Here is a 72,089-nt window from a genome sequence, read left to right on the forward strand (position 1 = left end):
ACACCAGGATGCAAAGACGATGACATCAGAGGTAGACAGCTTGCCCAAGATGCTGGACCTGATTCGTATGATTATTTATAAAGTTTTCTTGACTTCTTAGCCCTCTGCATATAAATCAAATGCTTTTCTACCATAGGCCTAATCCTATGTTAGTTTTAGAAATTAAATGAAATGTCGGGTTTGTAGACATGTAAAAGCTCATTCTGCTTATACAAAAACTCTGTTATACTTATGTCATCCTAATGTTCTAAAACCATTGCAACCGTCTGCTTCTAAATTGGAAAATTAAAAACAATAGCTGGAAATCAGAGTCAGGGCTATGGGAAAACCAAGATGGCTGCTTGGCTTTTCCCAGCTCCAAGACAAACCTCAGTTTTTATTTGATGGGTTAAAGCCTCCCTGGCTACAGGGCCTCCATAATGAAAAATCATGGAATATTAAGTTTTGTAAATTGTTAAATTAAGTTTCTAGCTTTGATAATGTCTAGTGTTTACTAAGACTCACTGCTGAGACACTTCCTTGCTACGTGATACTGCTAAAATATTTAATTAAGTTATTAAAATGACACTCTAGGTTAGTTTCTAAGGCTTATCTCAGTAACCAATCTTCAGATAAAGGTCGGATGCTCCATAATGTACAACCACGAGATTAACACCAGACTATAATCATTTAATGAATGAAGTCAGGTGACTTGGGGTATACCAGGCTTTATCTAATGAAAGTTCTTAACTTATAATTCTTATTTTACTAATAACTGCTAGCTATGGCTATATTATTTTCTATATCACTTGTTTCACTGAGCCTGTGATATAATGCCGAACTGACAGTTCCAAATGAGATCAATAATTGTAATAATGTGACTCTGGGTATGGGAAAAAGCAACAAGGGGAAATATTTTCCTCCAGGAGGCTAGTAAGACAGTGGTCCAGAGACTTTTGCTACTTGCAAGGCCTGATCCAATTTTAGCACACTAAGTGGCCCATCACTTCGCTAGACCTGGAAATGAGCCTTCCCAGCATCTTGGGACACAATGGCCATGAAATGGTGTCACATGGTCAGATATGTGGCTATGAAGGGATCCTGCTGACTGGAAGTTGGTCCTTGCTAGCTGCCTCTACAAAGATTCAAAGATTACATCATGGCCATTGCAAGCTTATGACCTTCAATAACCCCTGAAAGAAGTTCAGGGTGAAAATCAGGAATTAGGCACTCTGTGCTCTGAAAAACAACAACAACAACAACAAACTAGCAGAACAGACCTTCAGAGAGTTAGACCTTCTCAGAAAAAGGTTTTATGAGTTCCAATTCTTGCATCTTCTCATACCTAGAAAAACAAATGATTAATGGTGAAATCTGCTTTGGCTATTATTATTTTTTTTTAACAATTAAAAGTCAAAATAGAGTAGCTATGGTTCAGACATCCTGGGAAATAACTATTTCCCAGACATCCTGAAAAATGATGTATGGGTGTGATTTCAGATTAGACTCTGTGACTTAATGTAGAACTTAATGCTCCTGTAATGCATTTTTGGTTCTGTACTTTGCTCGCTGTTTGTAAAACCAAAGTTAATCCATTTTAAGATAAGGTTGTTTTTAGTGAAGTTTCCTAAAATTGTTTTTGAAAAAAAAAATAAAAATTTTAAAAATCATATTACTATCTCAATAGACACAGACAAAGCCTTCGACAAAATCCAACATCCATTTATGACAAAAACCCTCCAGGAAGTGGGAATAGAAGGGACGTACATACATAATAAAAGCTATATATGACAAACCCACAGCAAACCTTATCCTCAATGGTGAAACACTGAAAGCATTTCTCCTAAAGTCAGGAACAAGACAAAGATGCCCACTCTCACCACTACTATTCAACTTAGTTCTGGAAGTTTTGGCCACAGCAATCACAGCAGAAAACGACATCAAAGGAATACAAATTGGAAAAGAAGAAGTAAAACTTTCACTGTTTGCTGATGACATGATCCTCTACACAGAATACCCTAAAGACTCTACCAGAAAACTACTAGAGATAATCAATGAATACAGAAAATTTGCAGGTTATAAAATCAACACACAGAAATCTCTTGCATTCCTATACACTAATAATGAGAAAATAGAAAGAGAAATTAAAGAAATTATTCCATTCACTGTTGCAGTGAAAAGAATTAAATACGTAGGAGTGTATCTACCTAAATAAACAAAAGATTTGTACGTAGAAAACTGTAAAACACTTGTGAAAGTAATCAAAGATGATACTGTGAATATACAGTGTTCATGGATTGGAAGATTAAATATTGTGAAAATGAGTATACTACCCAAAGTAATTTATACATTCAATGTAATCCCTATCAAGCTACCAGCGATATTTTTCACAGAACTAGAACAAATAATCTCACAATTTGTATGGAAATACAAAAAAAAACTCAAATAGACAAAGCATCTTGAGGAAGAAGAATGGAACTGGGGGAATTAACCTGCTGGACTTCAGGCTCTGCTGCAAAGCCACAGTCATCAAGACAGGATGGTACTGGCATAAAGACAGAAATATAGATCAATGGAACAAAATAGAAAGCCCAGAGATAAATCCACGTACCTATGGATACCTTAACTTTGACAAAGAAGGCAAGAATATAAATGGAGAAAAGACAGTCTCTTTAATAAATGGTGCTGGGAAAACTTGTCAGCACTTGTAAAAGAATGAAACTAGAATACTCCCTAACACCATACACCGAAATAAACTCAAAATGGATTAGAGATCTAAATGTAAGACCAGAACTATAAATCTCCTAGAGGAGAACACAGGCAAAACACTCTCCGACATAAATCACAGCAGGATCTTCCAAGACCCATCTCCCAGAATATTGGAAATAAAAGCAAAAATAAGCAAATGGGACCTAATTAAAATCAAAAGATTCTGCACAGCAAAGGAAACCATAAGTAAGGTGAAAAAACAGCCTTCAGAATGGGAGAAAATAATAGCAAATGAAACAACTGACAAAGAATTAATCTCCAAAATATACAAGCAGCTCCTGCAGCTCAATTCCCAAAAAATAAACGACCCAATAAAAAAATGGGCCCACAAACTAAGCAGACATTTCTCCAAAGAAGACATGCAGATGGCTAACAGACACATGAAAAAATGCTCAACATCCCTCGTAATCGGAGAAATGCAAATCAAAACCACAATGAGATACCATTTCACACCAGTCAGAACAGCTGCAATCCAAAAGTCTACATGCAATAAATGCTGCAGAGGGTGTGGAGAAAAGGGAATCCTCTTACACTGTTGGTGGGAATGCAAACTAGTACAGACACTATGGAGAACAGTGTGGAGATTCCATTAAAAACTGGAAATAGAACTGCCATATGATCCAGCAATCGCACTCCTGGGCGTACACACCGATGAAATTGAAAAAAACACACGTACTCCAATGTTCATTGCAGCACTGTTTATAATAGCGAGGACATGGAAGCCACCTAGATGTCCATCTGCAGATGAACGGATAAGAAAGCTTTGGTATATGTACACAATGGAGTATTTTTCAGCCATCAAAAAGAATGCATTTGAATCAGTTCTAATAAGGTGGATGAAACTGGAACCTATTATGCAGAGTGAAGTAAGCCAGAAAGAAAAACATCAATACAGTATACTAACGCATATATATGGAATTTAGAAAGGTGGTAACCTTAACCCTGTATACGAGATAGCAAGAGAGACATAGGTATATAGAACCCTCTATGGGACTCTGTGGGAGAGGGTGAAGGTGGGATGATTTGGGAGAATGGCATTGAAGCATGTATGTTGTCATATGTGAAATGAATCACCAGTCCAGGTTCGACGCATGATACAGGATGCTCAGGGCTGGTGCACGGGGATGACCTGGAGGGAACATATGGGGAGGAGGGAGATGAGAGGGTGGTTCAAGAAGGGAAACACATGTACACCCAGGGCGGATTCATTGTTCATGTATGGCAAAACCAACCAATGTATTAATGTAAAATAATTAGCCTCAGTTAAAAAAATAAAAAAAAGTTGCAATATCCCCAAAAATAGAAAATATATAATTAATATAATCATTAGAATGACTGATGCTGAAGCTGCGACTCCAATATTTGGCCACCTGATGTGAAGAACTGACTCATTTGGAAAAACTTGTTGCTGGGAAAGTTTGAAAGCAAGAGAAGTGCGCAACAGAGTATGTATGGTTGGATGGCATTACCAACTTAATGGACAGGAGTTTGAGAAAACACCGGGAGTTGGTTTTGGACAGGGAAGCCTAGGATGCTGCAATCCATGGGGCGGAAGAATCAGATACGACTGTATGACTAAGCTGAGTATACTTAATGCCATTTGTTTCATACCATTTTTTTATTTAAAGTCTGTTTTGTCTACTATTAGTACAGTAACTATGACACTCTATCACTTATTGTTTACATAAAATGTTCCTTACAATGTAATGTTGACAATCTATTCAATTGTAAGATTTGTCTCTTTGACAGTCTATCTTTGTCATATTAAGAAAAAAAAAATCCATTTTCTCATCTTCTAGTTTACCACCTTAAAGTGTGTGTTTTGTTGTTGTTGTTGTTGTTATGTAGTTTACTAAATAACATTTAGAGTGACTTTAAGAAGTATTTTGAGATATTTTGATTGATGTTGTTCAGTCATTCAGTCATGTCCAACTCTTTTGTCACTCCCTGGACTTCAGCACACCAGGCCTCCCTCTCTTTCACTGTTTCCCATAGTTTGCTCTAACACATGTCCATTGAACTGGTGATGCCATCCAACCGTCTCACACTATGTCACCCCCTTCTCCTCCTGTCCTCAATCTTTCCCAGTGTCATGGTATTTTCCAAAGTCGGCTCTTATCAGATTGGCAAAATCCTCGAGTTTCAGCTTCAGCATTAGTGCCTCAAAAGTATATTCAGGTTTGATTTCCTTGAGGATTGATTGATTTGATCTCCTTGCAGTCCAAGGGACCCCTAAGAGTTTTCTCCAGCACATCAGTTTGAAGGCATCAGTTCTTCAGCTCTCAGCCTTCTTTAGATTAAAATACTCACATCTATGCAGAGGTTTGTGACTGAGGAGATTTTAGTTAATAAGCTCATGTCAATTCTTTTTAACACAAGATCTAGGTTTGTCATAGCTTTTCCTCCAAGAAGCAAGTGTCTGTTAATTTCATGCCTGCAGTCACCATTCACAGTGATTTTGGAGCCCAAGAAAATTAAGTCTGCCCCTGATTCCGTGGTTCCACCTTCTTTCTGCCAAGTAGTGATGGAACCAGGTACCCTGTGTTGGTCTTTTGAATGTTGAGTTCTCAGCAAGGTTTCTACTCTCCTCACTCATCTTCATCAAGACACTTTTTAGTTCCTTTTCACTTTCTCTTTTTACAGTGTTCCCATCTGCATATCTAAGAGAGTTGAAGTGTATCTCAGAAACCTTGATTCCAGTTTATTATTCATCCATCCTGACATTTTGAATAGTATAATCTGCGTATGTCTCACATAGGCAGAGTGATTATGTGCAGTCTTCCTCCTCACCTTTCCCAGGTTTAAAATGGTCAATTGTTCCATGCCTTGTTCCACCTCTTGCATCTTGTGCTGCATACACATTTCTCAGGTGATAGTAAGAAGGTTTGTGACTCCAGTCTCTTTCAAACTGTTCACAGTTTGCTTTGATACACACAGTCAATGTCTTTAGTGGAGTCAGTGAAAGAGAAGTAAACAATTTTCTGAAATATCTTGTTTCCTCTAGGATCCAATGAATGTTTCCTAATTGTTCTCTGGTTCGTCGATTGTTTCAAAGTCTAGCTTTCACATCTGGAAGATCTTGGTTTATGTTCTTTTGAAGAATTTTGAGATTTACACAGCTAGCATGTGAAAGGAGCAACAGTGCCTGCTTGTTTGAACATTCTTTGGCATTACCATCCTTTATTGTTGGAATGAAAACTGACCTTTTCCACCCTCATGGCCACTGATGAGTTTTCCAAATCTGATGACATATGAACTCAGTGTCCCAGTTTAACGGCATCATTAAGAATTTGGCAGTTTCATGTTAATGAATGCTCAAAGTTTTGCTTAAACCATTTGGCTTCTCCTTCATATCTGAATGAGATCCTTGTTGGTGTTAGGTTTGGCTCATTCATCATTTTGAGAATGTGCTACAATCCTCTACTGGCCTGAAGAGTTTCTGTTGAAAGAGCAGCTGCTATCTTTATGGGGATCCACTTGTATGATATTTATATCTTTCCTCTTGCTGCTTTTAATATTTGATTTTTGTATTGAAATTTGCAGTGTTTTCATATTTTTCTTTTCTATTACACACCCCAATGTGTTTTGTTTATTTCCTCCTTTCTGCTGCTGCTGCTGCTAAGTCACTTCAGTCGTTTCCAACTCTGTGCGACCCCATAGACGGCAGCCTACCAGGCTCCTCCGTCCCTGGGATTCTCCAGGCAAGAACACTGGAGTGGGTTGCCATTTCCTTCTCCAATGCATAAAAGTGAAAGTGAATTCGTTCAGTCGTGTCCGACTCTTCGCGACCCCATGGACTTTGGCCTACCAGGCTCCTCTGTCCATGGGATTTTCCTGGCAAGAGTACTGGAGTGGGGTGCGATTGCCTTCTCCTTTCTTCCTCCACCTAATTAGTTGTTTCTCTGTCTCAGTTATTCTACTGTTGGTTCATTCCAGATTAACAGGTGTTGTTAATCTCAGTAATTGCATTGATTATTATCAATTGATTCTTCTTTACTTCTTCTAGATCCATGGTAAACATGCTTATTTCTTCTCTGTAGGGCCTCCAGGTATTTACTAGCAACTCTATTTAGCTTTCAAGATGTTAGACATCTTTACTCTCATTTTTCTGAATTATTTTTCAGGAAGACTTCCTATTCCCTCTTCTTTTGTTTGTTTTGGTGTGTTTTTATCATGTACCTTCAGCAGTTGCATAATTCTCTCCCTTTTCATTTTGTTTAGAGTGCTGCAGTTCGAGTCCCCTTTCTGCAGGCTGGAGGGTTATGGATCCAATTTACTGTGGAAGCTGATTTTGTGGGTTGGATTGGACCAGTAAGTTTCCACGGTTTAATGTTGGGGGATCTTGTGCCTGTGGTCTGTCAGGAAGCGCTGGGTCACTTCTCTATGAAGTGCAATGAATTGTCCTGCAAGGTGCTTTGTGGGGTCTGTGGCTTTGGTATGCCTTCAGGTAACACTTTTATATTTTTTATTTTTGTGTTTCTGCTTTGCTGGAGAATAGGTGCGGGCTGACTTGCACTGAAATTGCTGGCTTCAACTCGGGGCTTGATTTCCATGTAGGCATGGAAACTTTTAAAAGTGCGTCTCTTTTAGTGTTCCTTGGTGTCAGGAGTTCAGCAATGATCTAAAGATTGGGAATTCACCTCATGGCCTATGGGTTTTGGTCCCTGAGTTACAGAAGCATCAAGAATTCTTCATCCTCAGACAGAAGATAAATTCCAAGGTTTATGGTGAAATAATTTTCCATAGCCAAAAACAATCAAAAGGATTCACAGAGTTTTTTGGAGCAGAACAAAGTGAGGTGGGAGATAGAGGTTTCTAGGAGAAGAAAAGGGAGAGTAAAAAGGCCAGCATGCAATCAACTCAGGAAATAAATCCAAAAGTGAAAATAGATTCTAAAGACATAATTCCTAAAGGTATAAACATTGATTAATAAAAAGGTTTAAACGTCAAAGATTAAGAACCTAGAATAGAATTCAAACTACTGTCACTTCAGTTCAGTCGCTCAGTAGTATCCGACTCTCTGTGACCCCATGGATCACAGCACGCCAGGCCTCCCTGTCCAACACCAATTCCTGGAGTTCACACAAACTCATGTCTATCGAGTCGGTGATGCAATCCAGCCATCTCATTCTCTGTCGTCCCCTTTTCATCTTGCTCCCAATCCCTCCCAGCATCAGAGTCTTCTCCAGTGAGTCATATCTTTGCATGAGGTGTCCAAAGTATTGGACTTTCAGCTTTAGCATCAGTCCTTCCAATGAACACCCAGGACTGATCTCCTTTAGAATGGACTGGTTAGATCTCCTTGCAGTCCAAAGGACTCTCAAGAGTCTTCTCCAGCCCCACAGTTCAAAAGCATCAATTCTTTGGCGATTAGCTTTCATCACAGTATAACTCTCATATCCATACATGACCACTGGAAAAACCATAGCCTTGACTAGACAGACGTTGTTTGGCAAAGTAATGTCTCTGCTTTTTAATATGCTGTCTATATCTATTTAAAGTACTATAAATACTGGAAAATTGATAGAAACCAAAATAATTCTCAAACGTGTAATGTAGTATATAGAAATGAATGTAAGGGAATGATAAAGAACCAAAAAAAGTTTCCTTAACAAACATGAATAAAATAAGTTGTTCATAGACTATCCTGCTGTGATTTATGTCAGAAAGTATTTTGCCTTTGATTTCCTCTAGGAGTTTTGGAGTTTCTCATCTTATATTTAGATCCCTAATCCATTCTGAGTTTATTTTTTAGTGTGATGTTAGAAAGTGTTCAAATTTCACTCTTTTACAAGTGGTTGACAAGTTTTCCCAGCACCATTTAGTAAAGAGATTGTCGTTTCTTGATTGTATATTCTTGCCGCCTTTGTCAAAGAGTCCATAGTTGTCTGAATTTATATCTTGGCTTTCTGCTTTATTCTATTGATCTATATTTTTGTCTTTGTCCAGTAGCATACTGTCTTGATGACTGTAGCTTTGTGGTATAGTCTGAAGTCAGACAGGTAGATTCCTCCAGGTCCATTCTTCTTTCTCAAGCTTGCTTTGGTTAGTCAAGGTTTACTGCTTATTTTTTTCCCCATACAAATTGTGAAGTTATTTTTCAAATTATTTAAAAAGAAAATACCGTTGGTAACTTGATAGGGATTGCGTGAATCCATAGATTGCTTTAGGTATTATACTCATTTTTACTATACTGATGCTTTGAATCCATGAAAATGGTATATTTCTCCATCTACTTGTGTTATCTTTGATTTTTCTCAGTGTTTTATAGTTCTCTATGTAGAGATCTTTGTTTCTTTAGGTAGGTATATTCCTGAGTATATTAATCTATTCTCTGCAATGGTGAATGGAATTGGTTCCTTAATCTCTTTCTGTTTTCTCATTGTTCGTGTATAGGAATGCAAGGGATTTCTGTATGCTATTATTATATCCTGCCACGATACAATATTCATCGATTAGCTCTAGTAATTTTCTGCTGTTGTCTTTATTTATTTATTTTATATAGAGGATCATGTTCTTTACAAACAGGGAGAGGCTTATTTGCTCTTTCTCAATCATTCTTTTTATATATTTTTTCTTCTCTGATTGCTGTGGCTAAAACTTAAACAATTATGTTGAATAGTATTGGTGAGAGTGGACACACGTCTTATTCCTGACTTTGAGAAATGCTTTCAATTATTCACCATTGAGGATACTGTTTGCTGTGATTTTATCATATATGGTTTTTATTATATTCAGGTATGTGCGTTCTATGCATGCTTTCTGGAGGATTTCATCATAAATTGATGTTGAATTTGGTCAAAGGCTTCCTCTGCATTTATTGAGAAAATCGTATGCTTTTTTTTTTGTTTTGTTTTGTTTTTATGTCTCAATGTGTTAACCTGGTGTAACCAGTGGTTGATAAGCAAATATTGAAAAATCCTTGCATCACTGTTTTAAAGCCCCCTTAGTCATGATGTGTAATCTTTTAATATGCTTTTGGATTCTGTTTGCTAGAAATTTGTTGAAGATTTTTGCATCTGTGTTCATCACTGAGATTGGCCTGTAGATTTCTTTCTTTGTGGCATCCTTGTCTGGTTTTGGTATTCGGGTGTATCATTACCTCTTGGCTGATGTTGGGGTCTTCTCTCAATTTCCACTCACCATGTGGCCTTTCATCACCACTGCACAGGCAAAGGTTGTAATGGCTTAAGGCTGGTTCAGGTCAATACTGAAGGGTTGTGGGAAGAAATGGTAAAGGATACCAAAAGGGCAGGATACAGTGCCTAGAGACATTTTCACTACTGGAACACCTGTGCCTCTGTGTGTGTGTGTGTGTGTGTGTGTATCCAGCCCACTGAATATGCTGACAAGAAGACAGCAGTAGATGAGATTTGGGGCAACCCAAAGAGGAGACACAAGGCATCCACAAAGAGCAGGAGACTGGTTAATATATTTTACAGTGCCCCTGTTCAGGACTTGAAATTGGAAAGAATGGCTGATGATAACTCAGGACAGTGGTTCCACAAATCTGGAATGACCTTAAGAGACATAAACACACTCAGAATGTTGGCTGTGTTGTTGTGTGTGTTTGTACTGGGAGGAAGGTGTTGAGGTTTTGAGGAGTCACCCACTGGTGTGGGGCTTTTAAGCCACAATCCTTGGACCCCCTAAAGGGCCTACTGTGAGCTGAAACACACGGTCTTTCACAAGCGGAAGCTCCACTGGGACAAAAAAGATCCTGGCCCCGAATTGTATTCCTTGTGTGGAGCTTGTGGAATTCATGACAAAAATCACTGCAAATGGTGGCTACAGCCAGGAAGTTCAAAGATGCTGGCTTCTTGTCGGAAAAGTTATGAACAACTTAGACACGTGTTAAAAACAGGGACATTACTCTGCCAGCAAATGTCCATCTAGTAAAAGTTATGGTTTCCCCGGTAGTCATGTAGGGATGTGAATGTTGTTCTTGAAAGAAAGCTGAGCGTGGAAGTTTGGATGCTTCTGAACTGTCCTGTTGGAGAAGATTCTTGAGAGTCCCTGGGAAAGCACAGATCCAAGTGGCCCATTCTAAAGGAAATCAGTTCTGAATATACATTGGAAGAACTCAGGCTGAAGCGTAAACTAAATAATTTGGCCATCTGATGCAAAAAATTGACTAACTAGAAAGGTCCCTGAGGCTAGGAAAGATTGAAGGCGGGAGGAGAAGGGAATGACAGAAGATGAGATGGTTGCACAGCGTCACAGACTCAATGGACATGAGTTTGCATGAACTATGGAAATTGGTGACGGACATGGAGGTCTGGCCTGCTGTATCCCATGGGTTCTCAAATAGTCAGACAGGACTGACTGACTGAACTGAACAGAACTGATAAATAATTTAATATTGAATGGAGGACAAATGAATGTCCATATTTTCAAAGGTGACAAACAGGGGATTCCATATATCGTGTAGGAAAGTGTGCACAGAGAAATTCCTTTATGTAATATAAAGCACTCAAAATCCCATTCCCTGTACACTAATTTCCATATTGGCTGCAGAAAAATCTGTACCAAGCTTTTCAAATGACACATATAGGGTACTCGATCTCATGACATATAAAATGTGGAAATTACAGCACTCATATTTTCAAATGTAGAATATAAAGCATTCCCTATGTCAGAAATTAAACCTGGGCTCATATTTTAATAAGGAAAATACAGAGAATTCCACAGAGCACTCAAGAGAAGAAAGTCTACACCTAGCTATGCCTATGTTACACATCGCATTTGTCCTGTCATAGGGAGAAAAATCAGTATTCAGATTTCTTTTATGGGATGTAAGGATTCTGTATTTCCTAAAAGAATATCTGAGGTAAGATTTCCATATTAGAAATATGGGAAATTCACATATCACGGTGAATATCTGTAATCAAATTTTCATATCTGAAATATGTACACTTCATATATCAGTTCAGTTCAGTTCAGTTCAGTCGCTCAGTCGTGTCCGACTCTCCACGACCCCATGAATCACAGCACGCCAGGCCTCCCTGTCCATCACCAACTCCCGGAGTACACTCAAACTCATGTCCACAGAGTCGGTGATGCCATCCAGCTATCTCATTCTCCGTTGTCCCCTTCTCCTCCCGCCCCCAACCTTTCCCAGCATCAGAGTCTTTTCCAGTGAGTCAACTCGTCGCATGAGGTGGCCAAAGTATTGCAGTTTCAGCTTTAGCATCAGTCCCTCCAATGAACATCCAGGATTGATCTCCTTTAGAATGGAATGGTTGGATCTCTTTGCAGTATAAGGGACTCTCAAGAGTCTTCTCCAACACCACAGTTCAAAAGCATCGATTCTTCGGCGATCAGTTTTCTTCACAGTCCAACTCTCACATCCATACATGACCACGGGAAAAACCATTGCCTTGACTAGACGGACCTTGGTCGGCAAAGTAATGTCTCTGCTTTTCATATATGCTCTTACATAATTTATAGCCTTGTTTCCATATGAGAAATGAAGAAAACCTCAATTTTCCATATCACAAATTCCTCATCAGGTGAATTAAAAAGAATATATATGCAATAGAGAGAATTCCATATTGCATGTAGGAAACTCTGCTTGCAGATTTAAGTATGTGAGATACGCAGCCTTCCATATTTCCTTTAGAAACTTCAACACCTAGATGGAGAAATATGGCCCATAAAACATACAGTATTTCATGCAAGAAAACAAGTGCCTTGATTTTTATATGTGAAATTTAGATAATGGCAAAATTCAGGGGAGATGATCTGCACGTGGCTTCATGAATGAATTACGGAGGTTTCACATTTCATGATGGGAAAATCTGCACACAGATTTTCATCAGCGAAATAAAGATAATGATATTATATGTGATAAAATCTGGGCTCAGCATTAGATCTTGGAAGGACTGAGAGTTTCATATTTAATGTAGGAAAATGGGTGACCTGATTTTCAACAGAATTTCAAAACTTCATGCAGTAAAACCTGCACACAGAGGCAGATGAATGGGAAAAGAATTTATGGTGCCTATAACAGAGTCTTAAGTTAGGAAGGATTGGGGGTGGGAGGTGACGGGCATGACAGAGAAAGAGATGGCTGGGTGGCATCACCGACTAGGTGGACATGAGTTTGCATGAACTCCGGGAGTTGGTGATGGACAGGGAGGCCTGGTGTACTGTGATTCATGGGGTCTTAAAGAGTCAGACAAAACTGAGTGCCTGAACTGACCTGAACTGAAATGAACTGATCCACAACAAAGCAGTATTACTCAGCTCTATAAGGGAATGCATTTTACTCCTTTGAACGAGGTGGATGAACATGGAAACTCTTATATAAATTCAGAAAGAAAAAAATCAATACTGAATATCAATCCATGTATTTGAAATTTATTTTTTTTTCAAGGTTTTCCTTTTCTTTTTTCCAAAAACAATTTTAGGAAACTTTACTTAAAAACAATCTTATCTTAAAATGGAGTAACTTTGGTTTTACAAGCAGCAAGCAAAGTACAGAACCAAAAATGCACTACAGGAGCATTAAGTTCTACATTAGGTCACAGAGTCTAATCTGAAATCACACCCATAATATCATTTTTCAGGATATCTTGGAATTAGTTATTTCCCAGGATGTCTGAACCATAGCTACTCTATTTTGATTTTTAATTGTTAAAAAAATAATTTAATAGCCGAAGCATATTTCACCATTAATGACGTCAGTGTTTTTCTAGGTATGAGAAGATGCAAGAATTGGAACTCATAAAACCTTTTTCTGAAAAGATCTAACTATCTGAAGGCCTGTTCTGCCAGTTATTTATTTATTTAGTTATTTATTTTTCAGAGCACAGAGTGCCTCATTCCTGATTTTCAGACTGAACTTCTTTCAGGGGGTGTTGAAGGTCAGCAGCTTTCAATGGTCATGATGTAATCTTTGTAGAGGCAGCTGGCAAGGACCAACTTCCAGGCAGCAGAGTCACTTCATAGCCACATATCTGACCATGTGACACCATTTTATGGCCATTGTGTCCCGCAGTGTTGGGAAGGCTTATTTCCAGGTCTAGGGAAGTGATGGGCCACTGAGTGTGCAAAAATTGGACCAGGCCTTGCAAGTAGCAAAAGCCTCTGGACCACTGTTTTACTAGCCTCCTGGTCCAGGAAAATATTTCCTCTTGATGCTTTTTCCCATACCCAGAGTCACATTATTACAATTATTGATTTCATATGGAACAGTCAGTTCAGAATTATGATCCAGTAATCGCGCTCCTGGGCATACACACCGAGGAAACCAGAATTGAAAGAGACACATGTACTCCAATGTTCATTGCAGCACTGTTTATAACAGCCAGGACATGGATACAACCTAGATGTCCATCTGCAGACCAATGGATAAGAAGGCTGTGGTACATATACACATTGGAATATTCAGTTCAGTTCAGTTCAGTCGCTCAGTCGTGTCCGACTCTCCACGACCCCATGAATTACAATTACTCAGCCATTAAAAAGAATGCATTTGAATCAGTTCTAATGAGGTGGATGCAACTGGAGACTATTATACAGAGTGAAGTAAGCCAGAAAGGAAAACAACAATACAGTATACTAATGCATATATATGGAATTTAGAAAGATGCAAATGATAACCCTGTATAAGAGATAGCAATAGAGACACAGATGTATAGAAGAGTCTTTGGGACTCTGTGGGAGAGGGTGAGGGTGGGATGATTTGGGAGAATGGCATTGAAACATGTATGTTGTCATATGTGAAACGAATCACCAGTTCATGGTCGATGCATGTATTTGAAATTTTATGGGAACTGACAATCCTACATAGTGAACATCAAATAAGACACAGACGTAAAAAACAGACTTGTGGACTGAGTGGGATAAGGTGAGGGTAGGATGATTTGCGAGAATAGCACTGAAACTTAAATATTGCCATGTATATGTAAAATAAATGATCAGTGGGAAATTGGTAGGGGAAGCAGGACACACAAAGTCGTGCTCTGGGATAACCAAGAGGGAGTGAGTAGGGAGGAAGATGGGAGGGGGATTAAGGAAGGGGTGTGTGTGTGAGGAACACATTTATAGCTTGGGCTGATTCATCTTATTAATGCAAAAACACTCACAATATTGTAATGTAGCTACCATTCATTACAAAGAATAAATGTATGAAAAGATAATTCACCATACTATTGCACAATGGCCGGGAACCACGGAATGATTGTGGGAGGAGAGAGAGATGCCAAAGCACATCCAAAGTAAGTGCGATGGTGAAAAAAGAAACGAATGATGGATAGTGAGGCACAGCTCTGTACAAAGGAGACTCACTGATTTCTTCGGAAGAGTGATAGAAGTTGAGCCCAAAATGAGGAAGCACCTGTCGTTGGGGTCTTGGTTATGGAATGAGAGTTCAGAGGCACAGTGCAACTAAGTCATCTGTAAATCTGAGTAGTGTCTTTTGTAGGTCAGGCTGCTTCATCTACCCCAAGATTCCCTAGTGGGAACCTGTTATTCAGAGGTGTACGCACAGGCTGTCTCATCCATCTGCTCTCATGCACTGGTGTCACGCTGTGTTACACAGATGCTCAGTTTCTCTACGAGGGAAATAAATGACCCAGATTCCTGGAAACATGCCTGTCAGTGCCCATCCCACAGTCTCCTCACTTTGCCTCCTCTCAGTTATCTTTCATCGTGTTGCCTTCTCCCTAGTATTAGTCCTAGTAGTCAGAACTAGTACTGAGAGTTTTGGGCTCTAGAACCTCAATGATGATATGCCAGGGAAACCAACAAAGTCAGCACAAGGTTGGTCAGACCCGGAGCTCACCGAGCACTCCTAAGTGAACTGCCAATTCTGTACAGGCACAGAGAGAGCCCACGTCTACAATCCTGCTAGATCCTGCTAAATTTTGGTCGCAGAAAAACCTGAAAAATTTCATGCTGTTGCTATAATTGTGGTGCCTGTAGGACTGTGTTTTATGTTCAAGTCCCTCGTGCCACTGAATTGGAGGGGAATGACTTGCTGATTCAGGATGCTCCAGGACAGAAAGGGTATGGGGGAAGGACCTAAATCACCTACCAAGGCTAACCTATCCCTTTCTGTCCCCACTCTCCATATCAAGGGTGCTGCCTCATACCAGTGATGCTGGTTACTCCTTAACAATCAGTTCACTGCCACGGCTTCTTGAGAAAGAACAGTGTGCTGTTACATCAATCCGTGTGTTGCCTGAGTTCCTCCACTTACCAGGACAAACCCAAGGTAGGCGGGGTGTGAAACCTCATTACATGAAAGCTGTCCTTTCCTCTTTTCAGGGGCAAAATGTGTACCCACCCCTTCACACTCACAATCCTTTCGCATGACATTGTCTCCAGTCTGACATTCAAGTTCATCATGTAGCAGTAAAGCATGTCTTCTTCACGGTATCTAATCAACGCTGTCATCTGGGAATGGTTTACAAACTGCTTTGGGTCAAGGAGCCTCTAGATGATAGAGGTGACAGGGCTGGAAGACAAAATCCAGCCTAGCGTCATCCGACATCATCTGAATTTAATTTGCGACTTGTAACGAGTCACCTTCTGCTCACCCAGAATGTATGAAGGCCAAAAACCCTAGTCTGTGCATATCAAACTATTTCCGAAAGGAGGTGCTGTTCTATCTGAAAGCCCTGAGATCCATCTTCAGTTCAGTTCAGTCACTCAGTCGTGTCCGACTCTTTGCAATCCCATGTATCACAGCACTCCAGGCCTCCCTGTCCGTCACCAACTCGGGAGTTCACACAAACTCATGTCTATCGAATCCGTGATGGCATCCAGCCATCTTATTCTCTGTCATCCCCTTCTCCTCCTGCCCCCAATCCCTCCCAGCATCTGAGTCTTTTCCATTGATTCAACACTTGACACGAAGTGGCCAAAGTTTTGGAGTTTCAGCTTCAGTATCAGTCCTTCCAATGAATACCCAGGACTGATCTCCTTTAGAATGATCATTCATCTTGGACTCCTGAAAATTAGCTTATTCCTGGAAAACACAGCCTGCTCGCTAGGACTAGCATGAGGACTTAGACATCCCAAAACCTCACCCTCAAATTCACTCAGTGTTTTGGATGGGAACTGTGTAGCACACAACTCATTTTTCTGAAGAGTCTTTCCCTGGTGCTAATGACAGTTCTGATTAAGACAGCTGCAAGGACAGACCAAGTATCAGTTTGTGCTCATCAGAACAACATGGCCATCACCCGTAAATCAGGAACCGATTGGTAGGACTGCAGCCAACACCCATTATCCAGTAAGTATATTTTGTACCCATGCCTCCAGATCTGCAACTCTTTTTCTCATAGCCCAGATAAAATGGATGTGACAGCACCCAATGGGCCCACAAATTTGAACCAGAAGTGGCAGATTCCCCGTGCATGGAATTTTTCTGTTCTAGGCAGGTCTTCCGCTTCTGACCTATCCTGGGTTTCATCAGAGATTAGGTCCCTTGGTAGCCACAGGGAGGAATTTGAGAGCCTCATATCACTTGATTAACTGTTAGTGACTCCTCAAACCCTCCACACCTGCTTCCCAGTGTAAACATACAAAACAACACAGCAGAAATTGTGAACTTCTTTATTTTTCTTGATGTAATCCCCGATTTGTGGACCCACTGTCCTGAGTTTACACTGGCCATCTGGAAACGAGCGCACAAAGAAATTCATAAATACAATATAAAAAATTCAGTATTTCCTTCCACTGTATTGAATTCCATATTTCCTGCAGGAAAGTTCATGCCTAAAAATTCAACTGTTATATATACAGTATTCCTTTACATTACATATTTATGAATAACAGCACACATATTTTCAAGTGTAGACTATGAACCATTCCCAATTCAGAAATTACACCTGGACTCATATTTTAATAAGGGAAGTACAGATAATTCCACATTTTAGGAAGGAATATTAACACCCAGCTATTTATATGGGAAATAAAACATCTGGCACTGCAAGAGGTGAAAAGTTGGTGTCTAGAATTCTTTTCTCAAATACAAAGTTTCTCTACTTCATATACGTATATCTGATGTAAGATTTCCATATTGAAACATAGAATGTTCCATATTTCATGGACAAATCTGCATTCAAAGTGTATGTCTTATTGCACACTCTGTAGTTTGGTTTTCATATGGGAAAGGAACAAAATTCCAAAATTTCCATGTCAAAAATCTCCTTGTCAGGTGAATTAAAGTGAATATATGAAATACAGAGAATTCCATATTGCATGTAGGAAACTCTGCTTGCAGAATTAAGTATATGAGATACAGAGAACCCCATATTTCAGTTAGATACATCATATTTCAGTTAGATGGAAATATATGATATATAAAGCATACCTTATTTCATGAAGGAGGTGGATGAAACTGGAGCCTATTATACAGAGTGAAATAAGCCAGAAAGGAAATAACCAATACAGTATACCGACACATATATATGGAATTTACAAAGATGATAACGATAACCCTGTATACGAGACAGCAAAAAATACACAGATGTATAGAAGTCTTTGGACTCTGTGGGAGAGGGAGAGGGTGGGATGATTTGGGAGAATGGCATTAAAACATGTATATTATCATATGGAAATGAACTTGCAGTCCAGGATCGATGCATGATACAGGATGCTCGGGGCTGGTGTACTGGGATGAACCGGAGGCAGTTGGGAGGGGGGAAGGCAGTTGGGAGGGGGGTTCAAATGGGGAACACAGGTACACCCAGGGCAGATTCATGCAATGTATGGCAAAACCAGTGCAATAATATAAAGAAATTAGCATCCAAAATTCTGGTACGATTATCTGCACCCATTTTCACGAATGAACCTCAGAGGTTCCATATTTCATGTGGGAAAAACTGCACCCAGTTTCTCAGTGGTGAATTCGAAATGATTTTATATTATATATGATTATGTGATAAAGTCTGTACTCAGAGTTAGATCTTGGAAATACTGAGAATATAATATTTAATGTAAGAGAAAGGACACACTGATTTTCTACAGAATTTCAAATCTTCATGTAGCAAAATGTAGACATAATAGTAGATAAAAGGAAGATGTGGTCTAATACTCAGCTCATCTATTGCACTCAGCTATAATTGTGAATGCATTTGACTCACTTCTAACGAGGTGGATGAACATGGAGCCTCATTTACAGGGTAAAGTCAGAAAGAGAAAGACGAATACTGAATGTCAATGTATGTATTTGGAATTTAAAAAGATGGTACTGACAATCCTATAAACAAGGCATCCTATAAGAGTCGGACCTAAAGGATAGACTTCTGGACTGAGACGGATAAAGCGAGAGTGGGATAAGATTTGCGACACTAACGCAGAAATATAGACATTACCATATATATGTGAAATAAACGACCAGTGTGTGTCTGACACAGGAAGTTGGAGGCCCAACATTGTGCTCTGGGATAACCCAGAGAGAGAGAGTGGGCAAGAAGTTGGGAGGGGATTCGGGAATTGTGTGTGTGTGTGGAACACCAGTATGCCTAGGGCTGATAAATCTTGATACATGGCAATAAACCATTACAATATTGTAAAGTAATTACCCTCCAATTGCACAAAATAAATTAATAAAAAGTTTATTCACTGTAGTATTGCACAAAGGCCAGTAATCTCAGAAGGACTGGGGATGTGAGAGAGATGCAAAGGAAATTACAGGTTAAATGCGATCAAAAAAGAGAAACCAACGGTGGAATGTGGGTCATGTGTTTGTACAAACTGACACACTAACTTTTGTGAAAAGGGACTTTTAAGAGGAATAGTAGCTGAGCCAAAATTTAAGTCGAGATTCTGGGTGGGGTTGTTGGCCATTGAATGACAACAGAGAGGCTCAGTGAAACCGAGTCGTTTTGCAATCTAAGTAGTGAGTTTGGTCGGTTAAGGTGCTTCATCTATCTCAGCCTTCCCTAGTGCATAGTTCTTCACACTTCTGACTCATCCTGATTCCCTTTTGCCCTGTGTCACTCTGTGGTCCATGGAGGATCAGCTTCTCCCTAAGGTTAATAAATGACCCACATTCCTGTAAACAAAAAGTCATGGCCAAGCCTCCAGTCTCCTCACTTGGCCTCCTCACAGCCTTCTCCCTCAATTAGTACTGAAATGGTTTTGGACATAGATTCTTAATGATGATCTTCCAGGAAACAAGCAAAGTCCACACAGGGCTCGTGGGACGCTGGGCCGCCCTGTTCGCTGGCAATTTCTCCACATCAATTGCCAATTTTTGGAGGCTCAGTTTGATCCCACAACTGCACTCCTGCTAGATCCTTCAGTTTTTGCCTGAGAACCATTCTAAAAAGTTTCAGGTGCTCTAGCAATGACTGTTTGCATTATCATCAATCCTTAGAGGGTAACTGGCAAGAAGACCAGTGGTCTTCAAATGGGAGAGATAGGCCACAAGTATCAGACATTTTTTATCTCTCTTAAGTGGCAGGAGGAAGCAAATTATAAATTTCAGATTGTTTCCCCTTCTGTATACAGATTTAAAAAGAGGTTTCTTTTAAAATTCTGTGCTGCCTTGAGGACACCTGATTAGAACTGAACTTTTCTCAGGTCTTAATCCAACCAATGCCTTTTTCATAAGGAAATGATTTCCTTAAGCTATGTTAATGAACTATGCACTTTCCCTTTGCTCTGTCTTTTTCAAGACAGTTCTGCCTAAGATTCATAACCTACTTGACAAAGCAGAATGTTTGTCTGACGTAAATTTTCGCTTAAATTATGGTAATTAAATGATGTGTTTGCTGGGAGAGCTAAGCCACTTTATGGCACAGAACAAAACACATTGTGTCAATGTTATCTCAAAATGTATGTTATGGGTGAGGATCTCTGATTTTTGAGACATTTTCTTTCTCTAATTAGCGTCCTGCTAGTACCTATGTAAACTCTGACTAAAGAGAGGCAAAGGGTTGCTCTTTCTGCCCCCTTCTAATGTCTATGTCTAACTCTTTTTTACTCTTATTACACAAAATAAAACTTTATTACACAAATGATCTGCATGATGAAGAATCCTAAGTGGCCACAGATTGAATTCCTGTCTTCCCCAGGCCACGAATCCAAGTACCTTTCACTGTAGCTCCTAAGCAACTTTTCAAATCCTGTGAACCGCTGAATTGTAGTGGAAGGAGTTGCTCAGTATCCTGCAGGAAAAGGAGTATGAAAGATTGACCAAAATCACTTGCCAAATTAAATCCACGCCTCTCTGCTCCTACCCTTGACATCTAGGGAGCTGTCTCTTACAACTGATGCTAATGAGATGCTCCTTAACAGTCACCTCATTCTGGAATTGCCAGGTGTTTTCACAGAACAAGCTGACCTTGAAACACCTTGCTACTGTCTGGATAACCAAGAATTTCAAAAATAACTCTCTGGAAACACTACTCTGGTACACAGTCTCTGGTCACTGCTGACATACATTTCCTGCCAAACTGTATGGCTTCTATTCAAACGTGAGTCAAAAGCAGTTTACTATAGCCATTCGCTCAGACATAGAGGTATAGTGATTCCCAGGCTGTTCTGGCACTATGTCTTTAGTGATTGCAATTCCCGGAGCCCCCAGTTCACTTGGCCCTTGTCTCCTGGCCAGTGCCATCACCCCTGGCCCTCTCCCGCTCCTGTTCTTTCTCCTCCTCCTGAGCAACTCACCCCCAAGAAGTGGCAGGGAATATACGACATTGGCCCCGAAGCCAGCGATGCCCTGGATGATGGCACTTCTCTAATTAAATGGATGCCTTCTCCTCTTATCGCCCTTCCTTTGGAGCCAAAGATAGGCTTGGGGTCTTTCTCATTCTCGGAGCTCAGCTCCACCTGCAGGGACACCAACACCTTCTGTAAATTCCAGTGGGGGCTGATCACTCTAGATTCCTGTCATTGGATGTTCCTGGCGCTACTCCTCCAGGTCCTGCTCATACTCCTGGAAGGACTCCTGCTCCTGCTCCTCCTCTGCCATCACTCGAACCTCCTCAAAGCAAGGTCTTCAACCAGGAGCTGGAACTCTTACCCAATTTCTGACACCTCTTCCTCGTTCAGGACTATGCTTTCCTCCACCGACTCGCCACTAATAAGAGTGGCCTCCTCACCCGGTGTGCCACCTTCTCCGTGAAACATTCCCAGATGGATCCACCATACCAGCGGATCCAGAGTCCCATGTACCTTGCAGACCCACACTCACAACTAAGCAGATTCAGGTTGGTCCAGGGGTGCTCCCACATTCCTCTGGTCTCACTCTCCATGTGGCACTGGTATTGGCCCAGAACTGCAAAGGAACTAGACACCAAAGCACAGCAGGTTCCACTAAGCTCAGCCACTCTCCACTAATTGGTTTCTTGCCTACAACCTATGAGCAGGGAATGTGAAACATGCTTGTCCCAGGGTCTTGTGACATCACACATGCATAATATGTTGATGAGAGGGGACTCACTTTTACACCCTGACCTCCACACCCTATCATGAACCAATCAAACGGAATCGACAGGCCTTTTCTCACAGGCACAACCCCCTTGTAATAATGGGCAATCTGGCAGCAGTGACCCCGTTGCCAAAATTGGCTCAAGACAAAGTTGTGGTGAGCCCTCAGAAACTGTTTCAGTGGGCAACAATGGAGAAGAACCTGAGCAGTGAGTGGGACAGCAGGGCCAGTAACAACCAAATCAAGGATTAGGAACCTGATGCTGCAACCCTCCTCAAGCCTGAAATTGTCTCTGGGGCAGTGGGTGACTGCCTGTACCGAGGAGTCCACTCTGGTGAGAGAAGGTAGCCCTGAGGGTCAGAGGTCCTCAACTTGGATTCAAACTGCTAGTCCTGGGCAGGGAGTGGGGTTGGGTGGCGCACACACTGATCTCACCTTCGGTCAGCTGTTGCAGAGTCCATGCAAAAACTTGTGCTTTGGGTTACAGCAGTGTCAGGAATGCAGTCAATCTCTGAGGAAGGAGTATATCACTTCCCCTGGCTCTCTGTCTGGTCCCCACACGTACCCCCTAACCAAACCATCCTGGAAAACCTGGCCCAAAATCTGTCAGCTCCAGGCATAGGAACACTGATGTAAAGAGGGAACACAGGTATTTCATTAGTTGAAATACCAGTGGATCATATAAATTGAGAGATTTCCTTATTTTCTTGGAAAGTCTTCTCCATTCTGATCTTCAGATGTAAATGTAGAGAATTCCAACTTCCATGAAGAAGGATTAGTTCCTAGATTTTTATATGGGACATATAGAGAATTTGATAGGGGGAAATTGTCCAGACATCTATGAGAAATACAAATATGTTCGTATTTCATGGGGAAAAAATTGTTGTTTTGATATAAATGAAAAATATGAAGAAGAATTTCATATTTCATGAAGAAACAGTGGTGGCCAGAATTTCATTTTTGAAATAGAGCTAATTCAAAACCCATTTGGCCTTCCCATATCTTTATTATACTTTTTGTCAGTAAAACTTGATTCTGATGTTTATATAGGATGTATACAATTTCACAATTCAACTAGTAAAATGTAGGCACAATTTTCACATATGAAATATCTAGAATTCCATATTGAGAAAGGAAAAATTTGTGTGTACTTATCCACATGTGAAACATACAAGATTCAATATATGATGAGAGACGTATGTAAGTAGATTTTCAAACATGAAACAGATTTCTTATTTCACATAGAAAAAGCTACACCCATATTTTCTCATGTGAAACATAGAATATTACATACATAATGCAGGAAAATCATCATTTAGGTTTTCTGATGCTTGAAGTAGATCATCCAAAGTTAATGCTCTGGAACAACCCAGAAGAATAGGGCAAAGAAGGATGTGGGATGGGCTTGACGATGGAAAGAACACACTGATACCTGTGACACATTAATGTTGATAAATGACAGAAATCATCACAATATTATATAGCATTTATACTTCTGATATAATTAAAAAATATAGTTTAAAAAATGCAAAAGAAGAAAGGACTGTATTCATTGATTTATCATGACCTAAATGGAAAATCGGAGAAGGCAATGGCATCCCACTCCACTTCTCTTGCTTGGAAAACCCCATGGATGGAGGAGCCTGGTATGCTGCAGTCCATAGGGTGGCTAAGAGTCGGACACCACTGAGGGACTTAACTTTCACTTTTCACTTTTATGCACTAGAGATGGAAATGGCAGCTCACTCCAGTGTTCTTGCCTGGAGAAACCCAGGGATCGGGGGGGCCTGTTGGGCTACCATCTACAGGGTTGCACAGAGTCGCACATGACCGAAGTGACTTAGCAGCAGCAGCAAATGGAAAAAATATTAAAAAGTGGATATGTACAGATGAAATTGATTCACTTTCACTTACAGCCAACAAAATTTTAATGTGACTATAGTTCAATAAAAACTGTTGAAAAATACTGCATCAACTACACCTCCAAAAAACAGTAAGTAAACGGTTGCCTTTTTTTCACTATATATGTCATTGAGGACATTATGCTAGGTAAAGTACTTAAGTTAGCAGAAGCAAAATTTAGATAATCCCACGACGCTGTTAAAATACCTGAGTTATAGAAACAGAGAGTGGAATATGGTTTCTGAGCTAGTGGAAATGAACCGTGATGATCCAGGTTACCAACTTTTAGTCACAGGTTGAATAATCTCAACACAGAAGACTGTAATAGAGGCAGGATGGACATGGAATGGCAGCCCTTAGAACAGGAACATAAGTGAAGTTTGAAGTCCAACTACACCAACTGCAAACTTATCAGCAGAGTGTAGTGAAAGATGTATTGCAACCCTCCATGTTCTCTGGCCTTAGGCTGAGTAGCGAGCAGCAGAGTTTCAAAACAGACTGTGTCTTGCAGAGGCTGAGAGCACTTGCTAGAGCCTCTCATGGACACGGCCTGGGTTTCAAAGTAATAGCCAATGTGTCCTATCCCCACATTCATGACCTATGGTCTTGGCAATTTGCGTGGGTCACTGTCTGTGGGATCCGGTGCCCCATTTGAATAAACTGAGGAGCCTGAAGGCCAACTGCATACTGGGCACATGTTTTCCTTATTGAAGATGCGTGGGTATAGTATGAGGATCTTGGTAAGAGGAAGGCAGAGAGAACTGAGACATACCTCCTCAGCTGGGAGTGGGCACTTGTGGCAGGACCAAGAATGGGTGCTGGATGCATTTTTCCCAGACAGGAGAGCCAGCATGCAGAGGGACACCCTCCTCCTTTCCAGGACCTTGAAAGGTGAAAGTCAAACATGAGCCCCTTTCCTTTCAGGGTAGGAAATTATATTTATTTCTGTGGAAGTTTACAGGAACACTGTTACCTGACCCCGACCTTACCTCAAGAACAGAGGGTCTACAGGAAGATGGTTGCAACAGCTAATCACACCCTTACCTCAAATTCCCTATAAGTGGGCTTTGCTGAAAGCTGTTGGGATGGGTTCAATTCAGTTCAGTTCAGTCCCTCAGTCGTGTCCGACTCTTTGCGACCCCATGAATCACAGCACACCAGGCCTGTTAGCGTTTTTCAAAGGTATAACCCACCAGTTTCTCAAAACAAAAAAAGCCCTGCAATAAAAACACCTTGGTTTTAAACACTTATGTTCTGATATTGCTTAACCTAACTATGTTGGGCACATGGCTATTTGGTAACAGTAGCACCTAATCTCTCAAGTCTTTAGAAGGTTGCTGACTATCTGAAAACACATCCGAAACCACATTCTCTCATGAAAGTATGAGAATGTGTATTCTTCTATACAAAATGAGCTTGGAAAGGCTGATGGTAACCCCAATTACCAGGTGAATTTAAACAAACTGAAAAAATGTTGTCATTAAATCTTACTTCAGTTCAGTTCAGTTCAGTTCAATCGCTCAGTCGCGTCTGACTCTTTGCGACCCCATGAATCACAGCACGCCAGGCCTCCCTGTCCATCACCAACTCCCGGAGTTCACTGAAACTCATGTCCATTGAGTCGGTGATGCCATCCAGCCATCTCATTCTCTGTCTTCCCCTTCTCTTCCCACCCCCAATCCCTTCTAGCATCAGAGACTTTTCCACTGAGTCAACTCGTCGCATGAGTTGGCCAAAGTATTGGAGTTTCAGCTTTAGCATCAGTCCTTCTAAAGAATACCCAGGACTGATCTCCTTTAGAATGGGCTGGTTGGATCTCCTTGCAGCCCAAGGGACTTTCACGAGTCTATTCCAGCACCACAGTTCAAACGCATCAATTCTTCGGTGATCAGCTTTCTTCACAGTCAAACTCTCACATCCATACATGACCATGGGAAAAACCATAGCCTGGAGTAGACGGACCTTGGTTGGCAAAGTAATGTCTCTGCTTTTTAATATGCTATCTAGGTTGGTCATCACTTTCCTTCTTAGGAGTAAGAGTCTTTTAATTTTCTGGCTGCAAATCTATTAGTTTTTAAAATTCTGTAATGAACTGATTTGCTAGCATAAACATATAGAGTATCTTTTTGTATTTACAATTTTTTAGTAGTTTCCTTATCATGAGCATCATCTTATGGCTTAGTATTCATTCACAAACAGAACAGTTTTCCTTCCCATATGTCTTTGTGGTAAGGATTTCTAGATTGGTTAACAACAAACAAGCAAACAAACAAAAACTGAAATTTGGTTTCATCTGTATTATCCATGCCCAACTCATCTCTCTTAACCAGTTGCTCTTGGCTTCAGGAGTCTTGTAGACTGGGGTGAACATGGTAAACAGATGCATATACAGCAGTACAAAATGGAAAGAAGAAACTCAATATTATACAATACGTTGTTTCCTCTCGAAATTTGTATGTTGAAGCTCTAAATCTCTGTACTTTATACTTAGTGAAACTGTGAGGAAATTATATTTCTTTCTGACCCTATTTGGAAATAGGACCTCTAGATTGGTAATTGAGTTTATACGATTGGCACTTTATAAGAAAAGCAGATCAGTCAGAGACAAAACAGAAACATTACTATGTGAAGACAAAGCCAGAACATGGCTGGTAAAAATCCAAAAGAGGTCTCAGATGAAAACAAATCAGCTGACTTTAATTACTGCCTTGAACCTCAGAAGTTTGGAATACATTTCTTGACGCTCCCTGGTATAGGACACTTTGTTATGGCAGCTTTAGCAAATATGTGCTTCTCTTGCAAAGCATCTGTCAATTCCCAAAGAATCCTCCATTTCTTACACAAGTTTTCAGGGAATGGAAACTGGCAAAAAACTCACTTATCCATCAATTGATTACAATCACAACGTCCTAGTGCTCCCTAAGAGTTATCATTCTTTCTTTGGAGATTCAGCTGGGTTAGAACTTATTCCTACTTCATGGTTAAAGATGACCTAGCACATATTAGCATGACCATAATTTACAGGAAGTGGTAGAAAATAAGCACAAGGGAAAGCAGGCTGACATTGAAAATATACAACCCTCTCCACTTATCTTTCCCATACATCATGTTTAATTCCCTAGGAGAAAAGTGGTAGTGACCAAGGCATTGCTTCCTATTGCCTTGGGGAAATCACAATGTTTTGATGTTGTGGTGATCATACCAACCTAAAAATTCCCAAACCAAGACACTATGCTGCAGTAGCCATGGGGCAGCCTAGAGGACAACAAATCTTCCCAAACTGTTGGAGTCACCAGGGCCTTTCCACCAGACAGGTGGCCAGGAATGTTTGTGTCAGCGTCTCTATGGCAGAATTTGTGGTTTATGGCTGCCACTTTTATCACCAACCCTCTCGATTCCTGAGACACCCAAGAGACCATCATTCTAGCCTGTAGACTACATATCTTAAAAATACAGGAATACAACCCAAACCAAAGTGAAGGGTTCCAACCCATGGAGATATTAAATGGTCCTCAAACACACCAAGGGCACTTATGAGCAACAATACCACAGCTCCAGGCAAGCTTGCCATTAAAACTTGCAGCCAATGCCAGACACATATCCTCAGTATCAATAGAGAGGGTAGATTTGAAGTCCACTATCAACTAGAGGCCACATCCTTAGTGGCTCAGATGATAAAGCATCTGCCTACAATGCGGGAGACCCGGGTTCAGTCCCTGGGTAGGGAAGATCTCTTGGAGAATAAATGGCAACCAACTCCAGTATTCTTGCCTGGCAAATCATATGGACGGAGGAGCCTGGTAGGCTACAGTCCATGGGGTCGCAAAGAGTCATACACAACTGAGTGACTTCACTTTCACTTTCACCAACTAGAGGGAAAAAAAGTTATATATATATATAGATATAGATTGACCTTCTGTCTTAGTCAAGTCCAAAAGATAGAGTCTGTACTCCAGCACATCATACCCAATGCATACATAAGTAATAATTTTTGCAGGTAACAGTACCAGGTACAGGACACCTTTTAGCTGATATGCAACCAAATTGTAGTAATATAGAAACCTTTAATGCTAGTTTCAGAGAGAAAATGGTCATCTCCCAGTTGATACAGTCAATAGGACTCAAATCACTAATAACATTCAACTTGACCACTCTATGAAACCTAGTCAAGAAGTTTTAGTTCAGGCCTGTCTGCAGGCTGAAATTTCCATTTCTCAAACGTTTTCATTCAATTCTCAGACAGTTAATATATAGACAATCTACGTGCCCTCTAGGAAAATGATTAAGACTCTAAGAACAAAGAACATTTCTAGGGCAAGTGACAGATGGTGCTACAGGTTGGTGATTAGATGGAGGAAGATGGAGAGGAGAATGAAACGGAGATTTCGGAGCTTGTATCTGACTGTTTGAGTTGGTGGGAGCAACACCAAACCTGCCTGCAGACCTCAGAGTGCTATACTAGACCAAGTGCAGTGTTACCACTTAGAAATTCAGGAGATAGTATTTGGGCAGGGGGGTGGTGGCCTTGTGGGAGAATTCTCTATTAGAGTTCTTCCAACATATAGCATAATTAATAGATCTGGAGCCATGGTTCACGTTTCGATAGCATGCTCTTTCACAAATATTTCAATTGAGTTATCTTCAGTGGATCTATCATATCAAATCTTTGTGAACTCCATGGACTGCAACAGGCCAGGATTCCCTGGTCATCACCAACCCTTGGAGTTGTTCAAACTCGTTTATTGAGTCGGTGCCACCATCCAACCTTCTCTTAATCTGCCACCCCTTCTCCTCTGGTCTTCAATACATTCCAGGCATCTAGGTCTTTTTCAATGAATTCGAACTTTGAGTCAGCTAGAGCTTCAGTATCAGCCCATCCAATGAATATTCATGGTTGGTCTCCATTCGGATTGACTGGCTTGATCTTCCTGCAGTGCAAGGGACTCTCAAGAAACTTCTCCAACACTGAAGTTCAAAAGCATCAGTTCGGCACTCAGCTTTCTTTATGGTCCAACACTCACATACATTCATACATGACTACAGGAAAAACTATAGCTTAGACTAGATAGACATTTGTTGGTAAAGTACTGTATCTGTTTTCTAATATGATTTCTAGCCTTATCAAAACTTTTACTCAAAGGAACAAGGATATTTTAAATCATGACTACAGTCCCCATCTGCAGTGATTTTGGAGCCCAAGAAAACTAAGTCTCTCATTGTTTCCATTGTTCACCCATCTATTTGCAATGATGGACAGGGAGGCCTGGTGTGCTGTGATTCATGGGGTCGCGGAGAGTCGGACACGACTGAGCGACTGAACTGAACTGAACTGAATGGGACTGCATTCCATGATCTTCATTTATTGAATGTTGGATTTTAAGACAGGTTTTTTAGCTCCCCAATAGGTTCTTTTGTTACTTTTCATTTTCTGCCTGAAAGGTGGTGCTATCTGAGTATTTGAGATTATTGTTATTTCTCCTAGCACTCTTGATTCCATATTGTGCTTCATCCAGTTCAGCATTCCGTATGATATATTCTACATATAATTTAAATAATTAGGGTGACTACATATAGCCTCGGTCATCTGTTTTCTTGCAATTTGGAAACGATGTAATGCACCTTGTCTCGTTCTAACTGTTGCTGTTTGACCTGTATACAGATTTATCACAAGGCAGGTAAAGTAGTCTGGTATTTCTTTTTCTTTAAGAGTTTTCCAGTTAGTTGTGATGTGCATTATCAAAGGCCCTAGCATAGTCAGTGAAGTAGAAGTAGATTTGTTTTTTTCTGGAATTCTCTTTTCTATGATCCAGTGGGGGTTGCCAATTTATTTTCTCCTTCTTCTGCTTTTTCTTAATTTAGCTTGAATATCTGGAATTTATCAATGCACTTGCTCTTGAAGACTAGCTGGAGAATTTGAGCATTACTTTGATAGAGTGTGAGATGAGTGCTACTTTGATAGAGTGTGAGATGAGTGCAACTGTGTGACAATTTCAATAATTTTTGCTATGACCTTTCTTTGAAACAGGAATGAAACTGATGTTTTCTTGTCCTGTGGCCACTGCTAATTTTTTTTTTCCCCTAATTTGCTAGTATATCATGTACAGCACTTTTACATTCTCATTATTTGGGATTTAAAATAGTTTAGCTGGAATTTCATCATCTCCAATAGCTTTGTTTGCAGTGATGCTTTGTAAGGCCTTCTTGACTACGCATTCCAGGAGAGCTAGTTCTAGGTGAGTGATCACACCACTGTGGTCACTGTGAGATCTTTTTTCTGAAGTTCTTCTGTGAATCCTTTTCACCTCTTCTTAATATCTTCTGCTTCCTTTAGCTCCATAAACTTTTGTCTTATTCTGCCTATCTTTGCATGGGATATTCCCTTGGTATGTCTAATTTTGAGGGAGAAATCTATAGCCCTTCTCGGTCATTGTTTTCGTATGCCTTTTTACATTTATCACTTAGGAAGGTTTTCTCAGCTCTCCTTGCTATTCTTTGTAACTCTGCACTCAGATGGACATATCTTTTTATTTTGCCTATCACCTTTCCCTTCTCTTCTTCTGTAGAAAGTAAGCAAATTGAAAGTCCTCCTCAGACAACCATCTTGCTTTTTGCGTATCTTCTCCTGGGGGTGATTTTGATCACCACTTCCTGTGCAGTGTTATGAACCTCCATCCGTCAGTCCATCATATTGGGCATCTGGCAGTCTTGGGAATTCATCGTTCAGTGTCCTTTCTTTTCACCTTTTCATTCTGTTCATGGGATTCTTCTCAAGACAAGAATACTGAAGTGGTTTGACATTCTTTTCTCCAGTAGACCATGTTTCATGAGAATTCCCACCATGACCTGAATATCTTGGGTGGTTATACACAATATAATTCATAGCTTCATTGAGTTAGACAGGACTCTGTCCAAGTGATCACTTTGGTAAGTTTTCTGCAATTGTGGCTTCCATTTTGTCTGTCCCCTGATGGATAAGGATTAGAGGCTTATTGGGGTTTCCTCATAATATTTCAGTTATGAAATCATATAACAGCATACCTTGGATTTGCATTTTCTTTTCTCTTTGGATACTTCTCTACTGATACAAAATGAAGAAAGTACACAGTTGGAAGTCCCATATTTTTATTAGATTTTTTACTAATTTTTTAAACTGTATCAATGTTGCTGAATGACTTCCTGCAACTAAATATAACCTATTTTTTAATAACTCCTCCTGCCATACGAGACACACGGAAATAAATGGTAAGGAAGATAAAATGCAAAAGAACAGACAAACCAACTTCCGAAGAGTGTTGCAAATAAAGAAAACCCACGGGAAAATCAGCCATAAGTTGGTTGACCGACATAGTAGTGTGAGGGAAACTCTGGAGAGAAATCAGCAAAACTTGTAAACAAATCATTTGTCATCAATCTAGTACAGTTCAGTCTCTCAGTCGTGTGTGACTCTTTGTAACCCCATGGATTGCAACATGCCAGGCTTTGCTGCCCACCAGCAACTTCCAGAGATTTCTAAAACTCATGTCCATTGAGTCCATGATGCCATCGAACCATGTCATCCTGTGTTGTCCTCATCCCCTTCTGCCTTCCATCTTTCCCAGTAGCAGGGTCTTCTCGGGTGAGTCATTTCTTCACATTACGTGCCCAAAGGATTGGAATTTCAGCTTCAACATCAGTCCTTCCAATGAATATTCAGGACTGATTTCCTTTGGGATGAACAATTTGAATATCCTTGATGTCCAAGTGACTCTCAAGAGTCTTCTGTAACCCCACAATTCAAAAGCATTAATTCTTCAGTGATTAGGTTTTCTTGTAGTCCAGCTCTCACACCCATACAAGACCACTGTCTCTTGTCATAGATATCCGTAAGTTCCTATTTATAACATCTGATTCTCATTATCCCTCCCTTCCTAATATATCTTGCCTACATAATAAGAACCTGCTGGATTTCAAATCTAAATGACACATTTCTACTTCTTCCTTAGTCTCAGGACAGGATTCCTTATGACCTTGTTAGCCACCTCCATTTGTTTTAGTCTAGTAATCAGTCTATCCCAATGCTTCTGACACCAGGAAATATAGGAATGGAAGGGCCATCCTTTCGTTGTTTCATGTCATATCCATCTTCTCCTGAGCCTCCAGATACCTCCATCAGTACTTCTTATATGCTACTGATTAAGACAATTGTGACCACGCTTAATGTATCTTATAGAACTTATTAATGTATGAAGAAGGGAATTATGCTAAAACTAAAGCTAAAAGCATTAGTTCTCACTAATACTTGAGAACTTCTTCAGAAACGGGACTCTCAGCCTTCCTGATACATTCTCTGGCAAGGTCTAGAGGCTCAGAGGAAAAGAATATTATAGAGATTCACCTTTTTGTATGGAATGAATTGTGGAATATAGTTGAAACTAAAACCTCTTTAAATTGTGACATAAAAGTTGGCATGACAGCATGCTAAAGACAAAAAACTGCCACATACACTTGGGAAAATAGTTCTAGTGGCTCTCTAGTGATATGACAGACCTGTTCATGTCTGCAGCTAAGAAGCCTTGTCCTAGATAAGGAAGAGGTATATGTGGGCTTCAATGTTGACATTTCCTCTCAATTACAGAGATTTCCATTGCTCTAGAAAAGGGAAAATTTGTTAGAGGTTATTATTCCCAAATCAACAAAGCCATATCCCAGTTTACCAGATCCCATATAGCCAAAGAAAGATAGAAATCCATATTTCTGGTAATAAGAAAGAAATTCCAAAACATCAGTGGAGAAAAGGAAGCAAACTTCTTGCCACATGGGAGGAAGTTTTTCTTTGTTTTGTTTTTAAGAAGCAGCCAATAGTCTATAGAACATTCACAGAAATAATATAGAGAAAAATGCTTGGTCCTTCAGTGTGAGATATATGAAGACCTGTGAAAAAGAAAGAAAATTTGTATTTGAACATCAGTTAGATGTGTAAGTGTGTGTCTCTCTCCTATCCAACTCCTTGAAAACCAATGAGTGTAGCCCACCTGGGATACAATTCTGTCAATGGGATCTTACAAGCACGAAACCTGGAGTGGGTTGTCATTCTCTACTACATTAAGTTAGATGTATAAAGCTGAAGAAAAACATTACCCAAGTATTTTACAGCATCTTTTTCAAGGTAAAGCAAGCTGTATAAGCTCTCTGCTCCAGAGAGTCTCTCTGTAATTCCAAAGTTGCACTTGTGAACAGGGCAGGTTTACAAACTTGTGGACTGGGATGAATCAAGGCATAGAAGAGACAAATTAAGCAAAAAAGGGAAATGTTTAACCATCTGGATTACTTCAAAATTCCTTGAGTCCTTTATTTTTTCTCTAAGCCCCAAAACAGAATAAATTCCATCCTTTATTGCTTCTACACGTCAAGCAGGAGAAAAAGGTAAAAAGAAGGAGTAGAGTGCTGAGAAGTGGGTCCTAAATCTGTGCATCTGAATCAGTAACTTTACTACATTTTCATTTTTTTTTTCTAGAACTCATCTCCAAGAACTTCCTTCTAACTCTAATAATACTGCAGATCTTGTGTTGCCTTGGTGATGGCAGTAGAGGGCCAATGAGATAGTGTCCCTGACTATCCCTCAGGGCTCCAGGTATAAGGCAATGTATCCAGTGTTAATCTTTGTTGTAGGAGAGTCTAGAGATCAGGTAATGACATGTTCCAAATGGGCAAAGAAACCATAGGCATGCAGAACCAGTTGCAGATTAAGAACTTTAATCACTTATTCCTCCTGGACATGGTGTTCAAGAAGATAATAAGACCTAGGCACAGTTTTAGTCTCTGTTTCTATCACTCAAGTATGAAGTACAAGTTTGAGCTGGTTTAAAGCGGGGATGGGTGTACATAGAAGCATAAGTGATCATGAGGTAGTCATGAAGGGGCTGGTTGGTGTCACATTCAATGAATGTAAAGCTGAGGACAATAAATCCATGTTGTAGCATGCTGTTAGAACTATGCAGAACTATGGCTGCTGGTGCTGGGTTTCAAAGATGTCTTCAACATGTCCCCCACTAGGTCCTATCACCTATTCCATGTTTTATGCTATCCCTCCAACAAATGTTCAGGGAGGAGAAAATAACACTAGTTTGCTGCCATGAAGCTAGAGCTAATGTATGTGCTGGAGTATGGACTTGGTCAAGGAGCAGTCTCCTCTATTCGTACTACTAATTCCAGGCAAGCTGAAAATACAACGTTCCAAGACTAAAGCAGATAGGGTCCTGGAAAATGTGCTTATTAACATCCTAACTGCACAGAAGAGACATCAGAACATACTCCTCCTCCACTTAAGCATTTCTGATGAGTTTCACACCTAAATGATAAGATGTTTCTAATCATGTCTGACATCGCTGCTCACTGCACATGTCTACACATGACCAATCATTCAGGTTCCCTTAAGGTCCATGTTTTATTCTTCCCCTGTTCTGTGCCTTATCAGGGTCCTTCATTTTGCCTGAATTGCCCTTCACTTCTTTCACAATTTCTCCTGCCAAATGCTGATGTATTTAATGCCTTCTTCAGGTGTGATTTCATCTTCAAATGCTTCCTGAAACATTTATAAGCTTGCCCAAATATATCACCACCTATAGTGTGTCTACACTCCACGTATTAATATATATTACATATATTCATTATAATCATTTTTCACTATCTCTTCTATTAAGACAAAGACTTAAAATAATGTGAATAGCACTTTTTTGCACTCATTCATAGCACTGAATATTCATAGCATTATATATTCCTGACATATATAGATTGTTTCTTTCTGATGAATAGCCACAGGTAGGGTGAGAAGCCTGAAAAATATATTCGATACTGCTCATCTACGACATATTCATCAAATAAATCTACACTAGACATTTAGAGCCTTAAAATAATGTAAACTTTCAGATGTTCAATCTGAACTTAGAAAAGGCAGAGGAACCAGGGATAAATTGCCAGCATCTTCTGGGTCATAGCAAAAGCAAGATAATTCCAGGAAGAAAGAAAAAAAAAATTTACTTCCACTTTCCGGATGACATCAAAGCCATTAACTGCATAGATGAAAAAAAAAAAAAATCTGTGGAAAATTCTTCAAGAAATGGTAATGCCAGATCCCCTTCCTTGCCTCCTGAGAATTCTGTATGTAGGTCAAGAAATAATACTTAGAACCAGACGTGGAACAACAGACTGTTCAAAACCTGCAAAAGAGATATGTCAAAGAATAGTGTCACTTTGCTTATTTAACATATATGCACAGTACATCATGCAAAATGCCAGGCTAAATAAAGCACAAGATGGAATAAAGATTACCTGAAGAATTATCTGTCCTCAGATACTCAGATGATACCTCAGTTATTGCAGAAACTGAAGAGGATCTATAGAGCCTCTTGATGAAAGTGAAAGAGCAGAGTGAAAAAGCTGGTTTAAAACTCCACTTGCAAGAAATGAAGATCATAGCATCCAGTACCGTCACTTCATGGCAAATAGATGGGAAAAAAATGGAAACAGTGACAGACTTTACTTCCTAGGGCTACAAAATCACGACAAACACTTACTGTAGCCATGAAATTAAGACACTTCCTCCTTGGAAGAAAAGTTATGACCAACCTAAATAGCATATTAGAAAGTTGAGCCATTTTTTTGCTGATAAAAATCCATCTGCTGAAAGCTATGGCTTTTCCAGTAGTCACGTATGGATGTAAGAGTCAGATTATAATAAAAACTGAGCACAGAACAATTGATATTTTTGAACTGTTCTGTTAGAAAATACTCTTGAGAGTCCCTTGAACAAAAGGAGATCCTACTAGTCAATCATTAAAAAAGAAAAATCAGTCCTGAATATTCATTGGAAATACTGAGGCTGAAGTTGAAACTTCATTTTTGGCCACCTGATGTGAAGAAATGACTCTTTACAAAATACTATGATGCTGGAAATAAATTGAAGGCAGGAGGATATGACAAAACGATATGACAAAAGATGAGATGGTTGAATGGGATCACTGACTCTGTGGCTATCAGTCTGAACAGGATCTGAGGGTTGTTGGTGTGGTAGGGAATTTTGGCATGCTGCAGTCCATGGGGTGACAAAGAGTCAGACATGGCTCAGTGACTTAACTGAATAAAAAAATTAACAAAAACAAAAACGGTGCGTAATTTGAATGTGATTCATTACAGATATATTACAGATACTGATACTGATGCTGAGGAGAATACAGAAGAATTAGGGATAATGATGTCAATGATAACAACTGTTTATACATAATGTCAGTTTGCTTCGTGTACTACGTTATCCATTCTTATGGAAATGTAATCCTAACAATAGCCTCAGAATTTGCTGCAATTTATTCAGGTAAACATTGTCTGAGGAAACCTCATACTAAAAGCTTGCTGGACTTTGACAAGCAACATCCTTTATATTGATGTTTCTTCATCTATATGCATAAGATATTGGATCAGTTTAGCAGTTGTTCACCTCTAAACTTTAACCTTTTCTTCCTCAGATGATATTGTATACAACAGACAAAATTTAAACTATTTGAATTGATTTATGGAATGAATGTGGGCCTGCAAAATTCTGATTTCTAATGTATCTTTTTCCTGCAATCTTCTTAATCAAGACATCTCCCTATAACTTCTAAACTCTTTCATGTTTGGATATTTTCAATGGCAAACATTTGACTATTTTGCTCCTTAGAAGCCTTCTAGCTCATAAGTATCTAGCTTTGTGCACCTCCCATTGTAACAGGGTATGCAGTTTAGAGAAGGTTGATCTTACAGCCTGGATTAGTAGAAGCCGTCATCAAAGAACCATTCAATAAAATTGCGCCAAGGATCTTGAACTTTGAGTATGGTGGTTAGTCAGTGGAGTCCTCATTGTCATTGACCTGCACAGTTTAGACACAAAAACTATCTGCTTGCAATGTTGGAGACCCTGGTTCAATTCCTGGTCAGGAAGATCACCTGAAGAAGGAAATAGCTACCCACAACAGTGTTCCTGCCTGGGAAATTCCAGGGACAGAGGAACCTGGGGTGGGGGGCGATGAGGGGCGGTACTGTCCTTGGGGTCGCAAAAATCAGACACGTCTAAGCCACTAACACTTTCCCACTCTGTTAGTACTTTGGTATGATGGTTTACTGGAAAAGCCTAGTGGTCCAGAAGTCAGAGGTAGACTCTGACTCAGGCATGCAATAAACAGGAAGACCAATGGCGAAAAAGAAAAAGAAAGAAACAGAGAACTCAACCAATGTGGCTTGATGGTAAAACTGTACCAGACTATTCCTCCTTAATATTATACCACAAAGGTTCATTTAAAAATCAGGCAACCTTCAACTATACAAATCCTGGCCACTATTACCTGTAAAAGACTCCCTATGCTGGAAAACTGCCTTTGGTTACATGAAAGTCTCCTCATCTGAGAGGTGAAAATCCCATTTCCATTGGTAAAATTTTGACAGGGATAACATGGAAACAAATGACTGAATAGAAAGTGAGATAAAGTGTAGTATAATTTGGTTTCCAGTTGAGATTATACTTGCTTTTCCACTGCTTTATCTTGCTTCTCTCATTCCATGTCTCCTGAAAATCCTCACCGTTAAGTCCCATGAACAGCAATCATGGGCACTGATTTAAGGGATTCTTATGGAAAACGTTCCCACCACAGAATAGAAAATACATACCAGTCACCAAAATAGTAAAGGGAAAAACATTCATAGTCTAGCGTCAGTTTCTCTTAATGAGAAATTTTGCTCTTTCTGCCATTTACTATCCCTGATACAGACCTCTGAAATCTCTCTATTTTCCTCTTTTAGGTTCCTTGCCCACATAAGTCATTGTAAAATATGATTTCTTTAGAAGATGATGACATTTTTTTAGCTGATCTTGGGAAGGACACCCAATGTTGGTGATTTTAATTTGTAAATTATATACTATTTTTTCAGAGGGTTAGGATCTTAACAATCTTGCTTCCATCCAGAATTTCTTAAGATGAACATGTTTAATAAGTGTTTCATATTGATCCCATTAGTCCTTATTCAGATGTTTTTTATTTATTTTTTCTAAATAGAGACCTCTACTCCTGAAGCAGGTGAGTAAAAGCAAAAGGAAACATAGACATGGAATCTGACTGTTTATTCCAATCGGAGACCACAGTCTATCAAAGAAAATTGAACAGCTCAACTAAAATAGTAATCTTTTAACAATCTGTAAATTCAGATTAGAAAACTTCATGAGTAATTTAAAATCATACCTCAAAGGTCATTAACACAAAGGTAAAAATTAAGGGAAGCAGAGGAATGGCAGATGCACAGGCAGTGACACCAAGAAGAACAGAACACAGACTGAAAGTTCAGTGTGACTGAATAAAAAAGCATTAATGGAACAACAGGAAGATTGATAATTACTAGTTTACTGTGAACAATGTCAGATTCCTGATCTCTGAAGAAACAGGTTTTGTTTCGGGTACAGGGACCACACTTGATCACTCATGAACTTTTGTGTAGCAGAATTTTATCCAAGAATGAAATGGGACAGAGAAAGCTTCTGACATAGACATCAGAAGGAGGACAGAGAATGCCCCCTGACTAGTCTAAGCAAGATAGCTATATACTATTTCATTTCGTCATAAAAATAAATCCACAGAATGACGCAAGGTTGTAAAAAAGTTTACCAGACCACTTCCATAATTTACATTTTAAGGTAACAGGATTAGAATTTACCAGACCCACTCCCATAGTATACGTTCTAATATCAAGTTTAGTCAGAATGTTTTCAAGAAGGAGAAACTGTTCTCAAGCAGGATACACTGTTGTTATATAATCTTTACTAAAGAATAATAATAATAAAAAGCCTGTCTTTTCCTACTCCTTGAGAATTCCAGGCCTCTATTTCTTCTTCAAGAACCTCAAACTCTTTATCCTCCTCAGGGCCTCTGGACTTATCATACTGCCTATGAACTGACTCTCTTATTATCCTCTTTTCTTTTTAGGAGAATTACTTTGCCAAGGAAAAGCGGTGTCATTTTAATTCCATAACTACTTCCTGATGTGATGGGGCTTCATCCTTAAATTTATAAGCATCTCTTCTAACCATCATATTGACAGTCTCTGGTTCAAGTAATAGATGGGAGAGGCTGCGGCAATTGTAGGAGCCTGTACATTTGTAACTTAAAAACTTTCACACAGTTAGAAACAAACCCTGTTTTAAAGTTAGAGATGAAAGTTAAAATAGTCATTAAACCAAATTAAAACCCAGTCAAAGTTAAGAGTTACATTATGTCCATAGTTACATGAGTCCATTTTAGGATTTTTAGATATCATCAGATCAAGAATTGTCACATATTATTGTTGTTATTGAAGGCATTCACAGAGCTGAAAAAAGGCCTTTCCTTGAAGTGGAGAATCCCACCATGGGAAGCCCCCTTCAACTGATGGGGAGTTTGAAAAGTTGAAACCTGAATCACATAGTTAATTCTAAACTTTTAGGATCTATGCAAATATCTGTGCTTAAAAATAGTCTGTCATTGAGATAATCCCTTTTTTTTTTTTTGGCAGGGGGGCAGTCTGAACCTTCGTTTAAGTTATGGGTAAATTTTCAACTAATGGTTTTGTGTTTCCTGAGTTAGCTTATGCAGATGCCTCTTAATGATATCATTTCTCTTTTTCTACCTTTCCTGAAGATTGGAGTTGGTTAAGTGACATTCTATTCATATAATTTTGATACTCCTTCAGTTACAATAGTTTTAAAATTGGAGCCACTGTTGCACTGAATTGTAGAGGTTAAGATCCCACTTGCATCATGAGAAGTCAGTACAGTAAGATTTTGTCCGTTCCTTAAACTCAGGCTGTAATGATACTGCTCTTGACATGAAAAGAGGTCTTTGAGCATGATATACACAGTGTCTTTGAGGTTGGTAACAACAGGAACAATATTTGCGCTCGACCCATACTTTTCCCATCAGCCCACACCCTAACATTTACATTATTGTTCATATTAAAAGAAAGGGTTCCGTATTCATGAAAACAGAGGCCTGGACTTGTTCAGCATATTCCTCCCCCAGAGGGATAAGAGAGGCTCTGGCATCATTAGGATCCCATGCGGATTTAACACAGAATCCTAGCTGCAGCTTAATGGATGACTGATATAATAGTGTTTGGCTCATCCTGACAGCTCCAATATAATAGTGCATAGGAGGAAAGTGGACCAGAGGCTTCTGTGAGCACAGAGAAATTTGCCACGGTTTCCAAAAGGAATCAACAGATTAGCCCCCACACAGTGCTTAATACCTGGTGTCCTCAGATATTATTAAGATGTGGGCTTCTGTGTGGTCCCAGTTCTCTGGAGAGTCTGATGACTGGGGCCTATACCTCAGAGGTCAGTCTCTCTCTAGTGTGGTCTTTTGCAGACAAGACAGGGAGCCATAGGTGTCTTAGATGCCTGAGGGGAAACCCTCTGGAGATGCCCCTCCTTTCCACAGAAATAGCAAGCCCATGCTTTTTCATCTGTGTTTTTCTGCTTATTTTTCTCAGGCTGTTTCAGAGCAGTTGTAACAGACATTGTTGGGACTTCAGTATTTTGCTGGATTCTCCCACTATTTTCCTCCTCATATTCTTTACAATTATATAGCATCTGAAACATTTGCAACAGTTTTTCAAGGTTTCAGTTCAGTTCAGTCTCTCACTTGTTTCTGACTCTTTGTGACCTCATGAACCACAGCACACAGGCCTCTCTGTCCATCACCAACCCCTGGAGTTCACTAAAACTCATGTCAATCGAGTCGATGATACCATCCCGCCATCTCACACTCTATCGCCTCTTTCTCCTCCTGCCCTCAATATTTCCCAGCATCAGAGTCTTTTCCAGTGAGTCAACACTTCGCATGAGGCGGCCAAAGTATTGGAGTTTCAGCTTTAGCATCAGTCCTTCCAATGAACACCCACGATCAGTCTCCTTTAGAATGGACTGGTTGGCTCTCCTTGCAGTCCAAGGGACTCTCAAGAGTCTTCTCTAACACCACAGTTCAAAAGCATCAATTCTTCGGCGATCAGCTTTCTTCACAGTCCAACTCTCACATCTATACATGACCACGGGAAAAACCATAGCCTTGACTGGATGGACCTTGTTTGGCATAGTAATGTCTCCACTTTTTAATATGCTATCTAGGTTGGTCATAACTTTCTAAGGTTAAATTTGGTTCAAATACTTGTTTTCGTAAATTATGGCAGACATCTGGAGCCAAATGAGTGAGAAATCTTTTTTTAGAATTATTTCACCCTCTGTAATATTAAGGTGAAAGTCAGCAAAATTATGGAGAGACTCCGTAGTCTATCTAGGCATGTACCATAATTTCCTTGTCTCCCTATTCTATGTCAGCCAACTTAGCATAGTTTAAAATCAGTAGGGTGTGGGGGGTGCAGTCCTAAGATGGCAGAGGAATAGGACGGGGAGACCACTTTCTCCCCCACAAATCCATTGAAAGAACATTTGAAAGCTCAACAAATTCCACAAAACAAATTCTTTACACTGACAGAGGAAAAAAGACACCCAGAAATGTGGCCAGTTTTCTTCAAAGGAAGTAGGACAGAATATAAAAGATAAAAGGAGAGAAAAAAGAGTTAGTGATGGAGATCCATCCCAGGAAGGGAGTCTTAAAGAGGAGAAGTTTCTAAACACCAGGAAACCCTCTCTGTGGCAGGTCTGTGTGGAGTTTTGGATTCTCAGAGTGCAACGTACCCAGGAGGAAAAACACATACATACATAAATACACAAAACCCACAGATTATGTGCCTAACGACAACTCCCAGCGGAGAAGTACCCCAGTCACTTGCATGTACCACCAGGAAGAGGAGGCTGAACAGGGAGGAGCGGGATACATTGCTTAGGGTAAGGACCAGGTTTGAATGCCCTGAGGGCAATCTGAGGGAGCTATCATGAGAAAACAACCTCAACTGTGTGATAACCACGGCCGGGCTGGGGATGGGGCTTCGTGGGGGAAGAAAGGGAGAACTATCCTGCAAAAAGCCCTAACCTAAGGTATGGCCGGGCCAGCTCACAGAACAAAGGACTGAGCGAATACCAATGGAGAGTTAGCCGGAAGTGGACAGCCCATCAACTTCAGGAGTCAGGCTGGTGGAAGCTAGAGCAAGAAAGGGGCAAACTCAGCCCCAGAGATGGCATCCCCTATCAAACCATGAACAGGATTCCAGTTGCTAACCAAGACTTCCTGGGATTCTGGACAGTTGACATCCATCAGGAGGGTGGCATCTAGAGATCAGCTCCCCAGTGGAGACACATGGCACACCAGAGATGGTGCACGCTATCACCCAGTAAACCAAGCGACTGGGACACAGGAAGTGATAGGACGAACTCACTGCCCAGGGAATGCACACTCGCCAAGCACCTGGTTGCCTGAGCTGTTCCGACCTGGGAAGGGTACAAAAAAAAAAAAAAAAAAAGCCCAACTGAGTCTAAGTCTTTGTGGAGTACCTGAGAATGTGAACCTAGATCAGGAACGTGCACACAACTGGGGGCCTGCTCCATGCAGAGTAATCTGGAGCCTGAACAGTGTAGACTGGGAAAGCACACACACCAAAAGCAGGAGCAAACCCAGGGTGTCCAAGACACTGTGAGAACTCTCCACACGCCAGTGATATTTCTTTGCAATGTTCCTCCCTCTTCACAGCACGGTTGAAAAAGTGAGCCTAAATAAGAAATCACTTCTCGCCCTTATGTTGTGGTGGAAATTAGACACTGAAGAGATCAGCGAACAGAAGAAACCAAACAAAGAGAAGGAACCACTTTGAAGTGACAGGTGAAACAGAATAAATGCTGTAGATAACAACAACTACACTGGAGGGGCCTTAGATCATCTAAGCTGGAAACAAAAACTATCTGAAACTGAACTGAGCCCACACTGTCTGCAACAGCTCCAGAAAATTTTCAGGATGTATTTTTACTACAATCATTTTTTTTTTTTTAACTTTTATTTTTTAAGACCTCTATACTGCCTTTAATTTTCATTTTTATAACATACTATTACATTACCCCCACCAAAAAAGTAGAGGCTAGACCATCAAAACTACAATATTTAAACAAAAACAAGATCCCCAATATTATATATATATATATATATATATATATCTCACTATATATAACTATATATATATATATTGTTTTGTTTTAATATTGTATTTTTGAGAGTCCAACTTTTACTTTAGATTTTTAATCTTTGCTTTTTGGTATTTGTTATCAATTTTTTACCTTTACAAACCTACTCTTAAGTACCCATTTTTATCTTGGAGTGTGAATACTGGCTTGATTACTCTCTCCCGTTTGGACGCTCCTTTTTCTACACCTGCTGCTGCTGCTGCTAAGTCACTTCAGTCGTGTCCGACTCTGTGTGACCCCATAGGTGGAAGCCCACCAGGCTCCCCCATCCCTGGGATTCTCCAGGCAAGAACACTGGAGTGGGTTGCCATTTCCTTCTCCAATGTGTGAAAGTGAAAAGTGAAAGTGAAGTTGCTCAGTCGTGTCCGACCCTTAGCAACCCCAAGGACTGCAGCCATCCAGGCTCCTCCATCCATGGGATTTTCCAGGCAAGAGTACTGGAGTGGCTTGCCATTGCCTTTTCTACACCAGGTCGCCTCTATTTCCTTCCTCCACCTTCATTTCTCTACCCACATCTGTGAATTTCTTTGTGTGTTCTGGGCTGTGGAGAAGATAGTAATACCTTGATCTATCTCTCTCTTTTTGATTCCCCTTTTTCTCCTCCATTTCACGCTATCTCCTTCCTCCCTCTTCTCTGTATAACTCGGTGAGCCTCTCTGAGGGTTCCAGACTGTGGAGAGCACATAGAGAATGGTTTACTGACTCGATTGCTCTCTCCGCTTGTGATTCCCCCTCTCCGCCTTCTGATCACCTTTTATCTCCCTCCTCCCTCTTCTCTTCTCCATGTAATTCTGCAAACCGCTCTGGGTGTCCTTCACTGTGGAGAGTCTTTTCATCGTTAACCTAGAAGTTTTATCATTGGTGCTGTATGGGTGTAGAAGTCTTGAGGCCACTGTGAGAATAAGACTCTAAACCAGAAGCAGGAGGCTTAAGCCCAAATCCTGAGAACACCAGAGAACTCCTGACTTCAGGGAACATTAACTGATAAGAGATCATCCAAAGCCTCCATCATTTCAGTCGCTCAGTCATGTCCGACTCTCTGCGACCCCATGAATCACAGCATACCAGGCTGCCCTGTGTATAACCAAATCCCGGAGTCCACTCAAACTCATGTCCATCCAGTCGGTGATGCCATCCAGCCATCTCATTCTCTGTCGTCCCCTTCTACTTCCGCCCCCAACCTTTCCCAGCGTCAGAGTCTTTTCCAGTGAGTCAACACGTCACATGAGGTGGTCAAAGTATTGCAGTTTCAGCTTCAGCATCAGTTCTTCCAATGGACACCCACAGATGATCTCCGTTAGAATGGACTGGTTGGATCTCCATGCAGTAAAAAGGACTCTCAAAACTCTTCTCCAACACCACAGTTCAAAAGCACTAATTCTTCGACGATCAGCTTTCTTCACAGTCCAACTCTAACATTCATACATGACCAAGGGAAAACCAAAGCCTTGACTAGACGGACATTGGTTGGTAAAGTAATGTCTCTGCTTTTTAATATACTGTCTAGGTTGGTCATAACTTTCCTTCCAAGGAGTAACCGTCTTTTAATTTCATGGCTGTATTCACCATCTGCAGTGATTTTGGAGCCCCCCAAAATAAACTCTGACACTGTTTCCATTCTTTTTCCATCTATTTCCCATAAACTGATGGGATCAGATGCCATGATCATTGTTTTCTGAATGTTGAGCTTCAAGCCAACCTTTTCACTACCCACTTTCACTTTCATCTAGAGGCTTTTGAGTTCCTCTCCACTTTCTGCCATAAGGGTGGTGTCATCTGCATATCTGAGGTTATTGATAATTCTCCCGGCAATCTTGATTCCAGCTTGTGCTTCTTCCAGCCCAGAGTTCCTCAAGATGTACTCTGCATATAAGTTAAATAATCAAGGTGACAATATACAGCCTTGACATACTACTTTTCCTATTTGGAACCAGTCTGTTGTTCCATGTCCAGTTCTGACTGTTGCTTTCTGACCTGCATACAGGTTTCTCAAGAGGCAGGTCAGATGGTCTGGTATTCCCATCTCTTTCAGAATTTTCCACAGTTTATTGTAATCCACACAGTCCAAGGCTTTGGCATAGTCAATGAAGCAGAAATAGATGTTTTTCTGGAACTCTCTTGCTTTCTCCATGACTCAGCAGATGTTGGCAATTTGACCTCTGGTGCCTCTGCCTTTTCTGAAACCTGCTTGAACATCTGGGAGTTCACGGTTCACATATTGCTGATGCCTGGCTTGGAGAATTTTGAGCATGATTTTACTAGCGTGTGAGATGAGTACAATTGTGCAGTAGTTTGAGCATTCTTCGGCATTGCCCGTCTTTGTGATTGGAATGAAGAGTGACTTTTTCCAGTCCTTTGGCCACTGCTGAGTTTTCCAAATTTGTTGGCTTATTGAGTGCAGCACTTTCAAAGCATCATCTTTCAAGATTTGAAATAGCTCAGCTGGAATTCCATCCACTCCACTGGCTTTGTTCGTAGTGATGCTATCTACGGACCACTTGGCTTCACATTCCAAGATGCCTGGCTCTAGGTCAGTGATCATGTTACCGTGACTATCTTGGCCATGAAGATATTTTCTGTACAGTTCTTCTGTGTATTCTTGCCACCTCTTCTTAATATCGTATGCTTCTGTTAAGTCCAAACCATTTCTGTCCTTTATCGAACCCATCTTTGTATGAAATGTTCCCTTGGAACTTCTAATTTTCTTGAAGAGATCTCTTGTTTTTCCTATTCTGTTGTTTTCCTCTATTTCTTTGCACTGATCACTGAGGAAGGTCTTCTTATCTCTCCTTGCTCTTCTTTGGAACTCTGCATTCATATGCATATATCCCTCCTTTTCTCCTTTGCTTTCGTTTCTCTTCTTTTCACAGCTATTTATAAGGCCTCCTCCACCAGTCATTTTGCTTTTTTGCATTTCTTTTCCATGGGGATGATCTTGGTCCCAGTCTCCTGTACAATGTCACGAATCTCTGTTCAGAGTTCATCAGACACTCTATCAGATCTAGTCCCTTAAATCTCTTTCTCATTTCCACTGTATAATCATAAGGGACTTGATTTAGGTCATATATGAATGGTCTAGTGTTTTTCCCTACTTTCTTCAATTTAAGTCTGAATTTGGCAATAAGTATTTCATGATCTGAGCCACAGTCAGCTCCTATCTGCACTGAATGCAAGGATCACCTAAGAGCCAACAAGTTCCAGAGAAAGACATACCACACAAATTCTCCAGCAAAACAGGAACATGGTGCTGAGCTTCAATACACAGGCTTCCCAAAGTCACAGCAATCCCATAGACATCTCAAAACTCACTACTGGACACTTCATTGCAATCCAGAGAGAAGAAACCCAGTTCCACCCATAAGAACACTGACAAAAGCTCAATGACTGAGTAAATTAACAAATATCAAATGCACCGAACAGATTTTTAAAGTTCCAAGGGAAAATCAACAAATAACACGCAAGGGGATTCCCATAAGAACAGCAGCTGATCTTTCAATAGAATCTGTTAAGGTCAGAAGGGAAAGGCAGGACATATTTAAAGAGATGAAAGAGAAAATATACAACCCAGATTACTGTACCCAGGAAGTTCAGTTCAGTCGCTCAGTCGTGTCCGACTCTCCGCGACCCCATGAATCACAGCACGCCAGGCCTCCCTGTCCATCACCAACTCCCGGAGTACACTCAAACTCATGTCCACAGAGTCGGTGATGCCATCCAGCCATCTCATTCTCCGTCGTCCCCTTCTCCTCCCGCCCCCAACCTTTCCCAGCATCAGAGTCTTTTCCAGTGAGTCAACTCGTCGCATGAGGTGGCCAAAGTATTGCAGTTTCAGCCTTAGCATCAGTCCCTCCAATGAACATCCAGGATTGATCTCCTGTAGAATGGACTGGTTGGATCTCCTTGCAGTATAAGGGACTCTCAAGAGTCTTCTCCAACACCACAGTTCAAAAGCATCGATTCTTCGGCGATCAGCTTTCTTCACAGTCCAACTCTCACATCCATACATGACCACGGGAAAAACCATTGCCTTGACTAGACGGACCTTGGTCGGCAAAGTAATGTCTCTGCTTTTTAATATACTATCAAGGTTGGTCATAACTTTTCTTCCAAGGAGCAAGCGTCTTTTAATTTCATGGCTGCAATCAGCATCTGCAGTGATTTTGGAGCCCAAAAAAACAAAGTCTGACACTGTTTCCACTATTTTTCCATCTATTTCCCATGACGTGATGGGACCAGATGCCATGATCTTTGTTTTCTGAATGTTGAGCTTCAAGCCAACCTTTTCACTCTCCTCTTTCACTTTCATCAAGAGGCTTTTGAGTTCCTCTTCACTTTCTGCCATAAGGGTAGTGTCATCTGCATATCTGAGGTTATTGATATTTCTCCCAGCAATCTTGATTCCAGCTTGTGCTTCTTCCAGCCCAGCGTTCCTCATGATGTACTCTGCGTATAAGTTAAATAAGCAAGGTGACAATATACAACCTTGACGCACTCCTTTTCCTATTTGGAACCAGTCTGTTGTTCCATGACCGGTTCTAACTGTTGCTTCCTGACCTGCATACAGGTTTCTCAAGAGGCAGGTCAGGTGGTCTGGGATTCCCATCTCTTTCAGAATGTTCCACAGTTTATTGTGATCCACACAGTCAAAGGCTTTGGCATAGTCAATGAAGCAGAAATAGATGTTTTTCTGAAACTCTCTTGCTTTCTCCATGATCCAGCGGATGTTGGCAATTTGATCTCTGGTGCCTCTGCCTTTTCTAAAACCTGCTTGAACATCTGGGAGTTCACGGTTTACGTACTGCTGAAGCCTGGCTTGGAGAATTTTGAGCATGACTTTACTAGCGTGTGAGATGAGTGCAATTGTGCGGTAGTTTGAGCATTCTTTGGCATTGCCTTTCTTTGGGATTGGAATGAAGACTGACCTCTTCCAGTCCTGGGGCCACTGCTGAGTTTTCCAAATCTGCTGGCATATTGAGTGCAGCACTTTCACAGCATCATCTTTCAAGACTTGAAATAGCTCAACTGGAATTCCATCACCACCACTAGCTTTGTTCGTAGTGATGCTTTCTAAGGCCCACTTGACTTCACATTCCAAGATGTCTGGCTCTAGGTCAGTGATCACATTATCGTGACTATCTTGGTCGTGAAGATCTTTTTTGTACAGTTCTTCTGTGTATTCCTGCCACCTCTTCTTAATATCTTCTGCTTCTGTTAGGTCCATACCATTTCTGTCCTTTATCGAGCTCATCTTTGCATGAAAAGTTCCCTTGGAATCTCTAATTTTCTTGAAGAGGTCTCTTGTTTTTCCTATTCTGTTGTTTTCCTCTATTTCTTTGCATTGATCACTGAGGAAGGCTTTCTTATCTCTCCTTGCTATTCTTTGGAACTCTGCATACAGATGCTTATATCTTTCCTTTTCTCCTTTGCTTTTCGCCTCTCTTCTTTTTACAGCTATTTGTAAGGCCTCCTCAGACAGCCATTTCGCTCTTTTGCATTTCTTTTCCATGGGGATGGTCTTGGTCCCTGTCTCCTGTACAATGTCACGAACCTCCGTCCAGAGTTCATCAGGCACTCTATCAATCAGATCCAGTCCCTTAAATCTATTTCTCACTTCCACTGCATAATCATAAGGGATTTGATTGAGGTCATATCTGAATGGTCTAGTGGTTTTCCCTACTTTCTTCAATTTAAGTCTGAACTTCGCAATAAGGAGTTCATGATCCGAGCCACAGTCAGCTCCTGGTCTTGTTTTCGCTAACTGTATACAGCTTCTCCATCTTTGGTTGCAAAGAATATAATCAATCTGATTTCGGTGTTGACCATCTGGTGATGTCCATGTGTAGAGTCTTCTCTTGTGTTGTTGGAAGAGGGTGTTTGCTATGACCAGTGCATTCTCTTGACAAAACTCTATTAGCCTTTGCCCTGCTTCATTCCGTGCTCCAAGGCCAAATTTGCCATTTACTCCAGGTGTTTCTTGACTTCCTACTTTTGCATTCCAGTCCCCTATAATGAAAAGGACATCTTTTTGGGTGTTAGTTCTAAAAGGTCTTGTAGGTCTTCATAGAACCGATTAACTTCGGCTTCTTCAGCATTACTGGTTGGGGCATAGGCCTGGATTACTGTAATATTGAATGGTTTGCCTTGGAAACGAACAGAAATCATCCTGTCATTTTTAAGATTGCATCCAAGTACTGCATTTCGGACTCTTTTGTTTACCATGATGGCTACTCCATTTCTTCTAAGGGATTCCTGCCCACAGTAGTAGATATAATGGTCATCCGAGTTAAATTCACCCATTCCAGTCCATTTTAGTTCACTGATTCCTAGAATGTCGACATTCACTCTTGCCATCTCCTGTTTGACCACTTCCAATTTGCCTTGATTCATGGACCTAACATTCCAGGTTCCTATGCAATATTGCTCTTTACAGCACCGGACCTTGTTTCTATCATTGGTCACATCCACAACTGGGTATTGGTTTTGCTTTTGCTCCATCCCTTTATTCCTTCTATAGTTATTTCTCCACTGAGCTCCAGTAGCATACTGGGCACCTACCGACCTGGGGAATTCCTCATTCAGTATCCTATCATTTTGCCCTTTGTTACCGTTCACGGGGTTCTCAAGGCAAGTATACTGAAGTGGTTTGCCATTCCCTTCTCCAGGGGACCACATTCGGCTGTGGTCCATGTGATTAGATCAGCTAGTTTCCTGTGATTATGATTTCAGTTTGTCTGCCCTCTGGTGCCCCCTAGTAATACCTACCGTCTTATTTCGGTTTCTCTTACCTTGGTCGTGGAAAATCTCTTCACAGCCGCTCCAGTAAAGTGCAGCTGCTGTACCTTACCTTGGACGAGGGGTATCTCCTCAAGGCCCCCCCTCCTGACCTTGAACGCGGAGTAGCTCCTCTCGGCCTTCCTGCGCCCGCGCAGCCACCGCCTGTTGGACGTGGGGTAGCTCCTCTCGGCCGCCGGCCCTGGCCTCAGGCGTGGGGTAGCTCCTCACGGCCGCACCTCTTTGCGTGGCTCGTTGCGCCCGGGCCGGCGTCTCTCGCGTCGCGTCTGCGCCGCCGGGGCCGGCGTCTCTCGCGTCGCGTCTGCGCCGCCGGGGCCGGCGTCTCTCGCGTCGCCTCTGCGCCGCCGGGGCCGGCGTCTCTCGCGTCGCGTCTGCGCCGCCGGGGCCGGCGTCTCTCGCGTCGCGTCTGCGCCGCCGGGGCCGGCGTCTCTCGCGTCGCGTCTGCGCCGCTAAAGCCCCCACCAAAATATCAAGGAGAAATCAAAAGCTTTTCAGACAAGTAAAAGCTGAGAGAATTCAGCACCACCAAACAAGCTCTTCAACAAGTGCTAAAGGATCTTCCCTAGACAGGAAACACAGAAAGAGTATATAAATTCAAACCCTAAAGAACAAAGTAATTGGCAATGGGATACTACTTATCAATAATTATCTTAAATGTAAATGGGTTGAATATCCCAAACAAAAGACAATGACTGGCTGAATGGATACAAAACAATACCACGATATATGCTGTCTACAAGAGAGCAACCTCAAAACGAGGGACACATAAAAGTGACCGAAAGTGAAGATCTGGAAAAATCATTTTACACAAATGGAACTTAAAAAAACAAAACAAAACACTAGTAGCGATACGCTTATCAGATGAAATAGACTTTTAAATAAAGCTTGTGAAGAGAGACAAAGAAGGGCACTACGTAATGATCAAAGGATCACTCCAAGAAGAAGATATAACAATTGTAAATATATATGGACCCAACATAGGACATGGAGAAGGAAATGGCAACCCACTCCAGTGTTCTTGCCTGGAGAATCTCAGGGACGGTGGAGCCTGGTGGGCTGCGGTCCATGGGGTCGCTCAGAGTTGGACACAACTGAAGCGACTTAGCAGCAGAAACCTAGGACATTGCAATATGTAAGGCAAATGCTAACAAGTATGAAAGGGGAAATTAACAATATCACAATAATAGTGGGAGACTTAAATAACCCTCTCAAGCCTATGGATAGATCAAATAAACAGAAAATTAACAAGGAAACACAAATTTTAAATGACACAATGGACCAGTAGACCTAGTTGATATCTATAGGACATTTCACTCTGAAACAATCAATTTCACCTTTTTTTCAATTGCACATGGAAACTTCTCCAGGATAAATCATATCCTGGGCCATAAAACTAGCCTTGGTAAATTAAAAATATAATTGAAATCATTCCAATCATCGTTTTTGACCACAGTGCCGTAGATTAGATCTCAATTACAGGAAAAAAAAAAAAAACTATTAAAATACCAACATATGGAGGCTTTTCAATAACCAAAAATCATAGAGGAAATAAAAAGAGAAAAATATACATAGAAAGGAGTGAATAATGAAAACACAACAACCCAAAACCTATAGGACACTTTAAAAGCTGTGCTAAGGAAAGGTTCATAACACTACAGGCTTACCTATGGAAAATCCCCAGAAGAGGGCATGAAAATCCACTCTAGCATTCCTGCCTGGAGAATTCCATGGACAGAGGAGCCTGGTGGTCCATGAAGTTGCAAAGAGTCAGACATGAGTGAGTGACTAACAATTTAATTTTCAGGCATGTTCATTAAGGGTCTTGGGCTGTGGCAGACTCCAAGCTTCAGCTGACTGAAATCTTGAGAATCAGAACGAGATGCTATCAACATCCCTTATATTCCAGCTTGTCTGGTGCAGATATAGATATCTATTCTTCTTCATATTGAGAAGTAACAGGCAGGAAGGCCAGGGGTCTCCAAACGGAGGAAATAAGCTGCAAGTGTCAGACATTTTTATCTGTCTTAAGTGGCAGGAGGAAACAAACTAGATATTTTTTTCTTCTCTATACAAATTAAAAAAAAAAAAAAAGTTTCTCTTAAAATACTGTGTTGCCATAATGACACCTGGTTTCACCTGAAGTTAACTATTCTCAAATCTTGAGTTAACCAATGCATTTTTCTTATGGAAATGTTGGTCTTAAGATATGTTAATGTACTAAGCATTTAACCCAGACTCTATCTTCAAGTCGGTTCCCCCAAATAGCTCAGGGCCTACTTGACAAACCTCTATGTTATACTCAGATATTGTTCCCTTAATCTATGCAAAATGAAACTATTTGTATGGTAATCTGCCCTTCTACAAGATTCAAGCTAATTATTTTATGGCCCAGGATGAATCATCTGGTGTCAAAATTATCCCAAATGCATCTTATATTTGAGGGGCGTGATGCCATTCTAAGCCTTAAGGCATTCCTTTCTTTCATTAACAGACAGCTGTTGATGCTGCTGCTGAGTCACTTCAGTCATGTCCGACTCTATGTGACCCCATAAACGGAAGCCCACCAGGATCCCCCATCCCTGGGATTCTCCAGGCAAGAACACCGGAGTGGGTTGCCATTTCCTTCTCCAATGTGAAAGTGAAAAGTGAAAGTGAAGTCACTCAGTCCTGTCCAACACTTAGAGACCCCACGGACTGCAGCCTTCCAGGCTCCTCCATCCATGGGATTTTCTAGGCAAGAGTACTGGAGTGGCTTGCCATTGCCTTCTCCACTAGTGACTATGTAACATCCAGCTGAAGACTAGCAGGGGGGAACTCTTTCTGCCCCCTTCTGATGTCTATGTCAGAAAGCTTTCTCTATCTCCTTTATCCTTTAATAAAACTTTATTACACAAAAGCTTTGAGTTATCAAGCCTCGTCTCTGGCCCCGGATTGAATTCTTCTCCTCCAGAGGCCAAGATCCCGGTGTCTTTGTGTCATTCCGCAACAACCTTTCAATATTCTTTCCACTTATCAGTTCAGTTGCTTAGTCCTGTAAAACTCTTTGTGATCCCATGGACTGCAGTACTCCAGGCTACCCTGTCCATCAGTAACTTCCAGAGTTTGCTCAACTCATTTCCATCAAGTGGGTGATGCTATCCGCTAAAATCATCCTCTGTCATCCCCTTCTCCTCCCGCCTTCAATCTTTCCCAGCATCAGGGTCTTTCCCAATGAGTCAGTTCTTCAAATCATTAGCCAAATTATTTGAGCTTCAGCATCAGTCCTTCCAATGAATATTCAGGACTGATTTCCTTTAGAATGGACTGGTTAGATCTCCTTACAGTACAAGGGACTCTCAAGACACTTCCCCAACAACACAGTTAAAGGCATCAATTCTTCAACACTCAGTTTTCTTTGTGAGATTATTTTATGAGAGTTCAATTCTCTTATCCATACATGACTCCTGGAAAATACCACAGCTTTGACTAGACGGCCTTTTGTTGGCAAAATGATGGCTCTGCTTTTGAATATGTCTAGGTTCCTCAGAGCTTTTCTTCCGAGGAGCAAGCATCTTTGAATTTCATGGCTGCAGTCACCATCTGTGGTGATTTTGGAGACTACAAAAATAAAGTCTCTCAGATTTCCATTGTTCCCCAATCAATTTGCCTTGAAGGAAGGAAAACAAATGGCATGATCTTCGATATCTGAATATTGAGTTAAGCCAACTTTTTAACTCTCCCTTTTCACTTCCATCAAGAGGTTCTTTCATTCTGCTTCAGTTTCTGCCCTAAGGGCATTGTCATTTGGATAGCTAAGGTTATTGATATTTCTCCCAGAAATCTTGGCTCTAGCTTGTGCTTTGGCATTTTGCATGATGTTCTCTGAACTAAGTAAACATGGTGACAATATATAGCTTTGACATATGTCTGTCCAATTTAAAACCAGCCCATTGTTCCATGTCTGGTTCTACTTTTGCTTCTTGACCTGCATACAACCTTCTCATGAGGCAGGTAAGGTGGTCTGGTGTTCGCATTTTTGGAGAATTTTCCAGCATTTTGTTGTGACCTACATTGTCAGTGGCTTCAGTTCAGTTCAGTTCAATCGCTCAGTCGTATCCAACTCTTTGTAACCCCATGAATTGCAGCACGTCAGGCACCCCTGTCTATCACCAACTCCCAGAGTACACTCAAACTCATGTTCATTGAGTCGATGATGCCATCCAGCCATCTCATCCCCTGTCGTCCCCTTCTCCCTCTGCCCTCAATCCCTGCCAACATCAGGGTCATTTACAATGAGGCAAAACTTCACATGAGGTGGCCAAAGTATTGGATTTGCCGCTTTAGTCCATCAGTCTATCCAATAAACACCCATGACTGATCTCCTTTTATGATGGACTGGTTGGACCTCCTTGCAGTCCAAGACACTCTCAAGAGTCTTCTCCAACACTACAGTTCAAAAGCGTGAATTATTCGGCACTCAGCTTTCTTCACAGTCCAACTCTCACATCCATATATGACCATGGGAAAAACCATAGCCTTGACTTAATGGACCTTTGTTGCAAAGTAATATTTCTGCTTTTTAATATGCTATCTAGATTGTTCATAAGTTTCCTTCCAAGGAGTAAATGTCTTTTAATTTCATGGCTGCAATCAACTTATGCAGTGATTTGGAGCCCAAAAAATAAATCCTGACACTGTTTCCACTATTTCCCCATCTATTTCCCATGAAGTGATGGGTCCGTATGTCATGATCTCAACTTTTTGAATGTTGAGCTTAAACCCTTCTTTTTCACTCTCCTCTTTCACGTTCGCCAAGAGGGTCCTTAGTTCCTCTTCACTTTCTTCCATAAAGATATTGTCATGTGCATATCTGAGGTTGTCGATATCCAGGCAAACTTGATTCCAGTTTGTGCTTCTTCCAGCCCAGAATTTCTCATGATGTACTCTGCATATATGTTAAATGATCAGGGTGATAATATGTAGCCTCGACGTACTCCTGGGCACAGTCAATAAAGCAGAAATAGATATTATTCTGCACTCTCTTGCTTTTTCTATGATCCAGTGTATGTTGGCAACTCGATCTCTGGTTCCTCTTCCTTTTTCTATATTCAGCATGAATATCTGGAAATTCTTGGTTCAGTTTTGTTGAAACCTCACTTGGAGAATTTTGAGCATTACTTTACTAGCATGAGAGATGAGCACAATTGTGCAATAGTTTGAATATTCTTTGTCAGTAACTTTCTTGGGGATTGGAATGACAACTGATCTTGTCTAGTAATGTGGCCACTGCCGAGTTTTCCACATTTGCTGGCATATTGAGTGCAGCACTTTCACAGCATCATCTTTTAGGACTTGAAAGAGCTCAGTTAGAATTCCATCACCTTCACTAGCTTTGTTCCTAGTGATGCTTCCTAAGGCCGATTTGACATAACATTCCAGGATGTCTGGCTCTAGGTGAGTGATAACACCATCGTGTTTATCTGGGTCATTAGAGAGACGCCGGCCCCAGTGGCACAGACGCAAGAGATACCAGCCCCAGTGCAAATGAACACGCAAAGAGGTACGGCTGTGAGGAGGTACCCCAGGCCTGAGGCCAGGGCCAGTGGCCGAGAGGAGCTACCCCACGTCAAATAGGCCGTGGCTGCGCGGGCGCAGGAGAGCCGTGAGGAGCTACTCCACCTTCAAGGTCAGGAGGGGCGGCCATGAGGAGATACCCCTCATCCAAGATAAGGTGCAGTGGATGCGCTTATTTGGAGCAGCTGTGAAGAGACATGCCATGCCCAAGATAAGAGAAAGCCAAATAAGTTGGTCGGTATTGAGAGGGGGCATCAGAGGGCAAACACACTGAAATCATAATCACAGGAAACTAGTTGATCTGATCACATGGACCACAGCCGAATGTGCTCCACTGGAGAAGGGAATGGCAAACAATTTCAGTATATTTGCCTTGTGAATCCCATGAACAGTATCAAAGGGCAAAATGATAGGATACTGAATGAGGAATTCCCCAGGTCGGTAGGTGCACAGGATGCTACTGGAGATCGGTGGAGGAATAACTCTAGAAAGAATGAAGGGAAAGAGCAAAAGCAAAACCAATACCCAGTTGTGGATGTGACCGGTGATAGAAGAAAGATCTGGTGCTGTGAAGAGCAATATTGCATAAGAACCTGGAATGTTAGGTCCATGAATCAAGGCAAATTGGAAGTGGTCAAACAGGAAATGACAAGAGTGAACATAGACATTCTAGGAATCAGTGAATTAAAATGGACTGGAATGGGTGAATTTAACTCAGATGACCATTATATTTACTACTGTGGGCAGGAATCCCTTAGAAGAAATGGAGGAGCCATCACGGTCAACAAAAGAGTCCGAAATGCAGTACTTGGATGCAATGTTAAAAATGACAGAATGATTTCTGTTCGTTCCCAAGGCAAACCATTCAATATTACAGTAATCCAGGCCTATGCCCCAACCAGTAACGTCCTTTTCATCATAGGGGACTGGAATGCAAAAGGAGGAAGTCAAGAAACACCTGGAGTAACAGGCAAATTTGGCCTTGGAGCATGGAATGAAGCAAGGCAAAGGCTAATAGAGTTTTCTCAAGAGAACGCACTGGTCATAAACAACACCCTCTTCCAACAACACAAGAGAAGACTACACATGGACATCACCAGATGGTCAACACCGAAATCAGATTGATTATATTCTTTGCAGCCAAAGATGGAGAGGTTGTATACAGTTAGCAAAAAAAGGCCAGGAGCAGACTGTTGCTCAGATCATGAACACCTTATTGACAAATTCAGACTTAAATTGAAGAAATTAGGGAAAACCACTACACCATTCAGATATGACCTAAATCAAATCCCTTATGATTATACAGTGGAAGTGAGAAATAGATTTAAGGGACTAGATCTGATAGACAGAGTGCGTGATGAACTCTGGACGGAGATTCGTGACATTGTACAGGAGATTGGGACCAAGACCATCCCCATGGAAAATAAATGCAAAAAAACAAAATGCCTGGTGGAGGAAGCCTTACAAATAGCTGTGAAAAGAAGTGAAAAGCAAAGAAGAAAAGGAAAGTTATAAGTATCTGAATGCAGAGTTCCAAAGGTTAGCAAGGAGAGATAAGAAAGACTTCCTCAGTGATCAATGCAAAGAAATAGAGGAAAACAACAGAATAGGAAAAACAAGAGATCTCTTCAAGAAAATTAGAAATTGCAAGGAAACATTTCATGCAAAGATGGGCTCGATAAAGGAAAGAAATGGTATGGACCAAACAGAAACAGAAGATATTAAGAAGAGGTGGCAAGAATACACAGAAGAACTGTACAAAAAAAGATCTTCACCACCAAGATAGTCACGATAATGTGATCACTGACCTAGAGCCATACATCTTGGAATGTGAAGTCAAGTGGGCCTTAGAAAGCCTCACTAGGAACAAAGCTAGTGGAGGTGATGAAATTCCAGTTGAGCTATTTCAAATTTTGAAAGATGATTCTGTGAAAGTGCTGCACTCAACATGCCAGCAATTTTGGAAAACTCAGCAGTGGCCACAGGACTGGAAAAGGTCAGTCTTCATTCCAATCCCAAAGAAAGGCAATGCCAAAAAATGCTCAAACTACCACACAATTGCACTCATCTCATACGCTAGTAAAGTCATGCTCAAAATTCTCCAAGCTAGGCGTCAGCAATATGTGAACCTTGAACTCCTCGATGTTCAAGCAAGTTTTAGAAAAGGCAGAGGCACCAAAGATCAAATGGCCAACATCTACTGAGTCATGGAGAAAGCAAGAGAGTTCCACAAAAACATTTCTGCTTCATTGACTATGTATGCAGATAAGGAAGCAACAGTCAGAACTGTACATGGAAAAACAGACTGGGTTCAAATGGGAAAAGGAGTACTTCAAGGCTGTATATTGTCACCTTGCTTATTTAACTTATATGCAGAATACATCCCGAGGAACTCTGCGCTGGAAGAAGCACAAGCTGGAATCAAGATTGCTGGAAGAAATATCAATAACCTCTGATATGTAGATGACACAATCCTTATGGCAAAAAGTGAAGAGGAACTCAAAAGCCTCTTGATGAAATTGAAAGAGGAGAGTGAAAAAGTTGGCTTGAAGCTCAACATTCAGAAAACAAAGATCATGGCATCTGGTTCATCACTTCATGGGAAATAGATGGAAAAACAGTGGAAACAGTGTCAGACTTTATTTTTGGGGGGCTCCAAAATCACTGCAGATGCTAATTGCAACCATGAAATTAAAAGACGGTTACTCCTTGGAAGGAAAGTTATGACCAAACTTGATAGGATATTAAAAAGCAGAGACATTACTTTGCCAACCAAGGTCCGTCTAGTCAACGCTATGGTTTTTCCCGTGGTCATGTATGGATGTGAGAGTTGGACTGTGAAGAAAGCTGAACACCGAAGAATTGATGCTTTTGAACTGTGGTGTTGGAGAAGACTCTTGAGAGTCCCTTGGACCGCAAGGAGATCAAACCAGTCCATTCTCAGGGAGATCGATCCTGGGTGTTCATTGGAAGTACTGATGCTAAAGCTGAAACTGCAATACTTTGGCCACCTCATGCAACGAGTTGACTCACTGGAAAGGACTCTGATGCTGGGAAGGGTTGGGGGCGGGAGGAGAAGGGGACGACGGAGAATAAGATGGCTGGATGGCATCACCGACTCTGTGGACATGAGTTTGAATGAACTCTGGGAGTTGGTGATGGACGGGGAAGCCTGGCTTTATGTGATTCATGGGGTAGCGGAGAGTCGGACACGACTAAGCGACTGAACTGAACTGATGCCTTGTGACTAAAAAAAATAATAATTTTTGACTCTGATGTGGGTAGATGGAGGACAGAAGAAGGGGACGACAGAGGATGAGATGGCTGGATGGCATCACCGACTCTGTGATCATGAGTTTGGGTGAACTCCGGGAGTTGGTGATGGACAGGGAGGCCTGGCCTGCTGTGATTCATGGAGTCGCAGAGAGTCGGACAGGACTGAGCGACTGAACTGAATTGAACTGAAGATCTCTTTTATGTAGTTCTTCTGTTCTATACTTCTTCGGTTTTATGTAGTTCTTCTGTTTTTACCACTTCTTTTTAATAACTAATGCTTCAGAAACAGTCCATACTATTTCAGTCCTTTATTGTGCCCATCTTTGCATGAAATATTCCCCTGTATATCTAATTTTTTTCAGGAGATCTCTAGTCTGTCCCTTTCTATTTTTCCCCTCATTTATTTTGTGTGTGGGGGGGTGTGAGCATTGTTCATTTAATGTTATTTTCTTATATCTCCTTGCTATATTTTGGAACTCTGCATTCAGATGGGTGCATCTTAATCCTTTACTCCTTTGCCTTTAGCGTCTCTTCTTTTCTCAACTATTTGTAAGGTCTCCTCAGACAACCCTTTTGCCTTTCAGCACTTCATTTTGGTGGGTGGTTTTGATCATGGCCTCCTGTACAAGTTTAGGTACCCCCAACCATTGTTTTTCAGCATTGTGCTTGTCAGAGCTGATCCCTTGAATCTAATTTCTCTTCTACTGTATAATCATGAGGGATTTGACTTAAGTCATACCTGAGTGGCCTATGGGTTTCCCCTACTTTCTTTAATTGAAATCTGAACTTTGCAATATGGAGGTCATGATAGAGCCACAGTAAGCTCTTGGTCTTCTTTCTGCTTACTCTATAGAGCTTCTCAATCTTTGGCTGCAAAGAACATAGCCAGTCTGATTTTGGTGCTGACCATCTTCTGATGTCTATGTGTCATGTCTTCTCTTGGGTTGTTGGAAGATGGTGTTTTCTATGACCAGTGCATTTTCCTTGCACTTTTCGATGGCAGCTATTCTAACTGGCATGAGATGGTAGCTCTTTGTGGTTTTGATTCACATTTCTCCAATAATGAGTGACATGGAGCATCTTTTCATGTGTTTGTTACCCATGTGTATGTCTCCTTTGGAGAAATGTCTGTTTAGATCTTTGGCCCAATTTTTGGATTGGGTCATTTACTTTTCTGGCAATGAGCTGCATCAGCTCGTTGTATATTTTGGAGATTGATTCTTTGTCAGCTGTTTATTATTTTCTCCCATTCTGAAGGCTGCCTTTTAAACTTGCTTATAGATTCCATTGTTGTACAAAGGCTTTAAAGTTTAGTTAGGTACTGATTATTTATTATTGCTTTTATTTCCATTACTGTTAGAGGTGGGTCATAGAGGATCTTGCTGTGATTTATGTAAGAGAGTGTTCTGCCTATGTTTTCCTCAGGCGATTTAGTTTCTGGTCTTAAATTTAGATATTTAATCTATTTTGAGTTTATTTTTTTGTATGGTCTTAGAAAGTGTCCTAGTTTCATTCTTTTACACATAGTTGACCAGTTTTCCCAGCACCACTTGCTCAAGAGAATGTCTGTTCTCCTTGTATATTTTGGCCTCATTTGTCCAAGATCAATTATCCATAGGTGTGTGGATTCATCTCTGGGTTTTCTATTTTGATCTGTTGATCACTATTTCTGCCTTTGGGCCAATACCATACTGTCTTGATGACTGTAGCTTTGTAGTATTGTCGGCTTGACATCCTATTTTTGCATCCCAGTCCCCTATGATAAAAAGGACAAGTGTTTTGGGGGTATTAGTTCTAGAAGGTCTTGTGGGTCCTCATAGAACCGTTCAACTTCAACTTCTTTGGAATTAGACTTGGCTTATTGTGATATTGAATGGTTTGCCTTGGAGATGTACCGAGATCATTGTCGTTTTTGAGACTGAACCCAAGAAATGCATTTTGGACACTTTAGTTGACTATAAAGGATACTCCATTTCTTCTAAGGGATTCTTGCCCACAATAGTAGATGTAACGATCATCTGAATTAAATTCACCCATTATATTCCACTTTAGTTCACTGATTCCTAAAATGTCAGTATTCACTCTTGCCACCTCCTATTTGAGCACATCCAATTTACCTTCATCATGGACATAACATTCCAGTTCCTATGCAATACTGTTCTTTATGGTATCGGACATAGCGTCCATAATCAGTCACATCCACAACTGGGCACTGTTTACACTTTTGCCCTGACTCTTCATTCTTTTTGGAGTTACTTCTCCACTCTTCTGCAGTAGCATATTGGGCACGTACTGACGTGGGGAATTCATCTCTCAGTGTCATGTCTGTTTTCCTTTTCATACTGTTCATGGGGTTCCCAAGGTAAGAATACTGAAGTGGTTTGCCATTGCCTTCTTCAGTGGACCACATTTTTTCTGAACTCTCCACCATGACCCGTCCATCTTGGGCAGCCCTACACAGTATGGCTCATAGTTTCATTGAGTTAGACAAGGCTGTAGTCCATGTGATCAGTTTGTTTAGTTTTCTCTGTTTGTGGTTTTCATTCTGTCTGCCCTCTTATGGATAGGGAAAAGAGAGTTATGGAAGCTTCCTGATGGGAGAATATGACTGGGGGAATCTGGGTCTTATTCTGATTGGCGGAGCCACACTCAGTAATATTTAATCCAATTTTCTGTTGATGGGGGAGGCTGTGTTCCCTCCAGGTGGTTGGGTCTGAGGCCAAAGTGTTGACACATGCTTCCATCAGACTCATGGACTCTCCCAGGGAAGTCCAACTCAGTCATTTGTGGGAACGCTGCTCCTTTCTTCTGGCTCCTGGTGCACACAAGGTTTTGTTTGTGCCCTCCAAGAGTCTGTTTCCCCAGTCCTGTGGAAGTTCTGCCATTAAATCCCACTGGCCTGCAGAGTCAAATTCCCTGGAGGTTTTCTGTCCATTTTATAGATACCTAGGTTTGTAAATCTTCTGTGGGTCTTGGGACTTTAGTAACAGTGCGAGAATTTCTTTGGTATAATCGTTTTGCAGTTTGTGGGTCATCTGCTCGGTGGCTCTGTGATGGGTCAAATGGCAGCTTCCTCCAAGAGGCAAATGCTCTTTATTATTCTGTGTATGAAAATGTGGACAAAAAATTTATTGCATGAATATGGCGTACTCTTTATTTTACATTTGGAAACCTGAGTACAGATTTTCCCATAAAAAATATGGACTGCTCAGTACTTAACATTTGAAAGCCTAGACATACATTTTTATAAAGGAAACATGAATCTCTCTATATTTCACAGTGAAAACCTGGGCATATGTTTCCATTTAAATATTAATTACCCTTATTTGCCTATGAAAATCTGAATGAGTAGTTTGAATCATGAAATACAGAATGATGTTCATTTTACTTATGATATTCTGAAGGGAGATATACATACATGAAAAATGAGATCTCTATATTTTACATATGAACATATGAATGAAGATTTAAGTACGTGGATTATATTTTTTATGTGTCCTATATTGAATTCTAGGCATACATATTCTGATATGAAATATGGAATTCTACATTTCACATATGAATATCTGGGCTTAAATTTTCCTATGAATTTCCTATGAGAATTATGCAATCTCTATAAAAATTTTGGCATGCAATATGGAATATTATACATCGCACACATGGAAGTCTGAGAGTAAAGTTTCGTCTAGGAGATATCAATCTTCTATATCTCACATATGATTATGGTGCAATATGGAAATTTCTATATTTCATGTATTGAAATATGACACCAGATATTCCCACTTGAAAGATGAGATTCTCAGTTTTACATATGAAAATGTATGTGAAGATTTTAAGACATGGAATATAAAATTCTCTGTAATTCACTTATGAATATCTAGGGACAGATTTTCCAAGTGAAAATACAGAAATATAAAATATATATTTCACCTCTATATAAATCTATATTTGACATATTAAATATGGATACAGGTCTTTCTGTATGAAATGTGGAATTCTTTATATTTCACTTTTGAAATTCTGGATGCAAATTTTCTACCATGACAGAGAAAAATTTCTCTATTTCACACATCAAAATACGGTCTACTTTTTCTAACATGAAATGTGTAATTTTTCGTATTTCTCATTTGAAAATCTCTGTTGATTTTTCTTCATGAATTATGGAATTCCCTACATGTAACATTTGAACAAATTGGCATTAATTTTCCTTAAGAAATAATGGAATTTTATATTTTACATATGAAAATCTGTCCTGCTTGAGACATAAAATTTTTATTTTAGTGAAGAAAATTTGAATGGATGCTTTCCAACATGCAATATAAAAATCTGTCTTTTTCACAATTGGGAACAAATTTTCTTATGTGAAATATGAATGTCAATATATCACATATGAAAATTTGTGGACAGATTTTTCACACATAAAGTATGAATTTTCTATGATTCAGAACGTATAATCTGGCCTGAATTGCCAAATATAGAATCTACTATTTTTCGTGTATGAACATTTGGTCACAGATTGTTCTAAAGTAATTTGGAAATCTCTATGTTTCAATAATGAAAATCTGGTTGAAGACTTCCCTACATGAGATGTGGCATGATCTGTATTTCATAATTGAAACACTGACTGTCAATATTTCTATATGATTTTTAATTCTCTCTTAATATTTGAATTTTGTGATTTTGAGTTTTCCACAGAAACAATGGAAATCTTTATATTTCACGTATGGGAATCTGGATGCCAGTTTTCATACATGTAATATGGAACTCTCCATATGAATATCTGGGTGCAGATTTTCCTACATAAAATGTGAGACTCTATAATTAACACTAGAAAATATGGGCATTGATTTTCCCCCATGAAAGATGAAATTCTCATCATTTTTGATGTCTAAATCTGAGTATATATTTTATGACTTAAACACGTCATTATTTATATTCCACATTTGAATGTCTGGGTGCAGATTTTCCTGCGTTAGTTATGCAGTTATCTCTCTTTCACCTTTGAATATCAGGACATCAATTTTCTCCACATGTGGCATGCTGAAGAAGAAAATCTGCTTGCAGATTGAAATATGTGAAATATAGGAAATTCCAAATATTAGGTAGAGCCATCTACTCCTGGATGTCCATCATAACTATTTGTGACACCATGGATTGAGATCTCCAGGCTTCCCTGTCCTTCACTGTGACCCACAGTGTGCTCAAACTCATTCACTGAGTCAGTTATGCCATCCAACCATCTTATCCTCCATCACCCTCTTCTTCCGTCCTCAATCTTTCCAAGCATCAGTGGATTTTCCAATGAGTCAGCTCTTCACATCAGGTGCCCAAAATATTGGAGCTTCAACATCATCCATTCGAATGAATATTCAGGTTAGTATCTTGGATTGATCTCCATTCTGTCCAGTGGACTCTGAAGAGTCAACTTCAGCACCACAGTTCCAAAGACTCATTTCTTTGGCACTCACCCTTCTTTATAGCTGAAATGTAACAGCCACACGCAACTCCTGTAACAAAATAGCTTTCACTGTGTGGACAAAGGTCATCTAGTGATATCTCTGCTTTTCAATCCATAGCCCCCAGGTTTGTCATAGCTTTTCTTCCCAGGATCAAGGGTCTTTTATTTTCATGACTGTAGTCACTGTCCCCAGTGATTTTGGAGCCCAAGAAAATTGTCTGTCACTCTTTCCACTTTTACCATTTCTATTTGCCAAAACTGTTAACCTTGTCCTGCCTCATTTTGTACTCCAGTGCCAAACTTGCCTGTTACTCCAGGTATCTCTTGACTTCCTGCTTTTTCATTCTGCTCCCCTGTGATGAAAAGGATATCTTTTCTTGGTGATAATGCCAACAGGTCTCGTAGGTCTTCACAGAACTGTTCAATTTTCCTAGTCGCTTAGATGGTAAAAAATTGAAATACAGAGACTTCCTTTTTTCATGTAGGAAAATCTACATTCAGATGTACATGTGAAAAATAGTGACTTCCACATTCCCTCTAGGAAAACTGTCTGTTCAGATTTTCAAATGTGAAATACAGAGAATTCCATCTTTCACATAAAATTGGCAACTAGATGTTCATATGTGAAATGTGGAGAATTCTTTATTTCATGTAGGATAATCTACACCAAAATCTTCATATATGAAATCTAGAGAATATATATTTCATGTAGGAAAATCGACCATATTTTTCATATGTACAATATGGGTAATCAAATTTTCAAGGGGTTAATTCTACATCCAGATATTCAATGTGAAATATTTTAAAAAATCATATTTCATGGGAAAAAGCTCAGTGCCTAGATTTTCACATGTCAATAATAGAGAATTCCATATGTCATGAAGGAGTATCATTGCCCAGATTTTCATTGTGAAATAGAGATTTCAATATCTATATGGAAATCCTAACCCAGATTTTCCTATATGAAATATAGGTAATTACATAATTCACTGAGTTAAATCAGTGCCAAGATTTTCATATGTGATATATAGAGAATTCCATATAAATGTAGAAATGTGAATGTTCTGGTTTGCATACATGAAATAGAATACGGTATTTGGTGTAATGAAATATATGGTCAGATGTTCATATGTCAAATATGCAAAATTACAAATTTCATGTAGAAAAGCCCACATTATATTTTATGTGAAATACATACAATTCCGTATTTCATATAGGAAAATAGGTACACAGATTTTCTTGTGAAATATACAGAAATTTTGTTTTGAAAAATATGTGCCAAAATTTTCATCTGTGAAATACAGAGAATTCCACATTCCTTCAGGAAAACTACATACATATTTTCATATGTGAAATATACAGTCCCATTATTTCATATAGGAAAAATTTGGCCACATATCTAATTATGACATAGAGAGAATTACAATTTATGTAGAAAATTTGCACTTGGAATTTCTTCTATGAAATTCAGAAGATCCCATATATTATGTAGGAAAACTGGAACTCAGATTACCTTGTGTTAACCTTTGGCCTTGTGTGTCGCTCAGTTGTGTCGGACTATTTGTGTCCCCATAGACTGCAGCACGCCAGGCCTCCCTGTCTGTCCTCAGCTCCTAGAGTTTACTTTAACTCATGTCCATTGGTAGGTGATGTCATACAATCATCTCATCCTCTGACTTCCCATTCTCCTCCTGCTATCCATCTTTCCCAGCATCAGGGTCTTCTCAAATGAGTCAGTTCTTCACATCAAGTGCCAAAGTATTGGAATTTCAGCTTCCACATCAGTCCTTTCAACGAACATTCAAGACTGATCTCCTTTAGGATGGACTGGTTGGATCTTCTTGCAGTCCAAGGGACTCTCAAGAGTCTTCTACAACAAAGACAGTTCAAAAGCATTGACTCATTGGCACTCAGCATTCTTTACAGTCCAACTTAAAAAAACTAATTTTCAAGAACCTGTAGCAATCATGACAACGTAATTCAACATTATATATATATATATATATATATATATATATATACATATATAACTGTTCAAACATTTTGGAAATATACTTTTCTTGTCAATGAAAAACTCATATTTTTTAAATGAATGGGGGAAAGACGTTTAATATTCATCCATAACAGGTTAGTAAAAGACTGTGTGTGACAAATAAAACATACATTTTAAAGAAGCAATTGAATAACTAAATCCAGGTGACTGATAATAGTTCTGTTGCCACATATTTAAAAGGTATTTTTTCTTTTCAGAAAATCTTTCAACCTTTTGACATACACATATACACTAATTTCTGTACTTCACATTTATTTTTATTCATACTATTTTCATGATAAGTGCATTATCAAATAAAATTCAGTTTTCAGGGCTTTATAATCAATTTGTCATTCAGGTATACATATTTCGAGTTCTTCTTTTGAATTCATAAATAACATGAGAAGCAGTAAGAGGTATGCCTTTTTTTAGTTGAATATACTTTGAAATTTAAATTTTTATTGGAGCATAATTGCTTAAGACTCTTTTCTTAGTTTCCACTCTACAGCAAAATTATTGCATGCTGCAATCCAATGGTTCCAAAGACTCGAACACCATTAAGTGATTGAACAATCATACATCTATCCTCTCATTTTGAGACTTCTTTCTGAATCACATCACCACAGTGATGTTCCCTGTGCTGTATATATATATGCATCAATAGTGTACAGCTGTCAGTTACAATCTCCCAATTCCTTCCACCAGCATTCAGTTTATCCTTGATATCCATAAGTTTCTTCTCTATAAATGTGTCCCTACTTTTGCTTCTCTTATAAGATCATCTACACAGTCTGTTTACTTTATATGCAGAGTACATCATGAGAAACCGTGGGCTGGAAGAAGTACAAGCTGGAATCAAGATTGGAGGAGAAATATCAGTAACCTCAGATATGCAGATGACACCAGTCTTATGGCAGAAAGTGAAGAAGTAAAGAGCCTCTTGATGAAAGTGAAAGAGTCATAACAACTCTTTAAGCCAACTTAAAGCTTAAAGCTCAACATTCAGAAAACTAAGATCACAGAATCCAGTTCCATCACCTCAAGGCAAATAGATGGGAAAACAGTGGAAATAGTGGCTGACTTTAATTTTCTAGGCTCCAAAATCACTGCGGATGGTGATTTCAGCCGTGAAATTAAAAGACACTTACTCCTTGGGAGGATGTTATGACTAACCTAGACAGCATATTAAAAAGCAGAGACATTACTTTGCTGAAAAAAAGTCTGTTAGTCAAGGCTATGGTTTTTCCAGTGATCATATATGGATGTGAGAGTTGGACTATAAAGAAAGTTGAGTGCAGAAGAACTGATGCTTTTGAACTGTGGTGTCGGAGAAAACACTTGAGAGTCCCTTGAACTGCAAGGAGATCCAACCAGCCCTTCCTAAAGGAGATCAGTCCTGGGTGTTCATTGGAAGGACTGATGTTGAAGCTGAAATTCCAATACTTTGGCCACCTGATATGAAGAGCTAGTTGATTTGAAAAGACTCTGTTGCTGGGAAAGATTGAGGGCAGGAGGAGAAGGGGATGACAGAGTATAAGATGGTTGGATGGTATCACTAACTCAATGCACATGGGTTTGTTTGAACTCCGGGAGCTGGTGATGGACAAGGAGGCCTGGTGTGCTGTGGTTCACGGTGTTGCAAAGAGTCGGACATGACTGAGCGCCTGAACTGAACTGATACAGTTTATATATATATATATATATATATATATATATATATATATATATATATATATATATGTTTTATACAATATAATGTTACATATAATATATACGCTATGAAATATAAATATATATATTATAAAATATATTGAAATTTTATGTTAGATAAACAGTCTATGTTATATAAAGTTATGTTATTTATAATATATGTGATAAAATATGTTATATATACTGTATTAACAGTTTATATATATATGTTAATAAGTGATATTTGTTATCCTTTTTCTATTTTATTTCATTATATAGGACTCTTTTTCAATCCGTCCACCTCTCTACAGATTACCCGATTTCATTCCTTTTTTGATTGTGTAATGTTCTATTTTATATATATACCAAATTATCTTTATTCATTCCTTTGTAAATTGACATTTCTGTTGCTTCAGAGTTCTGCTGTTGTAAATCCTGGAGCCGTCAATACTGTTGTTATGCATCTTTTGTAATTATGATGTTCTTTAGGTAAATCCCAGCAATCCCAACAGTGGAATTGCTAGATCATATAATTTCTTCATTCCTAGATTTTTAAAGACTCTTCATACTGATCTGCATACATAGTGGCTGTATCAATGTATATTCCTTCCAGCAGGACTGGAAAGAAAATGAAAGTGAATGTCACGATGCCATGTCCAAGTCTTTGTGACAGATGGAATTCTCTAGTCCAGAATGCTTCTTCTGAGGAATCTGAATTCCTGAATTCAGAATCTGAATTAAAGTATTCAGGGCAATTCCCTTCTCCAGGGGAATTTTCCTAACCACGGGATTGAATCCAAGTCTCCTGCATTACTGCTGGATTCTTTCCGTTCAAGCCACTTGGGAGGGTTACCTTTCCTCCACACCATCTGCAGAATTTATCTGTAGATTTTTGTTGCTGTTGTTGTTGTTGATAAGGGTCACTCAGGCCAGTGTTAGGTGCTACCTCATTGAAGGTTTTGTTTCCCTTTTTCTAAAAGTGATGTTGAGCATCTTCTCTTATGATATTGAAAACCGTTAGACTTCTTGGGAGTAACGTCTATTTCCTCTCGGTCCATTTTTTTCCAATGGGGTTGTTAGTTTCTCTGCTATTCAGCCATGTGTGCTATTTGCTTATTTTTTGGAGTTTAATCTCTTTTCATTTCCTTCATTTGCAAATGTTTTCTCCCACAATGAAAATTGTTTTCTGTCTTGCTTATGGTGTTGCTGTGTGAAAGTTATTAAGTTTAATTCAATCCTACTTGGTTATTCTTAACTTTATCTTCATTGCTTTAGGAGCTAGATTTAAAAAGAAAAAAAATATCATTCTCCATTTTATGGCAAAATGTGTTCTACCTATGATTTCCTCTAATAATATAAATTTGGAGTGACTGAACTTATATTTAGGTATTTAATCCAGTTTGAGTTTATCTTCTTGCATGATGTTAAGGAGTGACTAAAGGTGATCCACTGAAGAAGTGAATGGCAAAACACTCCAATACACCCATGAATTAACTCTATAAAGAGGCAAAAATATATTACCCTGAAAGGTGTCTCTCCCGGTGCAGAAGCTGTCCAAAATGCTTCTGGGGAAGAGCAGAGGGCGATTTCTAATGGCTGTAGGAAACATAAAGTGGTGAGATGAAAGAGGAAATGAAGCTCAGTTATGGATATGTCTGATGATGAAAGTAAAATCTGATGCTACAAAGAACAATAATGCATAAGAACACGGAATGATAGGCCCATGAATCAAGATAAATTGGATGGGGTCAAATGGGAGAAAGCAAGAATAAACATCAACTAGGATTCATGGAACTAAAATGGAGAGGAATGGGTGAATTTAATCCAGATGACTATTTTGTCTATTACAGTGGGCAAGAGTCTCATAGGAGTAAAGGAGTAGTAATCATAATCAACCAAAGAGTATTAAATGCAGTATTTGGGAGCAGCCTCAAAAGCGACAGAATGATCTCAGTTTGTTTCCAAGGCAAAACATTCAACATCACTGTAATCAAAGTGTAGGTCCCAAAAGATGACCCAAAGAAATTGAAATTGATCAGTTCTAGGAAGACTGCAAGAACTCCTAGAACTAAGACCGAATGAAAGATGTCCCCATCACCATAGGGGAGTACAATGCAAACAAATGAAGTCAATAAATACCTCTCACCAAAAGGTCTGTAAGGATTATCAGCTTGGTTATTCTCGGTAGCAATCAAGATGGAGAAGCTGTATAGAGTCAGCAAAAACAAGACCTGGAGTTGATTGTGGCTCAGATCATCAGTTTCTCATGACAAAGTTCACGTTTAAAATAAAGAAAGAGTTGATTGGGTTGGAACCGCTAGGCTAGCCAGGTACAACAAAAATCAAATTGCCTCTGGAAAATGCAGCGGAAATCACAACCAGTTTTAAGGGCTTAAATCCAGTAAACAGTTCCCCAAGAACTACAGAAGGAGCTTCAAAATGTTGTACAGGGAGCAGTGAACAAAACCATCCTAAAAAAAAGAAAAGCTTGAAGACAAAGTGATTTTCTGAGGAGGGTTTATATATAGCTGTGGAAAGATGAGAAGCAGAAAATAACTGAAAAATATAAAGATAGCCCATCTAAATGCAGAATTCCAGAGAAATTCAAGAGACAAGAGGGTATCTTCAATAAATAATGGAGATAAATAGAAGAAAGCAAGCGGATAGGGAAACACCAGTGATCTATTCAAGAAAATTGAAAAGGTCAAAAGATCATTTCCTCCAAAGATGGACTCAATAAAGGACAGAAACAGTAAAGGACTAAAGAAGCAGAAGAGATCAAGGCAGGATAGAAAGAATACAGAGAAAAACTTTAGAAAAAGAAAAAAAGACCGTAATAATCCAGATAACCATAAGGTGTGAGCATTCACCCACAAACACTCATTCTGGAATGTAAAGTCAAGTGTTATGAAGCATTTCTGACCACAGAACTAGTGGAGGTGATGGATTTCCAGCAGAACTGTTGAAATCTTAAATGCTCTCAAAGTGCTGCAATCAAAATGGTGCAAATGTGGAAAACATAGCAGTGATCAGGGGACTGGAAAAAGTTAATCCTTATCCAAATTTCCAAGAAGGACAGAACTAAATAAAGTTTAAACCACCACTTAATTTCACACATCTCCCATGCTAGTAAAGTTATGCTCAAATTCCTTCAAGCTAGTCTTCAGCATTACATGAACTGAGAACTTCCAGAAGTTTGAGCTGGGATTAGAAACATCAGAGGAACCACAGATCAAATGATCACCTATTACTGGATCATAGAAATACCAAATGAATTCCAGAAAATCTCTGCCTGTTTTTCATTGACCACTGTAAAATCATAGTCTGGGCAACATATAAATTGTGGAAAACCCTTAAAGAGATGGGAATAGCAGAATATTTTACCTGTCTCCATACTTGACCTTTAGGCAGGTCCAGAAGCAATAGGGTCAAGTATGAAATGACTAACTAGCTCGGGGTTGAGAAAGGAGTATGATAAGGCTATTGATTGTCACCTCATTCATTTAACTTATATGCATAGTAAAGCATGAGAAATGCCAGGCTGGATGACTTACAAGCTGAATCAAGATTGCTGGGGACAATGTCACCAACCTCAAATATGTGTGTGACTATCACTCTGCTGTTACTGCTACTACTGTTAAGTCACTTCAGTCGTGCCTGACTTTGTGTGACCCGATAGATGGAAGCCCACCAGGCTCCCCCATCCCTGGGATTCTCCAGGCAAGAACATTGGAGTGGGTTGCCATTTCCTTCTCCATTGTGTGAAAATGAAAAAAGTGAAGTCGCTCAGTCGTATCCGACCCTTAGCGACCCTGTGGACTGCAGACCGCCAGGCTCCTCCATCCATGGGATTCTCCAAGCAAGAGTACTGGAGGGTTTGCCATTGCCTTCTCCTAATGATAGAAAAAGAAGATGAACTAAAGAACCTCTTAATGAAGGTGAAGGAGTACAAAGCTTTTTTTTTTTTTTTTTTTGGCAGTGGTGACAGGGTGGTTTACTTCATTACTCATTTCTTTATTTTCTTTTTTAAAATTTATTTATTTTAATTGGAGGCTAATTATTTATATTATTGTATTTGTTT

This window comes from Moschus berezovskii, chromosome Y, assembly GCF_049115385.1.
Source record: "Moschus berezovskii isolate FMDL1 chromosome Y, NW_MosBer_1.0, whole genome shotgun sequence".
NCBI classification, from domain to species: domain Eukaryota; kingdom Metazoa; phylum Chordata; class Mammalia; order Artiodactyla; family Moschidae; genus Moschus; species Moschus berezovskii.